The sequence below is a fragment of the Pipra filicauda genome, unplaced genomic scaffold (genome assembly GCF_003945595.2).
Source record: "Pipra filicauda isolate LSUMZ 115617 unplaced genomic scaffold, ASM394559v2 scaffold120_size2142806_pilon, whole genome shotgun sequence".
NCBI lineage: Eukaryota > Metazoa > Chordata > Aves > Passeriformes > Pipridae > Pipra > Pipra filicauda.
Genome location: NW_024103663.1, coordinates 1,650,113 through 1,708,873, shown reverse-complemented (window position 1 = coordinate 1,708,873; position 58,761 = coordinate 1,650,113). Strand labels below are relative to the sequence as shown.

At 46.5% G+C, this 58,761-nt stretch overlaps 1 protein-coding gene across 2 annotated transcripts; it reads left to right on the top strand.

The window, feature by feature from the left end:
• The first annotated feature begins 8,289 nt into the window (after positions 1-8,289).
• AATF (apoptosis antagonizing transcription factor) lies at positions 8,290-56,420 on the top strand. 2 transcript variants are annotated; one of them, XM_027751652.2, is made up of 12 exons: positions 8,290-8,377; positions 9,908-10,096; positions 10,716-11,162; positions 11,807-11,944; positions 27,016-27,130; positions 27,474-27,678; positions 28,694-28,858; positions 29,602-29,685; positions 39,135-39,202; positions 40,420-40,500; positions 43,601-43,672; positions 55,415-56,420. In XM_027751652.2, the coding sequence occupies exons 1-12, from the start codon at positions 8,293-8,295 to the stop codon at positions 55,476-55,478; spliced, it is 1,713 nt and encodes a 570-aa protein (XP_027607453.2). In that variant the 5' UTR covers positions 8,290-8,292; the 3' UTR covers positions 55,479-56,420. The 2 variants fall into 2 exon arrangements, with proteins under 2 accessions (XP_027607453.2, XP_039243295.1); XM_039387361.1 differs by lacking the exon at positions 55,415-56,420 and adding an exon at positions 48,937-50,608.
• Positions 56,421-58,761: the final 2,341 nt, after the last annotated feature.

Below are 58,761 nucleotides of genomic sequence, written 5' to 3'. Positions count from 1 at the left end.
ACCTAAGCTTGTGTGACCTCCAGTGCATATTAGACCATTCACTGTATGAAAGAAAACATGTTGGATAAAATTTGTGCGTTTTTAATAAAATTAGAAAATCTGATGTTTAGATAACTTGTGTTTCATTCGATGTTTTGAGCAATTTTTGAAATTGATTCTCTTGAGTAAAATAGCCCTGAGAGAGAATGATCCACTCTGCTGATAGTCCTGTAGAGCTCTTTTGCTTCGGTAGGAGCCTAAACCCTGGTGTCGATGCAGGGAGCGGCCAGAGGCAGCTCCAGCCTTTCTTTCCATCTCCAGGCTCAGTGGTCGAGGTCCAAATACCCTGTTAGGCTGTACATGGAATTTTAAAATTGGAAACTAATCAAATTATTAAATATCCTCAGTTATTCGTGGTCTGTGCTAAGAGAAAACATTCAAAATGCTTATTTGATGCGTAAACAAAATTGTGTTGTGAATGTAAAATGCTTGCAAAGATATGGTTTATAATTGATCCGGTTTTAATTAATTCTCCAAAGATAATTTTGGGTTTTTTTTTTTCCTAATTGGATGGTTTGAACACAGCGTAACCTCAATGTCCTGGAAGTAATTTTAATCCTTTTTTTTCTTTAGAGCTGAGACAAAGTCAATTGTTTAACAGCGTTTGGTCTTTCTGAAGTTCTCTAAAGGGCAGAGGGGGAGAATATTTTTCTTTGCACTAGATAGAGACTCATTTTCTCGGAGAAAAATGAAACAGAAAAATTCTAGAGCCTTGTGAAATGCCAGATTTCATGTTTTAATTAGAAATCATTGCAGAATCCTAAGCATTCAGTTCTTCAGAAGCAAAAGTCTCACTTGTTCCAGGAGGACTTTGACGTGTGTTAGAAACAAAGAGTCAGGTTCGGTTCTGAAAAGTCGCTGGTTCCAATGTTTTCCACCTGCTGAGCTGATGGAATGGGATGATCTGTAATTGCATCTTTTCCTTCGTCTCTCAACTAACCGTGGCTCAGGCTTCTTTTTTATTTCATGTAGACACGGAATTTGACGCTAAACCCCAGACTTCTACATTCCCAGTGATTCCATTATTTATCTCTTTGGACTGGGGGGGGGGGAAACCCACCACCTCAAAATGCTTTAAAGTTGTATGTTTGTAATATTCAATGGTGATTTTTGATTTTGTTCACTACCTAATTTCTATGCCCAGCAGAGGGGCCAACTAGATGAAGCAATAGTTCACTTTAAACACAAAATGTCTTATATAATAATAGTATAAAGATAAAAACTATCTGCAAGGGATCTGTTAGTGTTTCTAAAAAAAATAATTCATGCTTTATTAAATACAGGGGAGACTTCTTAAACTCCTGGGCTCCGTGTCTAACTCATTTATTTGTCTTTTGTACTATTGCCATGTTTTGTTGCTCTGGTTTGCATTTATATAAGCAAAGGAATGGGTGATTTATTTATTCCAAATTTTTACTTATCTGGGCAAGACAAATATTGCTGTTTGTGCTTCTGGTCTAGGCTGCCGGTTTATTGTTGAATCAATTATTTGAAATTAGAATTTCACCAAATAGGCTTGGTTTGTAAGAAAAACATGTCTGCCAAGTGATTGGGGGTTTCAGATATTTTTTTTTCTATAATTTGGTAACGAGGTCCTTGTACAGTTTATCCCGTGCTCGTTTAGGCAGCGATGTGATACGGTTCAGTTTAGGTCAGTGGCTCTAAAAGGGAGGGAGGAGAGCCTGTCCTTTTGTCAATGCTCCCATCCCTTCCCCAGGGGCTTTGGGGGGAGCTCAGGAGCCATTCCCGTGCTGGAGGCCGAGCGTGTCCCTCGGCGCTCCCGGGGCTCCGCTCCGGAGGCCCCGGCCCTTTGCAGATTTGAATTCCGTGCTCTTCAGTGCAAGCTCGGTGCTTCTGAAGACCCTAATCCAGCAACAATTGCACAGTCAAAACTCCTTTTGAAATCATTGTCACGTTGGGTTCTTGTAAGCCCTTGTTTACAAGAGCATTTCCATTGACTCCGGGCGGGCGTTCGGTGGTGAATGGAGGTCTGTGGGAGAAGGGCCTCCAGGAATTGCTGCTGCTGGGGTGGGTTCTCCAGGAGGAGTTGCTGCTGCTGGGGTGGGTTCTCCATGTGCATGGTCCTTCTTTCCCGGCAGGAGCGTGGGCGTGCCACGCGCGGCTCTCCGTGCCACGCCGTGTAACGCCACGAGCGCTTTCCGAAGTAATTGCTCTCTTTTGATCTTTTCCTCCCTCCGCTGCCGCTGGTTTTCCGTGACCTTGTTGCCGTGTCCCAGCGGAGGGGACGTTGCAGCCACACGGAGCCCTGGCTGCTCGGCCGGCTCGGGATGGCAGCCGTGGGGCGAGCAGGGCCTCCGGCGCGGAGCTCGGGCTGGGAACGTGCCAGGCTGAAGACTCGTGCAAACCCCCGTGGCAGACACGTCCCCGTCACTGGGAGAAAGGTTCAAGGCACGTTTTGTGAGTATGACCCATATTGAGCTAATCTATGCGAAGGAGGTTTTTTGGAGGTTAACAGAAATGTCTGTAAAACGCCAGGAATTTCCAGCGGCCAAACAGCTGCTTTTGGCCCCCACCAATGCTCCTCTCTGCCCATTCCAGGCCCTGCTGGGATCCACTCACCCAGACCTTTGCTTGGGGATGGAAGGGGATTTGGGAAGATCTGTGTCCCAGGAGGAAGAATGTACTTAAATTGTGGTTTGTAGATTAATAATGTATACATATATATTATATATATACATATATATTATTTTAATATGCATCCCCAGATGCTGAGCGATGGGTACGTGATACAAACTGATAAATAAATATAATTTTAAAATATCAGTGGTGATCTACATACTTTTGCCATCCAAGTAGTGGTGGGTATTGCAGTGTCTCTAAGAATGACAAAAGGAACCATAGTCTTGATTTTTTTCCTAGAACAAGTGTGTTGCCTTCAGGCTTTGCGTGTTCTTAAAATATGAAATTTAAACATTTACTATCTCCTTTTCTGTTACTACCTCAGCAGATAAATTCATATCTATTAAGCATAAACAATTGATACATATCCTTATACACTGGTGAGCTGGGAACAGGGAATTGTGATGCTGGAGCAGGTTGTGGAAGGTCTTTTCTTTGTGTCTGCCATGGCACTGGGGCACTCAGCATTCTTCATGCCAACAAAACACCCATGAAGTTATAAATGAAACTAATGGGACAATTAAAATATACTTTTATTATAAATCCTTCTGGGATTGCCATCTTTGTTTCTTTGTCAGTAGTATTTGTGGTGGTTTAGCTACAAAATACGCCTTGGTGCTTGGAAAGTGGAGTTTGGTGCTGCCTGGAGAGTTTTTCGTTCATTAAGTGCAGAGTTTCAATGCAGAAATTGAAGAGTCAATGTGGCCTTACAGTGAGGTGGCCTCCAGAATTCTCAGTCTGTGTCTTTGGGGTTGCTGGGACTGCGATGGTGGGGAGCTCCTGGGACTGGTGTCCCTGCAGTGTTCTTCCCACCGGCGCGTGGGATCACCGGGTGGATGCAGGTTGTTGGTTTTATTGGCATCTCGTGGTTCAATTCTTGGAGCATCCCCTGGCCTTCTGCATGACATTCCTGGGACAAGGGGCATGACTGGGCTCTCTTACACCTTCTGTTACAGGCTGCCATCAAATGCAGGACCAGCTCTGCTTCGGTGGTGTTCAGTGCAGTGTCCAGAGCGTGGGTTTGGCAGCTGCAAGAATTAGAGATATTTTTCCTGCTTGGTTTTACTACAAGCTTTACTACTTCCTCCAGAATCTGCCCCTTTACAGGGGCTGCTGGGATCTCACAGGGTTTGGAATGCAGTCCTTGGCTGTGCTCACCAAGGAGCCCAGGTTTGCAGGGCAGGTCTGGCGTGGTTTTGTCAGAAGGTTTTCGTACAGTGTGAGAACCATCACCCAGCACAGACTGTAAACCTGGGCTGGAAATCCCCCCCTGGCTCTGACAGAGCTGGAGTGAGAGGAATTCCAAGGGGTTGTGGTGGATTTTGGGGAGTGAAGCCCATGGGAGATGCTGCCTTGCACACTTGGCTTGTGCTCAGCATCTCCAGAACATCTGTGTGCTGCTGTGTCTGTGCTCAGCAGAGCACATGTGGGGTTTGCACATGTTGGTTTTCCTTGTTAAAAATCAGATTTTTTGCTCCATCCAAAACAAGTTTTCAAATTGACTTTGGGTGGCCTTTAAATTTCTTATCTGCTGAAAGCATCTTTAGGCTGTGGATCTCTTCAGCTCCACTCTACTCCTTCTATTTTTCTATGTAAGAACCATTAAGGGTTGATAAAATCTTTAAAACAATTGTGGATTTTGAATGAGTGATGGGTTAGAAATATCAGAAGTACTCAAGTAAATAAAAAGACAGAAGAAAAATAGTAATAAATATTTATAAGGAGAGGGTTTTTATGTACATAATCTAAATTTCCTGTTACATAATTTGTTTTAGTGGTGGGTTTGCGTGTGCTCTTTTCTGATTTATTTTTTTTCTTCTTTTTTTTTTTCCTCTTTTTGCTGATAAATTGTCTTTCTGATTAAAAAAAAAAAAAAAAGAAAAGAAAAATTTTAAACGAACTGGCGCGACCGAAACGAAAAAGGTCAGTTTGGAAAACGACATTTTCCGGCCAAAGTGTTGGAAAGATAAGCTCAGCCCTGGCTTGTCGCTGTTTTTGGCCAGCATGGAGCCCTCTGTATTTGGGTCAAATCCTAACCTTGATAAAGCAATGCAATTAAATTCAGCAGAGGCGGCTCCGGGGGCGGGTGATTCCCGCGGGTCTCGCTGGGAATCCCGTCACAGACGGGTGTCTGCAGCCCCACTTCTCCAACACGGCCCTTTATTTATGTGTTTCAGTAAAGAAACGGCTCTGAAAAATGGATTGGTATTACTAACCTGTAATTATACAGGCACGGGAGGATGATACGGCCCTTCCCTGCCAAAGCTTCCATCTGATCTGACAGCTCCCCAAAAGCTGACAGGATCCACAAATAAGTGGCAGCAAAAGGCTCTGAGTGGGAGAAATTAAAACTCCTTTTTGTAGCACGGACCATTCGACGTTCATTTATTTATCTGCTCTGTGTTTAGGGTGTTATTCCCATTTTAGCAAACAAGCATGTAAATAAAAAGCAAAATTAAGAGGGGGAAAATGCCAAAGAAATGATGCCAGTGAGGCTGATGCTCCTGCTTAGGGTTTATAAACAGGCCGAGGGTTTTACGGAACCGGCTGTGAGGCATAAAAAGGCTTTCACGGGCGTCTTAAATTAAAATGTATTGATAATTTTTTTTTTTTTGTACAAATATTCCCCCCGCATGATTATGAGTCCCAGGCACGGCAGCATGGTTTGAGGGCATGTGAACCAGAAATTAAAACCGAGCCTGAGAGCCTGATTTAATTACCCTGCTAAGTGAAAGGCAGAAGAGAGAGAACAAACAGCGGAGAAGGCGACTCTGTGGGTGAAACATTTTAACAACCCGTGACTTTCGTGGGCTGAGTTTTTCTGTTTGATGTGGCTTTGTATTGACTGGATCTCCTTGTTGAGAGTTGTGAATTAACGGATCCCGTGGCTGTGGGGAGTGGAGTTGGGGGTAACCCGGGCACGTCCCGGCACGTGGGGGTTCCCCCCCCCCATCTGATCCCACCTCCTGCTTTCCGTGGATATAACTGATGGATGCAGGACGGGAAAGGAGCAGCTCTATGAGCTCTGCCAGGACCCCTCGAGTTTACAGCTGTACCCACGTGGATTTTAATGCATTGCTGGATGGGGGATTTATACGGAGCAATTGTCCCATTAGTCTCAGTGGGTGAAATCCTGATCTCGCCGGCTCGAGTGGCAAAAACGCTCTGACTTCAAGAGGATCATTTTTTACTCCGAGGGACTAATGCGAACTCGCTGTGTATTTTTTATTAATTCTATTGGGTATGTTTTATTTAACCATCACTAAAAGCCTCTCTCCCTTCATTAACAGGGCCATTCATTATTTGTGAGGGTAGAGAACATCCCTTTTTCACTCTGAGAGTGCAGAGGTTTGAAAATGCAATTACGCAGGGGAGTCTTGGCACTAGTTCTTTGGCTGTGTGAGTGGTTAGTTACTCCTAAGTAAATGCACAGGTAAGCACTTGTTCCTGCTACTTAATTTTCCGTGGATTTATTTCTCCAGGCTCCTCCCTTTGTTTATGATGGCATCTGGAAACAAAGTACAGGCAAACTCAAAGGGAGGAAAAAAAAAAAAGAAAACCTAGAAGCAAAGCCAGGGAAGACACACTGTGCATATCTCCTGGTTTATAAGTTTCCTGGTCGATAAAACCACGTCTTAATAAATAAATAAATAAAACTCAGTGCTTAATTTCACGTTGCTGCAGTGACAGCAGCCCCACACCCTGGATTATGCAGAGCATTAGAGCCATCCATCGTGCCGTGATAAAATAAATACAAACTACACAATGAAGCTGGATTTTATGCTCTTGAGCCTTTCAAGGTTGGTTTTGGTTTTGGTTTTGTTTTGCTATGAAAACAAGTGTTTTCAGTAAACATTGCTTTTAAATAAATGGAGCTGTACATTGTCTTCACGGTACCCAAAATCTCTGGGTTTCATAGGGAAGGTCCCAGGGGGGCTGAGAAAGGGGGAAGGTATTTGGGTTTTTTTCCAGCCGTTTCCCTCTCGGTGTGTCCCAGGTTTCCCCGGAGCTGGTGGGAGCCCAGGCTGGAGGAGATGGGAATTACTGATATTCCTCTGCCCTCTGTAGGAGAAGCGCCCGCATGAGCCGAGCTGCGGGATGGGATCCAGCTGCATCCCAGCATCCCGCTCTGCCCGCGCCTCTCCTCAGCTCAGACCACCTCTGGACTCATTTTTAGAGCATTTAAAGGCAGATAAGGAGCAGGGAAGAGTCTCGTGTCGACCAGAAGGGGATGAGCATCAGCCTGCTCAGGTGGCTGCTGCTCCTTTGCAGGTGAAATCCCAGCACTGGTTGTGGGAAGCCCAAATCCTGGAGCTCAGGCTGACCCCCTGAAGCTGCTCATTGTGGGGTCTGAAGTTCAGATCTACATCTGCAACCCAGATTTGAGATGCTGATTTGGGTCCCTGCTCCCTTATAACAAAATACGTGCCGACCTCTATTGCTATTCCCCAATTTCAGGCAATTCCTTGTGTTTTGGGGCAACCTTAGTCCAGAAAGTGGCCATGAGAGGCTGTCAGAGACAACTCCAGGAGTACCTTTCCTTGTTAACACTCCCCACAGGTCACTTCTGCATTGCTTGGCTGCTGCTCCTAGGCCAGAGTTTGTCCCCAGGAGCCAAAATTACTGGATTCGCTGTGGTTTGTGTAACTCTGGTGTAAACCTGATGTAAGGATCCATCTGTGTGCAAGGACTGGGGCTGCCCAGAGAACCCAACTTTTGGCTCAGGCTGCTGCAGGAGGGACCCTGGCTTCAGCAGAGGCAAAAAATATTTACCACACAGGACAAGAAAACAACTAATGCAGCTTTGAACTGGGGCTAAAAAATCACAGTGTTGACTTAAAGCAATAATAGTCACATTCTGTATTATTTAACAGGATTTTGCTATTATACCACCTTTATCCCAGTACTGTAAGACCTCAGTTCTCCCCCTTTGATGTACACAAGTACCACTGTTCCCCCCTTTAATGATGGGGGGACCGAGGCAGCGGGCAGGGGGGCTCAGGGATGCTCTGGAGGGGTATTTATTACTGTTACCCCTGGCCGTGCCCCCCGAGCACCCCAGCCCGGACCCCGTCGGGCAACGGAGGGGACACTTGCGAGGTCCCGGGACCCGCTGGGCCAGAATGGAACCCGGGGATACCCCGCGATCCCTCCCGGCCGGCGGGCGATCGGACCTCCGATCTCTCCCAGCTGGGACCCCGCGGGACCCGCGATCGCTCCCCTCTGGAACTCGACGAGACCCCCCGATGGCTCCCGGTTGTGACCCCGCGGGACCCCCCGATGTCCCCAGTTGTGACCCCACAGGACCCCCCGATGTCCCCGGTTGTGACCCCGCGGGACCCCCCGATGTCCCCAGTTGTGACCCCGCGGGACCCCCCGATGTCCCCAGTTGTGACCCCCCCACGGGACCCCCCGATGTCCCCGGTTGTGACCCCGCGGGACCCCCCGATATCCCCAGTTGTGACCCCGCGGGACCCCCCGATGTCCCCGGCTGGTCGCCCCCGGCCCCGCGCTGTCCCGGGCGGGCGGGCGATAGGACCCAGCGGCCGGCAGGCCCCGCCCCGCCCCGCCCCTCAGGCCCCGCCCCATTGCCCGCCCCGCGCCCCCCCCAAGATGGCGGCGCCCTTGGCGGAGCAGCTGCGGGAGCTGCTCGATCCCCGGCCCGCCCTGCGCGACCCCGAGGACGACGCGGAGGAAGGTGCGGGAGGCCCGGGGGAGGGTCGGGCACCGTGATCCGGGCCGGGCGGGCGGGGGGTGGCCGGCGGGGGCAGTCCGGACGCTGCCGGACCGGCCGCACGTGGCGCCGCGGCGGCGGCGTGTGCGGGGCTGGGCCCGGGCCGTGCGCGGGGCCGGGGCCCCTCAGCCCCTCCGGGCACCCCGAGCTGCGCCCCCCGGCCCCGCGGCGGGGTTACCTCGGCAGCGGGGTTATTCCAGGGCTCGGGCAGCCGCAGCTTCTCTGGGCAAAACTTCCCACTGCGGTGGTGCCAAGACTGAGAATTCCGGGGGATCCCTCGAGTCCCGCATTCTGCCTCTGCCCCTCTTGCCCAGCCATTCCATCCTGCCGTTCTCTCGTAGCTGCGGTGACTCTTATTTAGGTGAGGTTTGGTCGGTTTGGTTACGAGCAGGAGATTTTTTTTTTTGTCTCCCTCTGTGCGAGGCATTAACGTTTCGAAACACGCGTTAAGAGCACTCAGCGATTTGGATGCTCGACTGCTCGAACAAAGCTAACCCTGTAATTTGGCGTACGGGGCGTCTTGCACATGAGCGAGAACAGGGAGGGAGGCCGGGGTGGTGTGTTCTCCGGGCTGGGCTGCTCTGCTCCGTGTCCTGGAGAGGATGGGCATGAAGGAGGGTAATAACCACAATTGTTTCCTCTGTTGAGCCTTTCTGAAATGTTTACGTTTTTTTTTTTTAGTGGCTCGTGTATAGCAAGAGGCCAAAGCGCATCTGAATTGGCGTTTTCCTCTTTTAATCTGTGAGTTTGGAGTGAGTGAAGGCATTCCAGCTTTGCAGAGTCCTCCACCTGAAGGACTGTTCTCAGGATCCATGGAAGGGCTTGGATAGGCTTGGTTTGTCCAGTGCTTAATGCTTGTTCTCTAAAATAAAGAGGAGCCAGAAAGGTGTGAATGTAGGTGATGTTCATTAAAAAAAAAATAGTTCAGCAGGATTATTTTGGTGTCTGTTAATAAACATCAATTCTGCATTGCAGGGGAGCCCAGTGGTACCAGACCTGTGCATGGAGAAGTCCAGAGTTCTGAAAAAGGGTTGAAATTGGTCAGATAATGTAACATCTCCCTTCCTCCTGCAAAGGTTAAGCTGGCAGGTTATCACAGGTTATCACTGAGGAATCACAGAATGTTTTCTGAAAAATACCCCTGGAGCTGTCTTATCTCCTCTGCTGGATCTGAAGTGTTACTTTACTCAGTATTTCCTAGGCAGGACTGGTGCTGATCCTCACAAAACCCAGCTGTGAGGCTTGGTCTCTGCCTTTGACTCCCCAGGAACCTTTTCCCCCTTTGCTGGAAATTACTGTGCTGGCTTTCCTGCACCTCTCAAAGCCTAAAACCCAGCTTCTTGTGTGAGGCCGTGTTCCCATCCAGCTCACCAGTACACTGTTGTTTGTAGAGCTTGAGAGGTTTCCTGTGGCTCCTTCCTGCAGCTGGTTCTTGAAGACTGGAATTCAGTTCAGTTTAGTCACCCCTTTCCTCTTTTTTTTTTTTCCCCACAGCTACTGTTGCTAAAGTGATTGACAGATTTGAGGATGAAACCTCAGATGACATTTTACCTGTTGGTAACATAAGGAAAAGAGTTTCAGCCTCTCTCTTGGAAGCTGATAAAAGGTACAGTGGAAAAGCCACATCTCGCAAAGCTTTGCAAGAAGAGCTCTGGGGAGATGCTCTGTCTGAAGAAGGATCTGGTAAGAAATCCCTTTTTAACTCTTTTTACTAAACTACTCCAAATGTGATGTTGGCATGGAACTGAGCCAGTGCATCTGAACTGAGATGACAAACATTAGGGCCCTGTTACTGGGCAAGAAACAGGTACAATTAAGCTGGACACATTGAAGTACCTTCCTGGAATTCTGGCTGTATTTTTTGGCCTGAAGGAAAGTAAAACTCCAAAGAGAAGGTCAGTTCCACAGGTTGAGGAATCAGAGGTAAGGTGAGGTTCAGTGCACTGACTGAACATTGCGTGTGGGGGAAAAGAAACAGCTCCCATTTTTAAGCCAATAGATACAAGTTTATACAGATTCTCATTTTAAAAAGGCGTATTTAAAAATGCACATAAAAATTCTGGCCGCCTTGTTTCCTTATGTTGGCCTTGTGTGATGGGAAGGCTCAACCATGGATCTGCTGATCGTTGGCTGCAGAAAATGTGGGCAGGGATCTTTCTGTCACTCTGACCTTCTGTTTCCATTTTTTAGCCCAAACAAAGGGTAACATCAAACAGCCCAAACCTGAGCTATTGCTGATGAACCCTGCAAAGTGGCACGTTTTTCTGACAAGAAAATAACTTTTCTCTCTTTTAATTATTAGTTGAAGAGGCACTAGATGACTGGTACAGCGGCAGTGAAGGTTCAGAAGAGGATGACAGTGCAGGCACTAAAGCAAAGGAGAAGCCCAGCAGTGACCAGGAGGATGACTTGGATGATGGTGAAGAGACAGATCCATCTACCAAGGACAAGGCACCAAAGTTCAGCTTCCAGAATATCACAGACTTCGAGAAATTTGCAGAGGGGATGGATGATGCAGGAAGCAGTGAAGGGGAAGATGAAGATGAAAATGAAGATGAAGATGAAAATGAAGATGATGATGCCAACATGGAAGAAGGAAGTGAGGAGGAGGAAGAGGAATATGGGAGTGAAAACCACGACGATGCAAAGGAAGCCAAAGACAGCGAAGATGATGGGGGGGTGATGACCTTCTCCAAAGGCCAAGAGTCTGAAGAAGTAGAGAAGGGCAAAGCTGTGAGGAACCAGCTAGGTTTGTGCATGTTTGCTCTGTGTTTTGACAAGGCTGTCACCTTGCTGACACTGTAGCTGTGTTAGGAGCCACCTCGGCATGTTAACATGCTGTTAGCACGCTGCACGTGCATGCTACAGCAGCCCCAGACACTTGCAAATGTTCTGCCAAGGCTGCTGTGCAAGCTGGTGTCACTGCTGCTGCAAAAGCTCGTGTTGTGAAGTGTGTTTATCCACCAGTTTATTCACTTAATTGAACCAGTGCTGAATACACTCGTGGTACCAGTGTGGGGGACGGGGACTTCCTGCACTGCTCGTCCTGTGCAGTGCTGCTGCTATCACTTTGTTTCTATTCAAAATGCAGCACTGAATGGAATTTCTTCCTGTCTGCCCTGTTAAACCTCCATATGCAAACTGTCCTTTCAAACAGTAAAGCAGAGGGGTGATTTGTTTTTGTGGATCCCAGGTGCAGTTGGGATCGTAGGATCGGGCTTTGCCCAGAGGCACCTCGTGGTACCAGTTTTGTGCTGGGTCAGTGCATGCAAAGATTTTCCCTAACCAGGACTAATGCAGCCCAAAGGGGAGGGGCTGTGCTGTGAAGTCCTTCATGGGACACGAGTGTTTTGGGTTGCTGAATAATTGCTTTATTTCCTCTTTGTCCTGAAGCACTGTGGGATCTGCTAATGGAGGGGAGAATCAAGATGCAGAAGGCACTGGTGACAGCCAACAGGCTCCCCCAGCCAGACACCTACCCGAGGTTCAGAGAGGAGGGTGGACAGCAGTTTGACAACGCTGTGGAGAGCTGTAAGAATCCTTAAACCTTTCTCCTTTGGTTAGACTCTGCTGCAGGCAGTGTGTTTTGCTGTGTGGGGAAGCACTAATGGGAAGGTGAGGGCTTTGAGTTGGACACGCCTGTAGTAGTGGCTGTTGGTTTTCATTGCATTAATCACTGATGAGGTGCTGTGCAAACAAAACCACAAACCTCTTTCCCATCCCAGACAAAGAAGTTGTCTCCCATCGCCCGTGTCTGTGTGTGCCTGGTTGGTCCCTGCTGGTGGCCTGTCATTGCCTTACACCATGTTGGTGAACCTCAGCTCAGGTCCTGCTGCTACTTCTGTTTCTGTTTCTAGTGGGGATTGAAGTTTGTTTATCAAATTTAACTTTCATGCCGTATCTTAGAAATAATTGCTTTCACTACTGCAGTTCAGAGCACAGTTGGGATGGTTTGTCCAGAGACACCTTGTCCCAACTTTGTGCTGAGTCAGTGAATGCAAAGATTTACCCTAATCAGGAGTACTTCAGCCCAAAGGAGAGGGGCTCTGCAGTTAAATCAGCAGCAAATGTCTTGCCAGCTTGGAGCTTCTTTATCTGTTTATATCTGAGGATCACTGTTAATGATATTGATCTGATGAGATTTTAGTAGATTCTGAAATATGAAATAATAATGAAATAATAATGTACAGGCTCCAGTTGATAAGTGCAAAGCACTTGCTTCAGTGTGTTGTGGGTCTGTGTAAGTTTTAGAATTGGACACTTTTTTTTTTACTGGCCTTAAAGTAAATGCATGGGGAGATAGTTATGTTATCCTTTGGGATAAATTAAAATTCTGCAGGTATCAGTTGGTGTCCATTTCTCCATGACATGTTTGTCGTTTTCTGGCAAAAACCACAGGGATGACAATGTTTATACAGAGAATCTTCTGTTTCCTTATCTCACTAATCAGAAATTAATGCACTTCACAGGATGTTCTTTCAGTGATTTTGAATAACAGAGATAAGCTCAGTGGCCTTTTAAAGCTTTCCATTTTGGTTATCCCTTTCACTTCTATTTCTGCTTTCCCAATCTTGAGGAGTTTCAGCTCCTTAGGTGAACACCCTGTGGAGGATCCCAAGAAGCCCTTTCCGTGAACCCACTTGGTAGGAAACAGTGTAGTGGTGTCCAAAGCCTCTCGTGCTGCACATCAGGGGTGTCAGGCATCACCTGAACCCTCAGGTTTGCTCTGGTTCTCCACCCCTTCAGCCACACCTTGTAGTGATTAAGAAATTTTGGCCTGAGCTGGCACAAATCATCTCAAAACTGGATGAGGAGCTTTGGTCATCATTGCCCATGACCCTGAGTGTTGCCCCTGCAGCAGGTTTTGGCTGTGATCTTGTGGCTTACACCTGATCAGAACATGGCAGGTAATCAGCTTATCTGGAGTTACAGCAGGGGAGGCACTTTCTATTTTAAAGTGTGCTCTGCTGCTTTGACTGAAGTGATTAAGGACAAAAAGGCAAACTCCCAACAATGCTGTGCTGACCTTTCAGTGAAACACACGTTATTAATGCTCTTAATGAGATGCATTACAAACTGCACCAGCTCCATGTTTCATTACAGGTCTAAAATGCAATATCATTAAAGACCTTTAACAGAAACAATGGTTGACATTTTGATATTTCCCATAAGCAAAATACATCCAAGAACATGGAGTATAATGTCCAGAGTGCAGCAGAGGCTAATCCTTCAGTTGTCCAGAACTCTGAGGGAAAATCCACTGTTAGTAACTGCTCAGTGATTCCTTCTTCTTGTAATCTGGGCAGGAAAGTTGTAGGAGTTCACTCTGATGTTCCTCAAAGCTCAGGTTTGTGTTCTGTATTTGATCTTTGAAAACAGTAATAAAATAAAGCCGCAGTGACCTGGGCAAAGTTAGCACAGGAAGTGCTCTGACAGACAGGAAGTAATGAATTTAGGAACATTCTACTTCTACTACTCTTGTTTAGTGTTTTCCCTAATGGGCCAAAATTACGTTCCGTTTTTAGTGCTATTTTTTAAAACGAAATCTGTAATTATCCAGTAAAGCAGGCTACAATAAATAGTCATTTTGATGAGCTCCACTATTGTGTGCAGCTTTCACTGCCTGCCAAGATGCTTTTTCCAGAAGTTACAAAGTGCATGAAATAAGGAGTAAATTTATATATCTGAAGACTGTAGGGATGTAGTTGGTGTTCTGTGGCACAGACCCTTTTCTCTCTCACTTTGCTGTGCTGGGCCCTGTGAGAGGGTTTGTGTCTGATCACAACTCAGCTTTACCCCCCGAGCTGGGTCACGTCTTCACTCACAGAGCTGCTGTGACCTGGCAGTTCAGGAGGTCAAACTGAGTCCTTTCTGAAAAGACACATCATAATATATTTAAAGTTCTTTCATGAACTGATGCACCTTGATTTATGAGGGGGGGAAAAAAATCTCACTATAAATCAGCTTCCAATAAAAGTCTTAATTTTTAGCTGATCAAGTGCTTTAGTGACTTCTATAAAAATAAGCTTTTTTTATTCAGTTCTGACCAGTGATTTGTGGGCTGGGTAAACATTTCTGGACTCCTGAGTTCTCATCCCAGTTGGTTGCCAGCTTATGGGTAGGATCCCATTCCCCAGACAGGAAAAAATGGAAGAATTGTGCATGGAAAAAGTTCAAAGATGAGGTGAAGGCAGGCCTTTGTAAATCCTGAGTGTTCAGGTGGTTCATTGTACGTGATGTGCTTCAGCCTTGGACAGGATTTGGGATAATCAGGACACTGATGCTGCGTTGGACTGGATGATGCTCTCCTTTCAGGGAAGCCCCAGCACTTCTTTCCAAATCCACAAAATAAATTTGGCATGCTTTCATCACCTTCATCGAGCAGGAGGAAATGATGTGGTGTTCGAGTTGCACAAATGAGTTGGTGCCAGAATTGCAGACTGTGGGTGAACAGTGTTGGATGCTGAGGGCAGGAGGCTCCCGGCGCTCTCTGAGCTCCTGGACAGGTCCCTCACATCCCCTTGTAAGCTGCCCCAGAATGCTTTCAGTAACTTATCCCAAATCCTTCCTTTTCTCACGAAGTTTCTGCTCTGTGCTCACAGGAAGGATGAATATTTTTGAATTGGAAAATGATCCTTTCTATATTTGCCTCTTTGGTATCTCCCACTTAGGCCAACCCTGCTGAGGTGGTGGAATTCCCCAAGGCCTTGAATGTAATTGTGTCAAAGAGTAGACAGCAGTGCTCCCTCCATGTGCAGGTTTAAAGCCAAGGGTGAGTGAAAAGGGCAAGGTCATGCTAATTTTCCAGGTTTTGAGATTGGAGGTTACAAAACCTCAAGTGTTTAATTTATTATTTTTGTAATCTTTTATGATTTTTTTTTTTTTTTAATGTTGCAACGTGCTTTGGACAGTCTTAGATTCCTGAGATCTCAGGTTCTGGTAGATGATTTACTGCAAAATTGCTTATAAATTGAAGTAGAAAATGTTTTGCAGACCTGGCAGCTTTCAGGCTTCACACCCATTTGTCACCCAGCATTTCCCTTTGTGTATAGAACAAGAATTAATTAGGCTGCACTGCAGGAAAAGTTTATGGCCATAATTTATATAGGATGAATTTCTGTTTAAAGAGACAGCATTGCTTTGTTTGCACCGTCTTGCTTTTTATTTCCCTTTTTTTTTTTTTTTTAATCTTTAATTATATTTCAGATTTTTTCCTGTCACCCTTTTTACATACAAATTGGAGGCCGAACTGTGATCATGGAGCTCGTGTTTATTCCTGTTTGGAAAAAGTCTGGGTGGTTTTTAGTGCTGAAATCAGAGTGGCTGAGCTCTGAATGCAGCACAAATGTCCAGGGTTTCCTGCCCTGCACACACGAGCTCCCCCAGCTCGGCATTCCAAGGTGCTCCTGCCTGGAGTGGGCTGTTTCTCCAAGATATATTTGTATTCTCCTGCACTGTGTCTTCCAGTCTAGTCCAGGGCTTGAGATGTTGCCTCTGTTTGGGGTCTTGCACGTTCAATTAATGTTTTTCATAATCAATGCAAGTCAGAATTTGCAATCTGCTCCTGATTTGCACATTAAAGAGACCCATTAATTAAAAATTCCAATCCCTGGCATGTTCCCGCAGGATCCTTGCATTATTTACATAGAAAAGGAGTGCAAGGTGCAAGTTTCTGGGCTGTGTCTCTGCACAGATTGCTTGCCTGCCATTCATATTTCACTGTATGTTTGCAAGGGGCAGGAAGGTTAGGAGTGGATCTCACGAGAATGTCACCAAAAATCACCTCAAGGGCAAGGAAGAGCCAAAGAAGAGGTGGAAGTGAAGCAACATCCCCTGTCAGGATTAAACTGTTCCAGGGTTTGGGGCTTGTTATGTTAAATCTTGATAAAGTGACAAAACACCACAAATGATTGAGGGGCAAGGAGGCAACAAGAGCTTTAAAAATTAAATCCCTCCATCCACAGAAGCCCTGGGTTTCCCAGTACGGGCACGTAGCTCTGTTCTTGCCATTTTAATTGCTTTTTCTTTATAATTCTTGGTTAAAAATACTAAACTGGGAATGTTTCAGTGACTAATAACTTTATGCTCCACAAAAAGAGCTGGGAATTCCAGCCTTTAAATAATATATTGTGCTATTTTCACTTTTTAGTTGGTGAGACGAGTTAAAAATGTACAGAAACTCAGGTGAGGATTTTGGAGGAAGCAAGATGGAAATTGCAGGACTTTGAAGGGACAAGTGGTTGAGTATGTTTTTGTAAGTATATGTTTTCACTTCCCAAGAATTCAGGAGGTCCCTGCTCGCTGAATTTTTGTTGTTTTTTTTTTTTTTTTTTTTTTTTTTTTTTTTTGGCTTTGACTCCATCTGTCAGTGGATTAAGAGAAAATACCAGAATCCTGTATTTCTATTCCTCAGCATAAGCTAAAGATAATTTCAAGAGAAATGGGGAAAATAGTGGTTTTGGTAAAAGATAGATATGCAGGGTCTGTCAGGATGGATTTACTCACTGAAGGAACAAAAGGGGGGACAACAAATATTACCTGTTATTTACTGTTTATAGAGCTGTGGTGAAGTTACACAAAGATTTGTGATTAGTGAGAAAATAAACCTGAATAAAGTGAATCAGATTAAAAAAAAAAATCAAATGCAGTGCTCCACGTGCTTGCAAGGCCATTATCCCCAAACCTGCTTGGATTATTAATGGATTAATGGAGCAGCAGCAGGGAGCTCTGCCTGGCAGCAGCCTCAACTTGCAGCACAGTGCCTTGGCTGCTGCTAACAGACCCAAAATTTATACAGCTGCTTCAATTCTGCTGAAGTTTGTGCATCTTTTCTCAAAGTGGTTCCCAGTCCTGCCTTTCCTTCTCCATCCTGAGTTTGGACAGTGGGATGGTAGAGCATGGGCACCTCTTAGCCCTTCACCCTGCTTGAGGTGGGGTGTGGTGAAGGAAGCACAAAAGAAAGATGGGGAAAGGTGAAACAAGGGGAAGGAGTGGAGCTGCACGTGAAGTTTGCAGGAACTCACTGTCCAGAATTTACTGCAGCCAGTTCATTGAGCTCAGAGTCAGTTGCTGGATAACTTGTGGTGTCCAAGGCCAGGTTGGAGGGGCTTGGAGCAACCTGGGATAGTGGGAGGTATCCCTGCCCATGGCAGGGGGTGGAACAAGCTTTAAGATCCCTTCTAACCCAGGCCATTCTGTGATTCTGTGATAAGTTATTCCCTTAAGATGTTACGTGTCTCAGGTGCAGCCAACAGTTGCTATTCCATGAAGTTTTATTGGGAAGAAGAGCTGAAAGGAGCGCTTGGAAAACTCTGCAGGATTTGGCAGGGGCTGCTCAAGGCCGGGTGTTTGTGGCCTTCTGGGAAATGAAGGAGTTGTGGAATTTTTGTTCCTAAAGCTTTGAGTGACCCAGAAACGGCTGTTTCTGGGGTGGAAATAGGTGCCTTTGTAGCCAGTGTGCTGGGAAAGGGCCGTGCTCCCACCTGGAGCTCCCTGGACTTCACAATAATTCCCTGTGTTGGGCCCCGGGTACAGCAGGTTGGTTTAACTGCTCCCGTGACAAATACCTGTGGCTTGTGACTAAACAGCACATTTGTGGACAAGGCCTCTTAGGGCTGTGATTAAGAATCCCACTTACATTCATTGCCAGCAGGAGACCTCCAAGGATGCCATGTGTTCTCTGGTTTTACATTCTTGCATATTAAACCTTTCTGTATGAGTGCTTCACACTGAATATCTTCATTTTCTTCTGGGCTGGTTCTGCAATATTTAGTAGACATTCAAGGCAGAGGGATAGATTGTCTTTAGCGTCTGTTCATTATATGTTTGTATGTTCTCAGTGTTTAACAGAGGATTTTTGTTGGGTTCTGTTAATCCCAGTCTTTAAAAAAATATATTTACATTCTATGCAATGTGCAGGTAAGTCATGTTGAAGAGGCTGATTAAGTACAGACTGACATTTAATCAAATCAAGTCCACTTTAGGTACCAGAGACCCTGTTCCACTTCCTGTGAGAGAGGATGTGCCTGGCAAGGTGTCCCCCTCTCTCCTCTGCCTCACTCCTCAGCTGTACCTGGCTGTTGTTGGACACACCTGGTTAGAGAAAAGCTGCCTGATGAAATGTTCTTTATTGACACAGGCTTGGAATTTTTCAGAGAAGCCTGCAGGCATCAGCTGTCAGTAATTCACTCATTATTTTGTTATCATCTCTATTCCTGGATTGCTTTTAAAACTATAAAATATATCCATACCTACATCTGGAGATGTTAATGCATTAATACAGAGCAGGGTGGGTGTCACAGGGGAGGGGGGAGGAACTGAGGCACAGGCAGATTACACAGTTTCCAGAGGCATAGAGCAGTTACAGGATTAATTGGTGCTAGGCAAGATCATGGACTTAAATATATTCTTGCTTTGAAGATTTTACTGGGAGCCTGCACAAATGTGTGACAGCAGAACTGGGTTTCAAGCCTGAGTGTAAATTATTGTGATCAGATCTAGCCCACTTAAAACTGGTAGTTCATTTTAATTGAATTGTATTAGTCTGGACACTTTATGAATACAGAAAACATCGGGCTTGTCAATTCATGCAGGGCTGAATGTGATTTAAATGGATGTGGATGCAGGTGTCCCCAAATTTCACCTTTTCTCTCTGATCTAATGAAGAATCTATTCAGCTCTTTTTGGGACTTTGCCAAAGCCTGTTGACATTAATGAAGACTCTGCTCTCGACTAAAATAAATGAATGAATCAGACCCTTTTTCTCTGAATTTTGTTGCAATGATCCTGTGCTGTGGAGAGCTTTGGGCAAGGACTGGGGTCAATGAGGATGAGCAGCTCCTGGGCCAGTCTGTGCAGGTGCCAGCGAGTGAGAGGGGAGAGACATGAAGTGAGAGGCTTTAGGGAAGGCACAGGACTCGAGTTTGGAGCTCTGTTGTTGTGGGAATGTATGGTCGGGTCATGGGGTCCGTGATGTTTTTGTGCTTGTGCAGAATTTGGGCTGTGAGAGGTGCCAGGAAAGTGTTTTGTGGCTTGTCATTCCCATCTGTGAATTGTTCAGAAATTCTGGGTGGGAGGTGGTGGAGAAATGCAGGACATTTGTTTAACATGCAGTTTTGGGCTGTTTTCAGGAAAAAAAAACTCTTGCCCTTCCTCATGGAGTGCCAAGGCTTTTAGCTTGTGGTATTTAGTATTTTTGAGCAGAATTGTCTCCTCTTGTATAGGTGTGGTAAAATAAGTGCTCCCATTTGATAGGTGATCTCCATAGCCATGTGTGTTGGACACTGAGGTTGTTTAAGGTTAATTGGAAAGCTGCCTTAAATTCTAGAGCAAGAAATGGTGGGACAATCCCTGGTGGGTGGCCTGATACACCTGAACTCCAGACAGTGGGATTACACCACACTTGATCAGACAGGTTTGCTCACATTTGAGCTTCTCAAGATTAATAGCTAATTAAATTGAATTTAGCTAAATATTTGTGCATGTTAGTCTGTATGCAGCACAAACAAGATGCAGGGAAACAAAGGCTTTAAAAGTGTCCAGACAAGCATGTGCAAATGTCAGCTAACTCGGATTAATTGGCAATTGGTTACCTTGAGATGGAAACTCGGTGCTTGTCATGATAAATATAATTAATGGCCTGGTATTATATGGGGAGGTCAGTCTAGATGGGCTAGTGTTCCCTTCTGGCCTTAATATCCAGATAACTATGAGATTTCACCTTTCCTCTTCCTTTCTCCTCCCTGCCCATGTACTTGGGGATTCCAGCCTGGCAGAGGCAGGAATGTGTGCTGTCAGCCCCTTTGCATTTACAGTAATGTAAAACATCAGTTTTTATAAATCTCATTTTACCAGCCCCGTCCCCTCCCTGCTTTGGGCTGATATCAAAAGATGATGGTTGAGGGGAATCAGTAGAGCATGAACTTCATGGAAGTGTTTCTCTTTCTCTCCCTTCTCAGCTCTCCCCCTCCCCCAGCCCTCTCTAATAAAACCCCTGAATACCCAGCCTTTATTCTGTTGTTGCATTTAGTTATTTTCTTTACTTTTAGCAAACTCATCTGTGTCTGATCCTGTTGTCCTTCCTGTCAGATGCAGCAATATTGGAGTGAAAGGGCTAAATTGAGGCCGTTCTGTAACTCTTTGGGAGTCAGCTGAACTGCTGGTGTGAAAGGGGGGTGCAGCACTGGCTCCTTTGTGCCCAAGGAATACAATTTTCCCCTCTGCAAAGGCTTGTGCATCATTTGCATTCCAATGGAACCAGCAAATTGGGCCTTCGTGTGGAGCAAACCTTTGCAATCAGCAGCAAAGTGTCTGCCTTTTTGCTACTGTGATTTGATAAAATTCCACAAACTCAGTGTTTTGGGAAGCATGGCGGGAGTGACCCTCCCATATTTTCCCGAATTTGGACAGATTTACAGGTGCTTTGTGCTAGGGTTGAGCTGAAGTCTGTGAGAAATGTGTATGTAACTGCAGCACCTCTAAAAAATCACCTCCAGCCTATCATTTAGTCTGGGCTGGCTCTTGTAGCTTCTGTGTGAGGCTTGTCAGCAGCCTTTTATTGCTGTGCTCCCTTGGCTTTGGGGGCCCCAGGACATGCAGGGGTGCAAAGCTGAAGCTGGGGGAGCCCTGCCTGCCCCACTGTCCCTCCTGCTGTTCCTTACACAGTGGGAATTCCAGCCAAGCTGTTGTCCAGAGCCCCATGTTTAAGATGCGATACCTGGAGGAATTCCCCCGCCTTTTCCGGGCTGGGAACGTCCTCCTGCTGTTGGGAATACAGAGAAAGCTCCAAAAGTAATACTGACAGACTTCAGAATTATGATACACTGGAGCTCCGGCGTAATTCTTTGTTGAAGAAGTTAGAGGCCTAAAATGTTAAGGCTTATTGTTATTCCGAGTTGATAATCTCTGCCTTGCTTTAATAATTTTTCCTCATGCCTGGATAGCCTGCGAGTTGCACAATAATCACTCACACAGCTTTGTAATCAATGCCCAAAGTAATAGGATTCCGCTGGCCAACGGCAATTAATAAATTTGTGTCTTTTTTAAAACACTAGCAAGTCGGGCCTGAAATACGACTGACTGGCTTTCCTCATTTGCATATTTATTGCAGTGGAAAAATTCTTGCCGAATGATTGATGTTGAGCCTGCCTCTTGAATTCCAAACAGCACATTATTATGAAATGAAAAATGCCGGCCATACAGTTGATTAAAGTTGAAGACAGTGGAATCGGTGTTTTTTAAGATTGTGGGAGAATTAAAGGCATATTTTAATAGATGTTGACAAGAAGTGAACTAACAAAAGCAAAGCAAAGGATTTGCTTGAAAAGATTTAATCAAACGTGTTTCGTGGGGGATTAATTGCTGGGGATGACTAGTGCAAGTGGCTGGCTGGTGGATTTGAATGAGCAGTATTGTTCCGAGGCCAGCGGATCGAGGGCCATTTTGACCTGGAGTTTAACTCCTGTCCCGCAGCCCTTTGAAAAGAGCGAAAATTCCCCCTCTTCATCTGAATGCTGGGATAAACACCCGTACCTGATAAAGATTCTCCTCGTTATGTGCAGCTATTAAAATAAAAGAGGTTGGATTCCTCTCCTCCTTGCCATTTGCATAATGTGGCCGGCGCGCCCGCTCTGTGTGGCAGGGACATGAGACTCTCTGTGAGGACTCTCTGTGGGAACACAGGGACTCTCTGTGCTGGCAGGGGGAACGCTCCCAGTATTTGGCAGCTCGGCTTTTGCTCTGCATCCTGTCATTCCAACACCAGCTTTTGTGTGTGAGCACTTCCACAGCCTGTGGAGGTGCATGGAAAATGAAAAGCCAGCACGGCGATGATATTCCTGTGATGCCAGATCCTCAGATTTAATTGAGGGGAAAAAGTAGTTAATTCCCGGTGTTGGCGTGGGCTCTGAAGTGGAGCTGAGGGCTGGGCAGGCGCTGGTTCCTGCTGGCACATCCTGGGAAGGGTGTTCTGTGTGTGTTTGGATACGGTGTGTGCCCAGCAGAACTCAGGCTGGGGGAAGCACTGCCACGGCAGCGGCCTGCAAGGTGCCACATGGAGCAAAAATCCTGGGAGGTTTGCACCAATTTTAGGATCTCCTCCCTTACCCGTTGCGCTCAGAATCTCCTGGATTGATGCACCAGGGTCAGGTGGGAAGGAGGTGCCTGGTGGAGCAGTTTTGGGAATCCCAGGGCTTGCCTCTGTGAACCCATCATGCTCCAAATCTGCTGGATGGGTGGACCGGGGTTAGACAGGGAGGAATGTGCCCAGTGGAGAAGTTTTGGGAATCCCAGGGCTTGGCTCTGTGAATACCTTGGAAAGTCTTGAGGCTCCAGCTTTTTTCCACGGGCTCAAAGCTCCCTGCTGCTCCTCACCAGCTGCTGCTCTCCACAGCTGCTTGGGAAGATGGAATGAGACCCCATTTTTAGAGGTTATGGAAAAGAGCACAGATCTTTTCTTGTGCAGGAAGCTGTGGGAATGCTGGAGTAGGAGCATGGATGAGCACTGAAGCCATCCTACATGGCACTGTGTGGGCTTCCACAGCAACTCTGCATGTGGAGAGGATGGATGAGGGGGTAGAGCCTGGGGGATCAGTCCCCTGCCACCAGGAGCCCTCCCCAGTCCGAGGGGTGCCACCAGCACAACCAGTTTGTCCATAACCACTGGCATTGACAAAATTGATTTTTTGTGGTTTGAGAGCAGCAGGACAGATTTCATCTCTGGTGGGTCTCCTGACACTTTGATACATGGCAGTGCTATCCCTGAGTGGAGCTAAATACTCCAGGGCTGCTTCCTGGCTGGGTGGAGGGATGTATAAAATGAGAACGTGTGAGGGAGTATTAACAGAAAGGCACACTTTGATTTACTGGTGCTGGCTCCCAGCTTTCCTGGTGGATTGATATGCTGCCTGCTGGATCTGGAAGAACTTTTTCACTCCTATACACAAAATGAAGGGGCTCCTGTGGACTCTCAAAAGTGACTCTTACAAGTTAGTGTCTTCCCACAGACACTCTGAGTCCCATTTCAGCTGGAAGTTTTATTCAAACCACATTTGTTGTGTTCGTGGGGCAGCTGCAGATGGATCCCACTCAGCATCCTTTTCTCTCTCCCAAAGGGCAGCTTTAGGAAAGGTTTGATGGAAGGAGGGGTTGTATGTTGTCCTGGGGTTCATTTGCCTCCCCCACACACAGAGTTTGAGTTGTCTGGGAGGATTTTAGATGCCATAAAGGGATCAGCTTCCTTAGTTTTTAAGGCAGTACTGAGTCACCTGCCCTCACAAACAACAGGTTGGATGTGCAGACGTAACTCCTGGAAAAGGAGATAGTTTTGAGATCTTACTCACTGATGATTTATGGGCCAGTGTTAAAGGTGTCAGTTGTGACACTGGTGTTGATAAATAAGGTGGAATATTTACCCCAGCACATTGGAGAGCAGATTATAAGGGATGCAGCAAAGCTGCCAGCACAGAGTGGGAGAGAAGGGGTGAGAGAGACACCAGCTGGGGTGAACTGTGCCAGCAAAGTTGGGTCGGGAGGGTTTCACATTCCACACTTTCCAGCTGCTTTCACAGTGCTGTGTCTGCAGTCACTGACACTGTCCTGGGCACTGTGCTGGGAAGAGCAGCTGGGATAAGCTGTTGGCATCAGGGTCAGGGGGAGTAGGGGCAGGGCAGTTGTAGAGTTAACAGCATTGTTTCATCCTTGGCTGGTTTGTGTCATTGCCTTCTTGGTCCTGGAAGCTTTATAAACAAAACCATCAGGGACTGCCTGGAACCTACCACAGGTCATGGCAGTGGGAGATCCCTGCTCCATGGCCAGGGCTGGCATTACCTGTCCCTGAGAGGTGTCACTGGCTTTGTTCTGTGAAGGGAGCAGGAGGGACAGACCTGATGGTTCTCACATGTGAAAGCTGCGAGTTGGTCGCCTCAGTGTACTGGGGCGTTTGAAAGCTCAGTGTCTGTGGCTGTTTTCTGTTTAATTGTGTGTTTCAGACAAGGAGCAGCATTACAAAAAATGTGCTGGGGGGCAGGTAGGGGGAGCGGGAGGGTCAGTGTCCGGCTGCCTTTCCAAATGGCACAGTTTGCACCCCTGAAACAGTTCTGTTTTGTGCTGCCTTCGTTCACAAATGGGTTCAGACTCTTCCCCAGAGCAGGGGTGTAAAGGCAGACAAGGGCATTAGAGGGAAGAGAAGATGAAGTGCAGACTGGGAAGAAAACAGTCCCTTCTGGAATTAAACATGAAATGGATAGGACAGGGCTGGATGGGAAGGGAGCAGGGTGACACTTGGCTTCTGAAGTTGAGTTTACAGCACACTTAAGCAGCCAACAGGAACAATGAGAATGCCATGCAGTAATGCTATTAAATACACAAGGACTGAAAACACGGAAATTACCCAGCTGTAAGAGGCTCCTGATGAAGCCACTGCCTGGAATAATTAGCCCTCCCACCTGGTTAGACGCACAGCCATTGTCTTCCCTGCCCTCTCCATCCCCTTCACTCCAAATAAAATTGCTCCCCATCCCCACTTCTGTTGGGGTCCATATCTCATAGCCCGGGGGAGCTTGAGCCTGTCTTTATTTCCTTGCCTGCTTGCCGTGGCCCTGCTATACCCCAGAAGAGCTGGAGTGCTACTCCAGTTGTAATTGCCAGGATCAAAGCTGCCTGGGGTGCATTAGCACTGCTGCTGGAGGAGAGGCAGCGGGGAGAAAATAAACAGTTTCGGAAGCTCTGGGGACATTTAGCTGTGTTGCAGGCAGTGGGAAGGATTTTGCTGGTGTAAGCTGTGCACTCAGGCTGGGGTGGGGGCACTTTGCTTTTGCAAGTGATGCTTTAGCTGCAGACACGCACAACAAATGCATTTTTTAAAGGGCTTTTGTCTCATGGAATTGTTTTGATGCTAACACACGTCTGATTTACAAGTGCAGCAAACCTAATCCGTTAATAGGTTTATATAGAGGAGTTGTCAGAACGTATCTATAATGAACCCTGGGCTCGGGGAGGATGAATCCAACAGCTGATCTGCAACAAAAATCTTAAAGCATCTTCTCCTTGACATTCCTGTTACTGAGGTCAGGCCGTAATTTATCTGAAGATGGTGACAACTGAGCAATATCACAGTGGTAACACAAGGGAGATTGAGACCTCTGAGTGTCTGGGCTGATTTCTGCTGGCACTGTCTCTGTCTGGCTGAGGAAGATTTGCTGTTCACTCTACCCATGATCTCTGTGTCCCCCATTAAAAAAAAAAGAAATAAGGAAAAAAATCAAGTGGCGAAAAGTTCTCTCTGTTCTTTTGTGCCAAATACAGAGGAGGAGGTTTGGGAGTTAAGCAGAGCAGCCCTGCTGGTTTCATGGCACAGGAGGCTCTGGGGAAGTTCCACCTCCTGCCTCCACACAAATCCACGTGCTCTGCCAGGCAGAGTGAGTTCAGTTTAGATTTTTGGGTATAAGTGTGCCAAGTGTTTTACCTGGGAGAGCTGACCCTGGGATTGATGTGTGGCCATGTGCAAAGGGAGAGTTTGTGTAGGCCCAGGCAAACACTTGTTTTCTATGGCAGAGTTCTGCAGGGAGGCTTGTTGGTTGCCACAAAAGAACTATTTTTAAAGAACAGATGCTGTGACAGTGTGCAGTTAACCTGTCCCATGGTCAACTGCAGCTCTGTGTCCTTGGAGAACATATAGTCATTGGAACAGACACTGTTTTTTCTCCACTGCATGGATACAGGGAAATGGTCAGGGGCAAAAGCCTTTGGATACCCAGCATCAGATCTACATTCAGGATTTGTGTGTGAACACCCTGGAGTGCAACTGCTCATCCCTGTAAAACTCACCTGTATTGATCATTTTACACCTCTCCACACCAATCTTTTCTTCCCTTTTTTTCTGAGGATCACCGGACCTTCAGTTCTACTTTTTAGGTCAGGATCTTCTCATTAAACTTGCCAGGTCATTGTTTAAGTTTCCCCCATAGTTCAGATCCTGCTACACTTAATTTTACTTGCAGTCTGAGTTCTCCCCCCTCCTGTGTGGTGAGCACAGCGATGGTCAAAGCCCTACAGGAGGTTGGGGTTTGGTTTTTCTTCTTACAACATGCACATTGTGTACAAGAAGGGAAAGTCAGAGGTCAGTGTGGAGGGCCTGTACATATGTGCACTTTCCCTTGTGTCATATTATTCAAATGAGTCTTGCTTCTGCTGCAGAACTTACCACAGGAGAGAAACGAGTGAGTCAGCAAAAAGATTGTTGTCACATGTGTGTTGCTTCTTTAGGATGTTAATCCTTCAGGCTCTGCAGTGGGAATGTTTGTGGATGAAACATTAGATCAGTACACTCCCAATGTGCAGCCAGGCAGATGTTTAGAAGGCAGTTCTGCCTCCTTTCCTCCCTTCTTAGGAAAGAAATGTTCTCCCCCAGCGTGGTGGTGTTTGACATTAACAGCCATAAATCAGTTTGAAGATAAAACCACATCTCTAACTGATTATAGACAAACAGTTAATGGGACATGCAGTGGCTGCGGCAGAAATTCTGATTCAAGATGAGAAACTAAGCACTGCAAAGCTGAGTGTTCACCAGGAGCAAGAAATTGTCACTTGTGTCTCTTGCTCTGCAGGTTGTAAAACTCTGGAGGCCTTGCTGAAAGTGCTGGTGGAGCTTCAGGACGAGCTGCTTTATCAGTACCCAGGCACGAGGCACCTGGTGGATGGAAAGCAAGCAAAAGCTGAGAGGTAAATCCAAAAATAGGCAAGATCTTTCTGAATCTTTCTGAATCCTTTGTCTCCAGCAAACAGGACAATGCACAGCCTTCCTGACCACCCTCACTCTGCTGTTCTCTCAGTTGCTGCTGTGTCTGGGTGACAGATACTCCGGACAAATGACCATTTGAATTCCTTCTGCCTTGTGGGATGTGTGTTATGTAGTTTTTCTGATAACGGAGCAGGGGCTAAACCGTGGGCCTTGTGCCAAAAACACCGCCATGGTGTGGAAAAAGCCAGTGGTGGAGGGGCCGCTGAGAATTCACACGTTGCCTTAGAGAGGTGTAGGGTGTTCAGCCTGCGTGTTTTGTTCTAGTGAGGATGAAATCCCGAGCAGTAGCGATGAGGAGCAGGTGGATAAGGCCCAGGAGAAGAGGAGGAGCCTCCCCAAGCGAAAGCTGAAGTTTGAGGACTACCCTGAGTTCATCGCCAAGCGCTACGCGGAGCTCAGGCCCTACCGGAACAGCGTCCTGCAGAAGTGGCACGACAAGACAAAGCTGGCAACTGGCAAAATGGGAAAGGCAGGTCTTGGCTTGTGTGTGCTGACCTGCTTTTGTTGAGCAGAGGTTTGGGGAACAAGCGCGAACTGAAAGAGAGGAAATTTAGGTTTGGTATATGGAAGAAATCCTTCCCTGTGAGGGTGGGGAGACCCTGGCACAGGTTGCCCAGAGAAGCTGTGGCTGCCCCATCCCTGGAATTGTCCAAGGCCAGGTTGGACGGGGCTTGGAGCAACCTGGGAGGTGTCCCTGCCCATGGCAGGGGGTGGAAGGAGATGAGCTTTAAGATCCCTTCCAACCCAAACCATTCCATGATTCTATGATTCTAAGTTTATTTGGAAGTTTTGTATCATAAATGTTCCAAGTTAAGCTGAGAGGTAACACAGCAAGAACTAAATACACAGGGACACGCTTTTCCCCAACCTTAGAGGAGTCTGGAAAGAAGCTCAGCCCTCACATGTCAAAGACATAAGCCTTTTGTTTTGAGCAGACAGGCAGAAATAACATTTTCAGGGACAAACGTTTTCACAACTTTGGGGAAAAACTCTTAGTTGGTGTTGGTGATCTCCTGACCAGACATCTCACCACAACCAGTCTCCAGCAGCAAATAAGCTCTGTGAAAATGAAAATTATCAGCTTATTATTGCTGATCTCCAAGCTGTTTATGATTTCTAACAGAACTGGGGCCTTTTGTGGCTCTCCTCCTCCGTGGAGTGTACATTTAATACAATGGGTAATCATTTCACCCAGAGATCCAGGGTCTCCTCACATCTCCGAGTTAGTATTAATCATTGAGAAGTTAATCTGAACCAGAACAGCAAAGGCATTTTATTAAGCCAGGCGTCAAGTTGCCTCAGGTTGGGAAGGGAGAGCGAGGGAGAAACAAATAAAATCCTAACAGAAATCCCTGCGACGCAACCCAAACCCCCTCCTCTTGGAATGCTGTCTGCTTATCCACTGACATGGAAAGATAGGGGAGCATTGCTGCCTTGAGGAAAAGCTTTCTGCATTATCTGACACTGGTTAATGCTGTTTGCAGGGTTTCGGTGCCTTCGAGCGCTCCATCCTGACTCAGATTGATCATATCCTGATGGACAAGGAGAGATTGCTCCGGCGCACCCAGACCAAGCGCTCCGTGTACACCGTGCTGGGCAAGCAGGAGCAGGAGCCCCAGCCAGCCCCCCAGCCCGGGCCTGAGAACTCGGTAAGGGGGCCTTGTTCCTGTAACTCCCCCTGCAGCAGCGGGGAAACTCTGCACAGCAATTAGCAGAGGGAGCGTTCTGGTTCGTGAGAGATTTATGGAGGAGACACCTGAGTGTTGGTTCCTGCGGTGTAACAGCTAAGGAGAAGATGTAGGCATTTCAATTCCAGTTTTATGGTGTTTGCATTATCTCCCTTCCCAGTTCTTGACAGGGTTTGGGCTGGGATTGTGCCCCTCCTGTGCTGGAGGAAGTGATGCTCACTAAATCTGCTTTTCGAGGCTACAAAACTTGCTTTTTATGCTGCAGTTCAGAGTCTTTAACCCAGAAAGTCACTTCCAAAATTGTACTGCATATAACCTACAGAATACATTAGTGGTAAGTCCGTTATTAATTTAGTATTTAAGAATGAATAAATACTCAATTCTGAGAGATCAGGTAGAATTACTGCACTAGCAAGATGTATTTTTGCCATTACATTAAAAATATCTGTAGTATTTTGCCAGAAAGACTTTGCAGAGTCCTATTTATTTCCCAGTAAAGGTATCATAAATCTATTTTGGCATTGGCAACATTTCTGCCTTACCTTTGAATGTATTCCTAGTCCTTAAAAGCTTGTTATGTTGGGAGTTTTTCTCCATTCCTTCATATCATCAAGTGTGTTTACAGGCTGCTGCACGTGATGTCGTTGGAGTTAGGGACAGAAATATTCACATATGAGCTTTCAGTATTTCCTTTGTGCTTCCAGGAAGTACTCCCTCCCTCAGATTCCAACAGACACCTGAAGGACATAGATGAGGAGATATTTGATGATGATGACTTTTATCACCAGGTAGGTGATGGTAAATGTGTGGAATTATGCCTCCAGTTGGTTTTTAATACTTACAGAGATAATGCAGGTGGTTCTGTGCTCTGTATTTCTTGTTCCTGTGAAACTCAGCTACCTGTCTTAACATCCAAAATCTCAGGGGACTTTGCTCTCAGTTTTTGTTGTAGGGGGCTGTGTGAGCTCAAACCTGGCACTGCTGCTCTGGGGGTGTCAGGGCTGCAGGGTGAGTCTGAGCCTGTGGTTCTCCCTGGGGAATGTTGCTACACAAGAGAAAAAAAATCACTGAATTCCCTGAAGGTGACTGTTCTCCCTGGGCAGAGTCCCATTATGAAAAACAATCCTAGTAGACCCTCAAAAGCACCGAAGTTACTCCTGTCTCAGCCTGAATCATCTCACCTACCAGCTGAATGGGAAAACTGCAGGGCTTCTCTGGCACTTCTCTTGGAGTCATTCCAGCTTGGATCCGGGCCAGTCATTCTTTTAATTTGCAAAATTCTTAGAAACAAGGAGTCTGCACCCAGTGCACAGAAACCTTGTGTTTGTAGCTTGTTTAAATAAAGACAGTGCCAGCTTTGTGAAAAATGGAAGTTGTCACATATTGAGGAATACGTCACTGTAATTCCTTCCCCGAGGCACGAAAACCTGAGTCTGCTTTGATGATCCACAGAGAGCTTGAACTTCAGGACTAGACAAATATTATATCATTAGAAAGGCAGAAATTTTTGATCTGAATAGTGTTCAGAGTGTCTAGTGAAGTGTTAGGGCAGTGGAAGAGAGCTGTTGCCAGGTGCTCTGGTAACTGATTTAACCAGAAGCATTTGAATTTTTCCAAAATCTAGGGTTTCATGTACAGAGCCAGGACTAGGGTGAATGAAAAGGTGTATTAAATTGGTAATTCTTGTCTGTGTTTTACCAGTAGGAAATACAGAGAACTTTAATGTTACCTTTTTCTTTTTTGCCCTCCGAGAAGGTTTCCAACACACTTCCAACCCTTCTGCTGTAGATGTCCCAAGAAAATTTTTGTAGATCTCACCTGGTGCAGAATCAAGACAATTTGAATATTTAATGTTTGTGAGGGATCTCCTCAGGGCAGTCTGCCTTGGAGCCAGGATTGCATTCCAAGCTACAGCTCCTCTCCAGGCTCTGTATTTATTGTAGGTGTGTCTCCACTGCTGTGGATTGAGCAGCATCTCTGGGGCAGGGGAGGATGCCAGGCCCCCCTGTGTAGGCTCTAAGTGTTGATCAGAGAGTGTCTGTCTTGTTGGGACCAGGAATTGAAAGAGCCAAATCTGTGAGGTGGAATTTGGGGGCCAGGTGGACCCTAAGAACAAAAACCAAATTAAGTCAGTGTAACAAAATCATGGACTGGTCAAGGAGAAATAGCTGAGATTGACAATCCGTGGACCTGTGCAGAGAAGGTGCTTATTGGCCATGAAATGTTAAATTTTCAAAAGAAAAATAGCAATAGATGAATGGCCCAGTCTTCCCTTCTAATAACTTTAACTCCGATAAATCGTGGTTTCAGAAATATGACTAGTCCCAGCTTAGCTTTTCCCCTCGCTGGTTAATTGGGGTGCTGGGGTTAATCTAAATTAAAACTTAAACTAATAGAGGTCATTGAGGGAAGAGAATCACCTGAGTAAAACAAATGGGTCTGCCAGGCACAACTGTATCTTGGCCATTTCCCAAGGGGGAAGTGGCAGCAAATTGGAGTTGTTTCAGCACTCGGCAGAGGTGAAGGATGGGTGACACGGGTTTAATGCGCGGCACCTCCGGAAGCATTCCAGATTGCATTCCAGGCTGTACCAACTGCTCCTGGATAGGAGCAGGACCAGCCAGCAACATCTGGCGGCACAGCGAGGGATGGGTGCAACTTTGGGAACCCCATAGACTCTAAATATGGTGCTTAGCCTGGTGCAGGCTTTAATCACTTCCCACTCCTTGGCAGCGGGCTCCGACAGCTTATCCCGGCCTCGTACATCACGCGCGGACATCTGCTGAGCCGCCAGGCAGCCACACATTCATTTTCCTTTCTTGCTTGGGGTTTTTTTTGCATCCCTCCCTCCTTCTCTTCCTCTCTCCCTCCCTTCCGCCCTTCTTCTCCCCTCCCATCCCCGCCATGCTTCCTGGGAGAGATGATCCGCACGGATTCCCGGTGCTCGTGGGGACGCAGCCCCGTGCCAGCCGCCGCCCAGCACCTGTTCCACTGGCCTGGTTAATGTCCCGTGTTCAGTGGGATTTGGCAGAGATTGGAGCTGTGGCCGGTTCAGTGATAAGGCTGGAGAAAACGGCTGTGTGTTTTCTGTCACCTCCCAATTAAATGGGATTCATAAAGTGCTTTCCTTTATTTGTCAGGGCGCTAAGCCGGAGCTGAACGCGGCATTCAGAGAGGGGAGAGTGCAGCACAATAGAGCTGACAAGGCCCTGAATGGGTTTGCTTTCACGTGGGTCATAACTGTGCAGTGCTTTTGTGTGTGTGTGATTGCATGCGTGGATATAAATAAAATGTAGGAAAGGAGCTGGTTCTTCAGGAGTGCTCAGCAGCGGCGCTGGTTGTCGGAGCTGAGGGTGCTCCCAACCTCTGGCCTCTGTGCATTATACTGATTGCAGGGTGCATTTCAAGACCTGCTCTTTTCTACCTATTTAAATCTACATCCAGACTTTTCTTTTTTTGGGTATCACTTTCATTTTTCTAAATAACATTTTATAATTATTAATTTATTTTGATTACTGCTGAAAAGGTAAACATTCGGACAAAGAATAGCACTGGAAACCAACTTCCTCTGAGTGTCAGTAGGAAATTAGGCAAGTAAAAATGAATAAGAGCTGATGAATGTGCACAAGTTAATGATAACAGAATAAGTAGCTATACTGTTTTATAATAGATTATAATACAAAACTCGTTAATGAAGATGTTTTTCTTGTGGAAAACCAATTTTCTTGTCCAGGTCTTGGTGTTCAGTAGAATTCAGCAGGTGTGTCTGGGGGAATTTTTTGATGATTTAGGACTTAACTCTCTTCTGCCTGTTCATCCCACTTTGCCCACTTCTCCTATTCTTCACTTGTTTTATAAGCAAACACAAAATTTTTATTGCAGTGCCCGTGTTGAATGGTGATGGAAAGCTGAACTGAATTATGCAAGTGAAATATTTTTATTTGGGTTGCACTGAGTGGGAATAGTTAAACTGTTTCAGAAGGATCCTCATCACTGGCTAGAGCCAAGTTCCTTTTCTTTTAAAGTCTCCTTCATACGTGGTTTTAAGGGAAGAAAAAGGCTTTTTATTTTTAGAAGTCATATTTACGTAGAATTCATTACAGCTGATATTGCAGCATTAAGACTTAAAATTCCAGCCTGCTACCAGGGAGCTGCTGGTCTGACATGCTACAGTGGAGATTTTATTATTAGGTTGAAATACTCCTCTGGTAAAGGAGAGAGTGGAAATTGCTTTATTTCCAACAGGAATTAGGTTAGTGTTCATATGCTAAGTGTTCCACTGGTAGCAGCTCTTCCCAGAACAAATGTTCATCATTGATGGCAGCAGGTATGCCTAAGGAGAATTGGGAATATACATAATTCCTTTTTTTTCTCTGCTCTCCTGCTCCCTCCTCCCCTGGTTTTGGTTGTGTTGTACGTCACTGTGTTTTATAACAACCCACAGTCACCAGCCTTGTCCGTGGGCACCACAGCTTCAGAAGCTGAGAGCAGCCAAAGGGGATGGGGAACATCCAAGGAAACACCAAAGACTTCCAAGAGGGGTGGCAGCAGCTTGCCAAGCAGGAATGCCAGTGGCTGGGGAGGAATGTCATCCCTGCACACAGCCTCACATTGGCATAGCTGTTCCTGCCTGGGAGTCACCCCAAGGTGTGAACAGCAAGGAACAGACTTAGTGCCTTCCTTACCTACACCCTGACTGCTCAGGGAGGAGCTGATCCTGGAGAAAATGCTGGTTAGCTGTAGGACTGCTGTCTTGCTTTATTGCTGTCCCTGTGGAGTGGCTCTGCATGTGCCTGCCCACTCAGTGTGACACTTATGCTTTTACAAGAGACCAAGAAATCTCACTGATTTCCTTTTTCCTGTCCTAGTGCTCAGAATCACAGACTGATTTGGGTTGGAAGGGACCTTAAAGACCACCCAGTTCCAACCCCCTGCTGTGGGCAGGGACACCTACCACTGGAAGGTTCCCCCAGCTTTAATCTGAGTAACACAAAATAAACCTGCACCTCTCAATCTCGTGCTAAGACACTTCCAGATCAATTTGTTTCTGTTCTGAGTCGTACTTTTATCTAAATCCTGCTGTGTGGTTCTTTAAATCCCACTATATCACTCCTTAAATCCCACTGTGTGGCTCTTCAGAAAACTTTACCTGATGGGGTGAATTTCCCCTCCTGTCTCAAGCAGTTTCCTGGGCCCCTTCCTCTCCCAGGAATTTGATAATGCCATAAACAAGTAATTACTAATCCAGTGAACTATTAAAAGTCGATAATGGTGAAGAATAGAGAGAAGACTGGCTTTGTGACAAGCTGGTTTACCTTAATTAAACCGGTGAGTGATTAATATGGACAGCTGATCTTGTGGCTTTAATTAGATGCATTTAGAGTTTTGTGTGAATAAGAGATGTCTCGAACCATCCCACAGGTTAATGGCAATACAATACTCTTATCACAGGCATGTATCTTTCAAATGGCTGGGTAGATGGTTAATAACACGTTTTAAAGCTTGATTTGGAACTTCTCTTAATGGGTTATTAGAAAATAGACAAGTCTGTGCATCTTACACAAACCTGAATTTGAATAAAATGGTTTTCAATAAGAGACTGTCCGCAAGATTTCGTCTTGCAAATTAAGTTTTTGTAAATAGATTTCAGAAAAATAAATTTTAAAAAGCGTTTCAGGGGGGTTTGAAGTAACATTTGAGCTGCAGTCTTAAATTTTCTCTGGTGTTGGTAGAAGTCCAAATGGTGTTACACTGCTCCTGAGTGGGGCTTGAAAGGAGAAAAGGAACAGCTTGTTTTGTACCTCCAGGCAGAACTCAGGGCAAAGTGTTTGCTGAGTGAGTCCTGGGCTAGAAACAACCTCTCTGATTTATGCTGTTGTTGCAGGATAAATTCATATGATTCACCATGTCTCTTGGAGGACTAAAGCAGAAGAAAGTTAGATTGGATAGTAATGAAAATACATTGATAAAATGCAGCTTTGACAACTTTCTGTTCAGGAGTGACTTTGCATTTTCACCAGGAGGGAGGAAAAGCATCTGGTGGTGCACATCTTCACTTGGACTCAACAAATTGCATGCAGCTTCTCTCTTTTTATTTCCTACAGTGATTTTGTTAAAAAAACCCTGCTTTTTAAACTGTTGAAAAAGACCTGCACCCCACAGTAGTTGTGCACTCACTGTCTCTAACAACAAACACACATTTAGCTAGAAAAGTCCACATAACCATTTGCAAATATTTCAGAGTTCCTCACTAATAAAGTGAATATTTTTTTTTAGGAGTGACAGAGTGTTCTAGTAAAGTTAAGCAGCTGCTGATAAACCTAAGTCTGGGTTTCTCCCATTTTTCTCATTGTTTCAGAATCCACAGGCAGTGGAATCTTTCTCTGTTTCTGTTGCTTCCAGCAGGTGACTGAGCTGGGAGAAGCAGTGCAAGGCTCTCCTTTTCCATTGTGTGCAGTTGTTTTCAAATGAACATTGTCAGAGCTGTGTGATATTATTATTGTTGAGTTGGGGACCCTGGCAGAGCTGTGCTCACCTCTGGGCACACCTGACTGGGGGAATTCAAAGGCACCAGTGCCACTTGCAAGACAGAGCAGGTGCCTTTGATGCACTGTGGCACAAGTGACCCGTGCCTTCCCTGGCTTTTCTGAAGGTCTTAATAACACCAGGGAAAAGTCATTCCTTTTGTTCCAATTTTATATCTAAGCTTTGTAAACTCGAGCCCTTGATATACTACAGATGGACTTTCTTTTTTAATTTGATTTGCTCTGTAAGGTCTAAGACAAGTGAGCCTTTTGTCAGGAGGCTGATTTCAGCCATCCTTAGCTCTTTGTCTCAACTGGAAATTCTTAGGGGTCTGCAAATCAGAAAGGTCAGCGACTGTAGTATTAGAAACACTGATAGATAGTGCATGAAAATGAGACCTAACCTCTAAAATGAAAATTGACCTCTAAAATGAGAAATGAATCTCTATTACCCTTGAACAACACCCTGATGGCATTTCCAAGTCCCTCTAATTTCGTGCAGTGTACTTTGTGTGCATCTCTTTAACTGGCGTGGAGAGGGGGCCCTTTAGGGTTGATCCTTTAGGAAGCAATTCCTGACTCTGCTGTGGGTTTTGGCTTTGGTGGCAGCCAAGGCAGGTGAATACTGATGGTGTTCTTGTGGGAACACTCTGGTCTGTGTGAGTAGCTGTGGATTGTCAGCTCTGGTGTGCTCAGGACACAGGGCAGTCAGCTCCCATCTCCAAACCACCCCAAACCATCTCCAAACCACCCCAAACCATCTCCACGGGCTTTTCTTCCCCCATGTGGATGGTGGTGCCTGGTTCTGCCTGGGGAGTGGTTGGGGTGGTGTTATTGGCCAAACTCTGTGGAGTTCAGAAGCAGGCACGTGAGGAGCTCTCTTGGCAAACATCACCCCTTCCTTCCACAGAAAACCAAACTGGGATTAGCAACTTCCTTCTGCTCCACGTCGCCCGACACAGTTTGTCCTTCTGGGTCCAGCTTTCAGTGGGGGCAGCTCAGAGTTGGCAGCTGAGCTTCTGGACGTGGCTGTGCTTCGTTGCAGTTGTGTTTGCTTCCATGGGAGACTGAGCTGAGGGTTTTGAAGTTCAGGGAAGATGTGAAGGAGGGAAAGCAAAATAGGATCTGTTTCAAATCAAAGCCTTTTGATGCCAAAATTGCCTAACGCAGACTCAGTCTTCACACATCAGGGCTCAACGCTGATAGTGATTTACTTACACTTCCTAGTTAATAATTAGACATTGGGAGACACCATATATCATTCCTAATGGAATATATGGATCTGATGAGAGTTTTCTGTTTTGACTAATAAATTTTAACCAGAATCGCCAAGCTTAATGAAATACTGCGGCTTCGGAAGTGTTTTAAGTCTTGTGCTGGGAAAACAGTGTAGTTTTATTCAGTAAATGAATTTATCATTCCCTCTGTATCCCGAGCCCTGGCTGGCTCTGGAGCAGGGGCTGAATGCAGCACACTGAACTAGAAGGCAGAAAACTAATCAAATCCTTAAAGACCAAAGGCAGCGAGGCCTGGGCTGACTTTTTCAGTGGTAGCCTCTGGCTACATCCACTTTTATTTTAGTAACCATTGTTAGCATGATTTATAACTTCAGCCCCAGACATATGCTGTTTAGATGTAACAAGATGCTTTGCAGCTTTTCTTCCTATTTCCTAATTTCCCTCTTGCTCCTGCTTTATTTTACTTCTCCCTCGTCTTTGTCGCCCTCTGCTCTTCCCAGCAGTGTCCCCAGTCCTGCAGTTGACACTGTTGTGGAAGAACATTTGGAACAGTGGAAGACCTCGTCAGTGGCAAGGTCAACAAAATCAGTACAGGAATTGTGCAAAAATGCCTCTTAGAGTCATGGAATGGTTTGGGTTGGAAGGGACCTTAAAGCTCATCTCCTTCCACCTTCCACTAGCCCAGGTTGCTCCAACCTGGCCTTGGACACTTGCAGGGATGGGGCAGCCACACTTCTCTGGGCAATCTGTGCCAGGGCCTCCCCCCCTCACAGGGAGGAATTCCTTCCCAATATCCCATTTAACCCCACTCTCTCAGTTTGAAGCCATTGTTCTGACCAGGATGGGCATAGGTGTAAGATCCTGGCAGCAATCCTTGTTCTCCCAGTCTGTGGATTTCTGGGCCACCAGGAAGAGCAAGTCCTTGTGGAAATGTCCTGCTGCTCAGTTCCCTGGGAGCGTGGGATGTCTGTGTGTGACCATCTCCGTGTGCCTTCTCTGCTCAGCGGTTTTCCCTCTGCCTCGTGCCAAGGAACGAGATAAGATGAGACAGTAAACACACCTTAATGCTGGAAGAGGAAGAAACCACTAAAACCTCTCTGCACCACTTCTCACTGCTGTTCCAACCCTCCCTCCCACCTTGCTTTTGACAGAATATTGACTAGAAACCAAGATCCCATTTCTGCTTAGCCTTAAGGGCAGCTGTTTACAGAGTGGCGGTGTTACACAGGTTTACTGTGTCGTATGTCTGTGTAACACTGGATTTGGATCTTGTATTTAGCTGCCAGAAGTGACTGTGATGAAGTGGGAGAGATAAACTGATAGATTGTGTGCCAGAAAGATGTTGGGAATCAATCAGATAAACAGGGCAGAGAAGTAGCTTGCTGTTTTCTAGTGATAATAAACCAGTGGCCTCTCTCCTGGAATTTTTTAATGTAATTGCTGCAGTAATGATCTCCAAAAATAAGCAAATAGGAAAAAAAAAAGTAGTGGCAGGTTTTTAATTATGTTTGAATCACTTTTTTTTTTTTTTTTTTTTTGGTAATGTGATGTATGCCCTGAAGGAGAGGAAAGTATAGGGTGGAGGAAAAGCATCCTGCATCCTTTCTTCCCTACTGTCTTTGTGGAATTGCCTGGACTCTGGTTTCCAGGTGGGGCTGTTTCGGGTGCTTCTGAGCTGAGGCAGTAACTTCACTGGGTGGTGAAATGTTGGCATCTCTAAAGCAGTCAGTGCCCCTCAGTTTTGGAGGGTTTATTTCTGTTCTTGGTGTTAATATCCTGGCTGATACCCAAGGCACAGCACGTACACCAGGGAGTGGTGATAAACATACAGCACCAGTCAACTATCCAAAAAGGCTGTTCACAATATTCCTTGGCTGCAGGAAGCAAAAAGGACAAACCCCAGCCCTCAGGACACGAAAAGAAATAGAAAAGCCTGCTTGAGCATTCCTGCTCTAGCTGTAAAACTGATTTTGCTGTGCTGTTCCTCAGAGTGAGTGTTACTGCCCAGCAGGGCTTGACTTCTGTTGGGCAAGTGCTTCAGGTTCCCTCCTGCCCTCCCCAGACAAAGTGTGGGGTGAGGCCTGTGGGGCTGAGCTCTTCCTGCAGTTCTGCCTGTGTTGAAGGGAAGACTGAACTGCTCCTGGGTCCATCTGAAACTGTGCACAGAAACTATTTGTGGTGGCCTTCGGTGTTATGCCCCAGTCACAGATTCTATGGGGATGTTTTGGAAGAGGGAGATGACCTACACTTACTCAAACTTTTACCATAGCCATTGGTTTTTTCCCTTGGAAAGCTCTTTGTGCAGAGCAAATGTTACAAAGCCTCGGTTTTGGCTTGAGGTTTTCTAGGGAGTTTCAAAAACGAGGCCCTTGGGAACCTGGCAGCTAATTGTTAGTTCTTCTGAGAAACCTGTGGGCCTGTTTGCATTGACATGTCCTTACTGGGCTGTAAATGGGAATTTTGTCTTTCTTCCAGCTCCTCCGAGAAATGATCGAGCGTAAAACCACTTCCCTGGACCCCAACGACCAGGTAGCAATGGGCAGGTAAGGAGGGAGTTGTCTGTAACATCACTGCCTTCATCCCAGCACTGCATTCCAGCAAAATCACCTGTGGCCTTCCAGTCCAGTTCATTGTAGAGGGAAAAATACTGAGTCGAGCTGGAAAAAGCATCTGGGTTTAAGAAATTGCCTAAGAAATTATTAAATCCTTATGATGTTAGTCAGGAAGCTCATCCCCTGTAACATATTCCTTAGTTATGGATCACACAGTCTGACTTTTAAGCTGTGCCCTGGTTTGTGTGTGATCCCCTGGAGACACTTCCCAGATATTTCCAGGTATTTCTGTCTCTCAGTGGTTCAGGCAGCACTGAGGGAATCCATACCTCTGGAATTTGACCTGTTTTCTTTATGAACTCTGACTTGTTGTTTTAGAGAAACAAACCTGTTGTGGCATCAGTTAAAGCAGTTCCTCTGTATACTATATATGCCTGCTGCAAGAAAAGATTCTCTGCAATTAAAACAATATCAGGGAATGTTTCCTGCTTGCAAAAGTGAATTGTAATTCCATGCAGGGAGGATCTTACTTCTCTGTTTTATTCTGGAGTGCGAAAATAAAGAACCTTCCAAGTGCCACTTAATGAGCAGTGTACATTTAAATAACCACAGGCTCTACTTTGGAGAAGTGTAAAAGCAAAGGAAGGCTGGGAATGCTGGAGTTGGGCTCTCTCCTGAAGCAACCCATGGGGTTATGTTTGGAGAGGGGAAGAAAATGCAGCAGAGAATTTTGTGATGGTGAAACGACTTTTCTCAGTGTAAAATATTACCCAGATTTTGGTGCAACACATCAAATTTATTTTGTGTACGTCTGGAATATTATGGAAAGCTATTCACTATAATTTAACGTGATATAGACAAAATTGCATTTAAGTAGTGATTACATTGTACATTTATCTGACTTTACAATAAAATAGATTACAGTAATTAAGATTATATTAAGATTGCAGTAATTGGATTTTGCTAGATTTTTTCCCTGATGTTGAGTTTTCATTGTATAAATCAGGTAAGATGATGCTCCTTTTAGTAAAAAAAAAAAAAAAAAAATATTTATAACTAGGAGAAGTTTTTCCCTGCTGGAAACTTTGTTGACTTGATGAAGTTCTGTTTGAGAAGTGGAACCTTCAACACAGTTGGGGATCAGATGGTGTTTCTGGAGGTGTTCAGTGACTCTAAGAGTTGTGTACCTGTTGTTTTCCATTCCCCAGGCAGTGGCTGGCCATCCAGAAGCTAAGGAGCAAAATAAAGAAGAAGGTGGACAGGAAAGCCAGTAAAGGAAGGAGAATCCGGTGGGTGACAAGCAAACATGAGTTGTGATTTGGCCAACTGAGGTCTGACAGCACTGCCTTGGCTCTGGGGGGCTGATTCGGGACTTTTAGGGCAGGATTTCTTACTCTGGGGAATCCTGATGTTCTTTGAGCCTGGAATATAAGGGCTTGGTTGGTGCAGCCTGTGGGCATTGCCCCGATCAGTCCTGGCAGGAGTGTTTATTGGTCTCAGGAAACACCAGAGAGAGGCATCCAAACATCCCTGAGCGGTTTGGGGCCGTAATTTCCAGGGAAAGCCAATAAACACCTCCTGTGCAATATATATTTCACTGACTAAAACCTGGACAGCAGCTCAGGGGAAGATGTGTGGAACTGCCTCAGGTAGATCTCTATTTCCCACTGACTGCCAATTGGAATTTGGTGTCTAATCTCTCTTTATTGATAAGTCACAGCTCTCTTTAGCTTCAGAGCATTTCACTCCTGGATCACTAATTAGGGTTGAGCTTGGTTGTGTTGGCAGTGGAAGAACCTTCCCTGTGGAAGGGGAGGCAGGCTGGAGAGCTGAGTTTTCCCCCTTTGCAGAGCAGATCTCCCAGTCTCCCTGAGTTTAGCGTGACTGCATGATTTGTGGTGGGGGAGGATGCTGAAAAGCTGCTCTGCTTCCTGAAAAATCTGCGACATTAACCATCCTTTTGTGAGTAAACTATAAATCCTGAGTTTAGATGGCATCTGATAGAAAGTCAGTGGAGTCAGTCTGGGTCAGGCCTGGCATAGCAATTTTTAAGATAGATGTCATAGGATAATTTATTGAAAGAGGGAAGAGCTACTTTGTTGGCCTGAAAAGCCCATAATTATTGACTATCAATATTCTTTTCTGTCAGCATCACACATAATTGGATATATTCATGATTCAGTCAAAACTACTGACAGCATCACACAACTGAGGCAGACTCGTAAAGCTCCAGGAATAATGGGGAAGTCTCTCCTTGTGTGCAGTGTGTGTGTTCAGCATTCCTGGGAGAGCAGCCATCTCACCAAGCCAATTGCCTCTTACATCTTAGGGGCCTCTTCTTGCTCCTTTAAATAAAAGTTGCAGGGAAGATAGCAATAAAAGAAAAAAGTCTCATTGTCTGTGGTAAGGATTAACATCAAGTTAAGCTTTAGTATCTTTTCAGAATAGGCAAGTAGAGCCCAAATGGGTGTTTTTGATTAGTTGGTTCTTCCACTGAGGGACTTGGTGTCACCCCAGACAGATCCCTTACCCTCTGTTCTTTTTATTCCTTCTCTAAAATTGGGATAGCAATGCTTAAATTTCCTTTCATGAAGGAGTTTGAGATTCTGGAGAGCAAAGTGTTTAATACTAAGTTTGATCTGTCTCCTTTATCCTTCCCTTTTAGCAAAGCTTCAATATTACAGCATGTTTGGATAAAATATGCTGATTTACTGCAGGGGCTGAGGAGCTTCAAATGCTTTCCAAAGCAGTCAGCCTGCCACCTGACATGAGTACCTGTCCCCTTCACTGACAGGGAAATTTGGGCATTAAGAGAGGAAATAAGCTCATCCAAACACTCCCCAGTCGAGAAAGCTGGTGCCTGAAACTCTTCTTCCCCTCACTGGGACGTGCCCTTTCTTGGGACAGACCTGAAGGAGTGATGTTTGCACACCTGCTTGTCATGTCAGTGATTTTTTGTCCTGTGCTGCTGCAGCATTCTGTGAATGAAATGAAATATTTCGTATCTGCTAGACTGGGATTTTCAAAGTCCTGATTTAAAAGGTGTGATTAGATCTGCACAAACAACTCGTGTCAGAGAATTTACCTGAATTGCCACGTCCCCGTGCCAGACTGTGGCAGTGTAAGCCTTGATCTGTTTGAATCCATGGCAGTGTCTCATAAGGGAGCTGTTTCAGAGCCCAGGCTGTTGACCTGTCGTTTGTGGCAGCACCAGCCCTGCTCAGCTGTGCCTGTTCCCTGCCTCCATCATTACAGCATCAGGCCAGGGCAGTTCCTTCCATTACCACTGACAAAGACTTGATTGTGCAGAGAAGCCCTTGTGTGAGGGTGAGTGTGTGCTGTGCCTGAAGAGCCTGAAATGGGCTTGTGAGCTAAAAATCCCCTCGAGGGAATGTTCCTGCATAAGCAAACAAAAGGGAGTGCAGAGGTGACAGAGTGGAAAGGTGATTCTGGGCAAATGCTAGTGAATCCTTTTGCCTGCTATTTGTCAAGCTCTAAAAATAGCAGCAGCCTGGATGAAACATTTCAGGCTGGGGTAGGCAGGTAGTGCACACCAGTGCCTTGGTTTGGAATCCCCTGCCCTCAGACACGGAGTTTAAAGCCACCTTTTCATTCAGAGGTTTTCAGTACCCTGTTAAATTTTATGTTGTGTCCTTGAATACAAGGCATGAAATGCACTACAGTGTGGAAAGTGGGAAGGAGATCCTGTGCCTGGGGGTACAGGACAGCTTGCAGAAATATTTTGATGGTGGGAATATGCCCCATCTCATCTTTGCACGGGCCTTTTGCTGTCTTCTCCTTGCTTGTTTTTACATGCTCCATTTGTAAGTTATTCAGGGTAAGATTTTCCGACTATGGACATGGCTGCAGAGTGGGATTTTCATATCCTTCAGGGCCCTGCATACCACAGAGCAAGGAAGAACTGGTAGCAGATGGATGCTGGAGAAGGTCTGATGCTCTGATGCTCCTGCTGCCTGCAGTGGGCTCTGGGCACAGATTCCAGAAGGTGATTAAGATGCCAGCTGAATGGAAGGCTGGAAAGGAGTGTGTGTTTCTCTGACTTCTCAGGGTTGTCTGTCTGGGAGTCCGATTACGGACTCGCACACAATTAATGGAGTCTGTCTGTCCTCTTCCTCACTGGGCTAAAAAAGGATTTACTTGCTGTTCAGTTCATTGTATCATCTGATTATTTTTGTGTCCATGTTGTAAGAAAGGAAGAGGGAAGGGAGGGGGAATTGCCAGCTACAACTGGTGACTCATTAGGAATCAGCCCCCAGGAAAGCCAGTGCTTTTCCTTTCAGGGGCTGGAGTGGTTCTAGTCCAGCAGCAACATTTCCTTTTCATTAATAGTCACTAATGTGCTGCCTGCTTATTTCCTGCACTCCTCAGGTATCATGTGCATAGCAAGCTGGTGAGCTTCATGGCACCTATTGACCACTGCACAATGAATGATGATGCCAGGTGAGTAATAGATTAATTATGTTTCTCAAATGGCTCCATGACAGCGTGGTATTGACCTGTTCTTCAGGCTGTCGCCCCCTCCATTCCTTCTTATCACTTCACCATTTGTCACTGGCATCATAGCCTGGGTGTCTTGGTCACATCTGTCCTGGCAGCCTGGCTGAGCTTTCACTCTCTTAATTGCTGTGACTCCAAACAAAGAAGTTTTCATAAATCTCAGTACCCACATTTTGATTCCTGCTTTTAAAACTCCTCTGGTTTTGAAATCTTCCAGTTTGAAGGAATTCGTTTGGAAATAGGCAGCTGAGTTACCTGGTGTCTTCAGGTATAACCAAAACTTAGAAGGAACTTGTCTTTTAACAGAAATGGCAACTTCTAGATTCTGGCTAATTTGCACTTTTTTAGATTAGTTAATAATTGGAATAATTCTGTGAAGATTCACTCAAGAACCTAACTGTTCCTTGTGTTTATGTCTATTTAAAGAGTGACGAATTTTGTTGGAAAACTATAATGATTTAATGTGCTAATTAGTAAAGAAAATATCAGTAAAGTTTTGTGCTGAGTTACTAAACAGCTCTCCTACATATCCACCCATATTTCTTCAGTATTACATTTTTAAACTGCATCTCGAAATGCTGAGCTCTTTGTGGGAAGGAGGTGGAATAATTTTTCCAGTGAATGGATGTAGAAAGCTTGAGAAACATCTTTCCCCTGGGTTGTGGAACATGTTTGTGCTTTGTGAGGGAGAGATGTCATTTGTCTGTTTGCGAAATGGAAACCAAATACCTGCTGTTCCTTGGCTGCTGCCTTTTGGGGGATTGCACAGACTTCTGGATGAGGAGTAAGCTGGGGCTAAGATGTTTTGTGTCCATAAGACCTGTAATGTTTCATCATGTGTGTTTCTCAGAGTTTCTTTGCTTTTTTTTTTCCTCTTTTTTTCAAGTGAGAAAAAAACCCACCTGCTCTGAATTTTTAATATTTGTTTAGGTCCTCTCACCACAAAAATAAACGTGGTGCAGGTGCTGGGTGAAAGTTATTCCTTCAGCCATATAAAGTGCTCAGTTCTTCCACCCCTTACCTGGATCGTAGGAAGAGAGGGACAGAAGTGGTTTGAGCACTGTGAGATTAGACATGCACACTTTTGTCTATTTGGCAAATAAATCGAGTGTATTTTTGTTTCTGATCTGCAGGGCCTGAGCTGGCAGCTCTCTGTGCTTCCCAGCCAGCAGGGACCTCCTTACCTGTATGGAATTAGTGTCTTTGCTGTTTTAGATAACTCCAAATTAAACATGGAGCAGGATAGATGTACTTTCCTGGTAGAGTCAAACTGTCCTGTAGGAATGATTCTGGGATGTGCTGCTTGTTCCCCACATCTTTTTGTCTGAGGGTAATTAGCAGGTGGCAAATGTGTTACAGGAAGAACCAGTTGGTACCATTTTCATTAATAATCTGCATGCCTGCAATATTTTTCTCTCTTAGTATTGTGTCCAGCTGACTGGTTATTATTTATGCTTTAGGAATTTAGAATGAGTTTGGGGTGTCAGTTATATTTGGCTGCAGTACTTATTGCCCTGTCCTGCAGGCTGGGCAGGCTGCAGACCCCTGCTGAGCCCCCAAAATTAAGGCAAGCTTAGCTCACATGGGGTGTATGAGGGAGAGGGAGGTGAAAAAAAGGGGTGAGACCGACAATACAGGAGTTACACTGTGTTTGCTGTCCCCAGAGGTGACATTGCCTCCTCCTTCACAGTCCACCGCGCTCACTTGTGTTCCAAAAGTTGCACAGAAAATGTGCTCTGTGAGCCAAAATCCTGCAGCAAGCCAGAGCAAACATGGAGTGAGTGCATCAAACAGCTGGGACAGGGGAGTCATTCTGTGCTATGGCCTTCTTGGGCCTCAGCTCCCCTTCATGTGCCATCCTCTGCCATCCTCATCACACCCCTCGCTCCCCGGGAGGCACCTCGAGCCCCCAGCACGGGGCCTGACCCCCAGAACTGGTGCAGCTCATCCATGTCAGGCTCTGTCCTCACAGTTCTGGGGGTGGTGGGGACAGTGTGGTTGACATTTGTTTTCCTGGGAGTGTGTCCTGGTGTTTGTGCCCACGTTGAGCTGTTGCATCGCTGGCGCGTGTCACCGAGCGTTCGGTGGCAGCAGCAGCTGCTGCTCATTGTCTGACTGCGGGAACTTAGTCCTGACATTAAGTTTATGAGTCACTTTGGAGGCTTTCCATGCTCTCTGCTAATGGCACTGCAGGCACTGAGCCCCTGTGCTGGGTTGGATGTGTTGATGTGTCACACAGCAGGTGTGCCTGAGGGCCGTGCCATGCGGGCAGCTGGATCCCGCTCTGCCAAGGCTGTGGATGGGGCAGGGATGGAGTCAGGCTGGGCAGGTTCTGTTCCTTGTTCTCCCAGTGGCTTCGTGGGTGACCTTGAGCAGGTTGCTCTGTGTTCTGATTGCTCTGAGCCACAGAGAGCTGCTGGTGAGATACTACTGCCTGTTTAGCAATAGTAATTTTAGTAGTATTTAGTTTTTCGACGAACACAGGAAAGCTTTTGTTTCAGACACGAAAATAGAAACCTGAGCTTTTCTCGCTGTTGCCAAAATGCCTGCTGGTTACCTGCAGCACAAAGAACATGCCTATCACAGGCATCACAGTCTTCCTTTAGCAGTTCTCTGCAGCTTTAGTCCTAATGTTAAGCTTAAATTTCCCGCTGCTGTAATTTAGGCCTGTTATTTCTTGTCCTGTTCCATGTGGGCTTTGAGAACAAATTTGTGCTTCCTCATTGCAGCAGCCCTTGCACATTTGGGTGGGAACCCTTGTGAAAACCTGGGTGTTACTTATCAGCTTCCTCCCCGGTTTACACCATTTGTGTTTGCATCCAGACATAAAACATATTCAAAATATGGTCAGAGCCTGAAAATCAGGCCTCAGTAGGTGTTTTGGTTCAGCTCTCCCATAGTGAAGGTATCTGCTGCTGTCACTTGTGTTTCTGAACATCAGAGCCACTCTCTAGGGGTCACTTTACAGCTCTGTTTAAAATACCCTTGCACCAGCCATAAAGACCTCTGTAGCAGCACCCAACTGTACCAGACAAAGCAAGAAGAATTCAGCATCTGCAGGTGAATCAAAAAGGAAAGACCAGACCTGTACACTTGAGAGGGAAGCAACAATGATAACAGCTTTCCTTTGTGACAGAAGAAGGTAATTTTATTGTTTGCAAGTGCAAATTACTGGATTGAAAATGCAAGTATACACTTCACAGAGACATGACTGTGCTCTGAACCACTTAGGGTTTTTTTTTTTTCTGGTCAGGCACTTAAAAGGCACGACCCCAAAATAAACACCTTTGAACAATGGGGTGCTCTGCGTGGTAGTGGGAGGAATTCCACAGTGTCAGTGAGCTGTGTGTAAAATGGATGTAGAAATAGAGCTGGCAGAACATTCCCCTTAGGTCCTACCAGTGGCCTGATTCTCCTGTGCATTTGAACTGTTTTACACTGCTTTGGCTGTGCAGAGAGACCTTAAAACAGTGCAGTGAACTGCTGGCTCTCCTGGAGTGGAGGATTTCCCTGTGTGCTGGTGGCTGTGGGATGCCCAGGACTTCAAAGAAATGCCTGTGAGGAGGAGCAGCCTGAGCACTGGGAAGAGAAGGGGATAAACAATCACTCCAGGATTGTTTTACAGCCCGAGTTCGAGAAGAGGAACGTGCAAGTCAAATAACTGCCTTTGTCAACATCACTGCCACTTTCTTTCTTGTTCTTGCTGCTGGTTGGAATAATAGCACTGGTGGAAGCAATTAATCTTCCCCTTGCCAGTTTTCCATGCACCCTATGTATGGGCATGGCTGTTTGACCCTGTGCTCACATATATTATGGTGTAATGTGTGGGACACTGGTGGCCTCCAGCCCTCCTCTGTTTTAACCCCTCTTTGGTAGTATTTTAAAACATACATTGGAAAGTGATTTTTATGGTTATCTTGGGATACATGTTTATAGACTTTAACACATTTATTGTCCTCTTGGGCCAAGGTTTTTCTAATCGGTCCAAGGTCATTGCTATGTAAATGGCCTGACCTAAGACAAGGGACCCGAAGGCAAACCTCTGGTGGTTGTCCAGAGGAGAGGGGAGCTGCCTTGGGCAAGAATTGCTCAGGGTTAGAACAGGGTTGGCTGTGATTTCTCCTGGGTTTGAGGGTGGTATCATGTAGGTGCCACTTCTTGGACTTGCCTTGAAATAGGTTTTTCCCATCGCCATGACCTGGGGAGCTTCACATCCTTCAGTGGCCCCATGTGCAGCAGAGCTGGGAACAGGCCAGTCTCCTCTGGTTTACACCTTGGGGAATGAGGCACACAGAGATGATAGCCTGTATCTCCAAAGGCTTTTGGGTCCAGAAATCCTTGAGGAAAGAGCCGTAGGGAATGGCCAAAGGGGACACAGAAGGTCTGGGATAGAGCTGAGGTTGAACCCAGACCTGTGCAGCCACCTTCAGCTGGCCCAGCTCCAAACAGTCTCATGTTTTAGGAGCTCAGACATTTGTGCACTTGAGAAAACTCCTGTGCCAGGTAGGTGTATTTATGGGCGAGCTGAGGCTCAGCATTCCTGCTGGGGCCTCCAAGTCTGTTCCAAGTGAGGTGTTTTCAGTATGTGCAGGAGTGGGTCCAATGCACAGCCTTGTTGTGGCAAGGTCAGGTAAAGCCCCTGTTCCTGGGAGGAGCTGTGTGGATTTGGGTTTTATTCTCTCTGCCTGTCAGCTGTGATATACAGATCTTCAGATCTCTGCACTGTCCGTGTGTGTGAGGAACAGAGACTAAACAGAGACACTGTAAAACAAGGTGTAATATCAAATTACTGCGGAGTTTGATGAACATCTGAATTTCACCTCTGGAGGACGGTGACTCGCAGGAGAGACATCCTTAAAGGACACAGATGTTTGGTACGAACACCTTTATCTCCCAAGATGACTCAGGTTATTCTGACAGGTAAAACAAGATTGTGCAAATATGCAACAATGATCTAATCAGCTGGAACAACAGCAATATTTTAACTGGCGCTACCTTTTAACAGCATCATTAAGGGCTCTCATTACTCTTTTATTAGAGGCTCACTCTATTTCTTATCAGATTACAGAATGAACATAACTCATGGCACTGATTTGATCTCTTGTTAAAGAGGATTACAGCTTTGCATTAACTTGGATTGACACGGTTTATAATTTGCTGTTGATACACATGCTGGCGGTGTCACATGTTTGACCCCCTCCCCACAGCACCGCCGAGGAAAAGGACACCCATACATCATCATTAAACATGGCACCCAGTGCAGAACGGGAGGCAAAAGGAGCCTTTTCTGCAGGAAAGTCAGGCAGGACAAAGGAGACGTGTTCCCAAGTGCACGCCGAGATTCCGAGCGGGGATTTGTAACTGGGGGAAGGTGGGGAGGACGTGTCGGGTTTGTTTGTACCTCTGCAAATGGATCTTCGTTAGGGAGGAGGAATTTGCATCCTTTATGAGCCAAATTAGAGGGAAGAAGATGGCCCTGATGGGACTGTGTCAAACCAAGCAGTGTCACCACAGTGGGGGAGCTGGGGAAGTTTTTTCCTGCTCTTCTGAGACCTTTCCATGCTGTGTTTGCCCCCAGTTAGAGAACCTGTCCCTGCCTTCGGGCAGCACTGCTCATACACCTTGTGGGGTGAGCTCAGCCAGATCACCTGTTGGCCTGTGGTGGAAGTGACCTTTTTGTCCCTGGTTTGTAGGAATCCCTGGTATCTGCACCTCTGTGTCCTGGCTCCCTCCTTCCAGCTCCTGTGTCCTGCCCAGCTTTGTAGGGCTGCATTTCCCCGACACAGGGTTTTTTTTTCTTTAGCAGATGGTCACAGTTTTGTGTTTGACTTTGGAAGTGCAGACTTAATGCAGCAGAACTGGGCTCAGGGCAGGACTCACTTCTCGAAATCCCATGGCCAAGTGCAAGAAATGAATCCCCTACCTCCACAGTCCCATTGGCCTCAGGTCAAGTGTGGCACAAGAGCATCCAGCCCACTCTTGCTCTTGCATGAGCCTGCTGGGAGGCTGAATTAACTCACAGATTATCCAGCTGCCAGAGGGGCTTGGATTAGAGCATTTCCCTTGGATCCAGCCAGGACGTTGTGTATTTTCCTGATCAGCATTCTCACTTCAGTGCGGTTGCTTTGTCACAGTGTGTCTCTGCAAGCAGAGGGGGGTACGTAGTAGGAAATCCTGGTATTAAAAGATTAATTTGCTTATATGACATAAGAGTTTAATAAAAAAAAAATTTTAAAAAAAAAAGGTTGGTGAGATACCAGCCTTTAACTTCGCTCACTTTGTACTTTGGGTATTAAAACACCATGAGAGGGGATTAATGGAAGAATTTGGGCTCTGCGATTGTCAATCCAGTACCTTCACCCCCACAGAATTCCTGAGAGGAAGCAAAGCCCTTCTTTCTGGAACAACTAAACCAGTGGCTTCTGTGCTGCACGGCACAAACCTCGGTGTTGGTGTGAGAAAAGTGATTCTGAGTTTATTCAGGCACTGCCTGGAAGAAGGACTGTCCTGCTTTGGCTTTGTTTCGGGAAACAAAGGGAGAGAGTATGAACGTGGAGGGCAATCTCGGAGTGTGCAGGGCTCTGATGTTTTAGGGAATTTGGGGTGTTTGTGGCACGAGGCTGTGGGTGGGAGGGGGAGTTTCCTGCCTGGGCTCTGGGGCTGCTGAAAGAACCCCCTCAGGGGAGACGTGGGCTCTCTTGGGAGGGTGCTGTGTAACCTGCTGCACACCTGGGCTGGAGGAGAGCATGAAGCAGAAGCAAGAACATGTGTTGTTCCTATAAAACTAAACCTGCTTGGCCTCATCCAGAGGCATTGTGACTTTGGGATCACAGAATCCCAGAATGGTTTGGGTTGGAAGGGACCTTAAAGCTCATGTCATTCCCCCTCCTGCCGTGGGCAGGGACACCTTCCACTAGCCCAGCTTGCCCAGAGCTCCATCCAACCCGGCCTTGAAATTTCTGCCCTTTGTGTCTCATTTTGTTTGTTTTATTTAAAATCCCCCCAACCTTTGACTTGGCCTTCACCATCAGCTCTTGGAGGTGCAGTTTAACTCTCCACTTTAACCAGGGTGTCAGAAGGGCTGGTGTTTGCACAGGTTGTGTGTTTTCAGCTGGCAGGGTGAAGTGGTGACCCAGTGTGGATGGGCTGGAATCATCCTGTCCCAGCACTTGATTTCTGACATCCCTGTAAGGAGAGAGGTGCCTCTGGTATGGAAATTTCCTTTTTAAAGGGGGAAAAAAAAATAACCTGTTAAAGGGCTGCGAGATGATTTGTCGTCTTTCCTTTGTGAGACAATTTGTCTTCTCCTGCATCAAATCTGTTATAAAACAGGCAAGCTGTGAAAGAGGGAAATCATCCCAGGAATATGGGGCGTTAAGGGGCACAAAGAATGGTCCCCTCCTGCTCTCCTGCACAGGGCATTTCCCATGCAGCATCAGAGGCTGCTCTGCTCAAATACCCATCCAAAAACTGACATCTGATGTAATTCCTGGGGAAATTCCAGCTGCTGGAACACATACCAGAGGAGCAAGCTGGAGTTGCCTGCACATCCCTGTGTTTTGCTGCCTCTCCAGACAATTTGCCCACATCTTTTATGCTTTGTGCTGTAAAAGCTCCTACGAAAATGCAACTGGGACCGAAGTCAGGATGAGAGAGGGTCCATCTCTGCTCCATCAGTGGTATCCTGAGCTCAGAGCTGGGGTGAGGGGAACGTTCAGAATTGGTGGCAGGGACAGCAGGGATGAACCCCAGGTCTGGTTGTGTTTGGGGAATGGTACCTTGGGCACCAGCTCTCCATCTCTCTGCTGCCCTCCCACTCCCCATTCCCAGATCCAGCCTCTCAAAACGTGCAGAGTCCCTTTGTTTAGGGCAAGAACCAGCTTTCTGAAACATTTATAAATCCTGTGCCTGCTCTCAGGAGACGAGCCAGAGGTCACATGTCACCTTCCATAATTCAAAGCCGTGGGGCTAAAAGCATTTGCACAGGCTCCGGGGAAGGGGGGGGGGCCGATCCTGACCCTCCTGGGCTGGAGGGAATTGCAGGAGACCTTTGTGAGCCCCCCTGGAATGCGGGCAGGGCGCCGGGCTGGGAGATGCAGCCAGAGCTGAGCACTCGGGGCTTGGGAAGGGAGTGAGTGCCATCTCGTGGGGCTGGACACAGAGCCCCGGGGCCCTCCCTGTGCCACTCCAGGGGGGCTGAGTCCTGCTTTTGGGATCCCCACGTCACCCAGCACCCCGAGGGCTTGTCCCCGCAGAGCCGGAGTGGGGAGTGCGGGCTGGAAGGGGTGGGAATACAGAGCCAAACCCCACACCCAGCTGGTTTGGGGTTTGGCTGGAAATTAAGGCTGCTTTAGCCTTTCTCTAGAAATTAAAAAAATAAATGGTCTCAGCTTGTTTTATCTTCCTGGTCTCTTTCCTGTTGCCTATAGAGTGTGTATAGCAGCAATACCTGGGATTTGGAGGGGGGTAAAATCCACTGAGCATTTAGCACACCAAGCTCACCTGGAGGAGCCACTCCTTTTATTCCATTTTTTAAGAAAAAAAAATCATTTTTACGAAAAATCATTTTAAAAAAAATCATTAAGAAAAAAAAAGCTTCAGCTTTATTTTATCTTCCTGATACCTGCCCAGCTTGCTGGACACTGAGTAACCTGAATTTCACACCACTGGACAAAACATTTCTTAGGGTACAGACAGAAAGTTTTCCAAGGAAACAATCTGCCAACTTCAGTTTTCATCAGGAGTCGTGTGTTTTCCGTTCTTTCGTGCTCCCTTTCTTCATGGGTGTTCATGTTCTGTCTTTTTCCAGTTTTTGTGAATTAAGAATTCATAGTTCCCAGGGGAGGAGTAGGGTTATGTAGTCATTTCAGTACTGCTTGTGGCATTTTCTAAATTATCTTTTTTTTTTGGGGTAGAGGAAGAGAAGAAGTAAAAGGTACAAGGGAGAAGGCAGAGACATTGGTTGGAGGGTATTTTTACTAGAAGAGCACTATTGCCATTTTAATAAAAAAAAAAAATAAAGCCACCAGAAACTGAATTTTCCCCCATAATATTGTTCTTCTATTAGTTCACAGAACTGTATTTAGAAAAATGACTATAATTACACAGAGTGGTACAATACTTGCTTTTCCCACGTGCAGGTACACATTTGGTTTCCCTTTGTACATTTGGTGGGCAAAGCACCTTCCTGGGGATCTGTTTAGAATTTTGAAGATTCATATAGATTTATGAAATGTGCTGTTGCAATTAATATTCACTCTGTGTGTGTGTGTGTTTCCTTGGTCTCTGTTGCAAGGATTTTGCCTATAAAATGTGTGTAGCAGCAATACCTGGGGTTTGGAGGGGGAGAAAAGCCCAGTGGGCATTTAGCACAACAGGCTCACCACCTGGAGTAGCTGCTCCTTTTATTTCATATTTTAAAACAATATTGTTGACCTGAAAAGCCCAGTTTTCGTGGTGGGGAGGTGACACGGTGCCTGTGCTGTCCCCTGGCTCTGGAGCCAGCTCAGAAGAAATGCATAAATAATTAAGCCAAGGTACTTACACACACATGTTTTATGGCAAATGGCTCCGTGGTCCGTGATCATTTTTTTCCAGAAACAGGTTTTATGATAATACAGTAAAAATATTAAATTAGAAAATGCCTCACTAAGGGTGATAAAACCTTACTACAGTGGAAATAGGTAATTATCCCCTCTACAGCCTAAATGACAGTTTAAAAGAAATAAAAATGTTAGTGCTCATTACTTGCTTTTGTAGGTTGCAATAAAGGGTAAGTTAAATTTTAATTCAAGGAAGACCCCTGTATCGACCTGCTTCTTCCACACTCCCCACCTGAGGTGTGAGTACTCTTAATTACCTGCACAGGTTATTCCTCAGCACATGCTGCCTCCAGACCCTCTTTGTGCTAAAGTCACCTTTCCTCCAGCTGCAGGTGACACACTTGCAGTGGGGTTGTTACAACTCAGTGGCTCAAGTCTGATGTTTCATATCTGTGGATGGAGGAGAGAAATTTTATATTTTTTTAACCAAAAATCCAAGTTCATTATGCATAGCCTTAAGGGGGCTGAAAGTATTAAAATCTGCACTTACCCTGGTGAATTGAAACAGAGACAAGGTTAAACCTGGAGGATTGATGAGTTTTACTCTCTGCATGGTTAAATCCTGCTGAGGGGAGAGGCTGTAAAAGAAAGGGAGCCTGGATGATGAGAAGAGAGGGGGGAAAAAAAAAAGGTTGGGTTGTTTTATTATTTTATTTTTTCAGGGTGAAATGTTTGTTCTGTTTTGGGGGTGGTTTGGGGGTTACCTGATTTCCCTCCTCCTCCTGTCACTCTGCTGGGGTGTCTGTCCATGATGTGTTATCCAAACAGCTCCACTTGGATTTCTGCTTCATCAGAGGTTGCTGTGCCTGGGAGGATGAGGCTGTGGGGTGCAGGGGAGCCCCCTGTGCCCCCCAAAACCTGGAGTGTCCACGTCACAACCAGTCTGTGCTGGCAAACACTCCTCTGCCAGCAGAGACAAATCCTCACCTGAGATCTTCCCGGGCCCTGCTTGCCTGAAAAATGGCTGTTTGTTTAAAATCTGTGGGATTGGAGCAAATTCAGCATCAGTCCCTGAACTCCTGTACCCACAGGACAGTGTCAAACCCACCAAAATGAGGACAGAAACCTGAGGAATTCTCCTCCTTGGGTTCTCCTGCAGTGGGAAAGGCCAAGGCAGGCTGTAAAGGAGCAGCACTCTGGGGTTTTGCCTGCAAACACAGCAGCTCTTGCTGTCTTTGGTGGGTTTTTTGGGGGTCTCCCAGTGTGCACACGTTGTGTTTGAGCTTTCTCACATTGCTGGGGATGTAAGAAATGAGTGAACGTGTAAAGGAGAAGGGCCTGGAGACCTGGAGAGGGGAGCCTGTTCTGGAGAAAATCCCCTTTGGGTTTTCCAGAATGCCTTTAGGGTGGTTTGAGGCAATGGGATCACTTGGTTCTCACTCACAGCCCTGGGGTTGTTACTGTTCTTGGAAGGGAAAATCCCACCCCCCCCATGTAATCAACACCCTGTTCTGTGTGTGCAGCCCCTGACAAAAGGCTGCTGCTTCAGAAAATGCATTTATACAAAATAAGGCAGAAATACCTCTCCCCCAGCTCAGGTTACTCTGGTTCTAAAATTAAAGTTAACACCAGCCCCACTTTTTTTTTTTCTTTTTTTAAAGGGAAATTTTCTCCTGTTATCAGAATTGCTGCACGTGGGATATTAATTGGAATCTTGTTGCTGGGTCATTTTCATTGTTTTTCAAGTGCTGTCCAAGAAAATGTATGAAAACTAAATTACAGTCCCACGTAGGCTGTGATTGAATCCTCCTTACGGCTCCGTGGCCTCGTACATCCTATTAAAATATTCAATCTTGTTTTCTTACTTGAAGAGCCTGTCTGGAAAGGGCAAACTTATAGAAGCCCTCATTCTCTGGAGATACGAGATCCAGCCACGCTGAGATATTTACATATTTCTGTGCTGCCTGGGATTGGTCTCACAAGAGTTTCCCCCCCACTCTGTATTTATTAATGAAGGTTGTTGAATGCGTTTTTAATTACACGAGGCCTTTTCATTTGGAGTGGCAGCCTCTTTTAACCGTTTTGACCTTGAAAAGTAACTTTTCCCTCTCCCACCTTCCTTTTTTTTTTTTTTTATCCCCAGGACGGAGCTTTATCGTTCCCTGTTTGGAAAAATCACGAATGGTGAAGAGCTGGAGCAGAATTAGGATCAGGCCCCGGCTCCCGACGTCTCCTTGGCTCCCTGAGGCTGCCCAGGAGCAGGGCAAGGTCTCCCCAGCCTCTGGTCTGTCCCTAAAATCCTGCCTGAAGGAACATCAAACCTAAATCAGAGGGATGAGTGGGGACACTGAGCCTGGCTGAGCATCCCCCCTTTCCAGCTTCAGTGCTTCCTCCCACACACAACCCATTTTTAACTGTTCCCTTTAAATTCCTGACCTTGATTTTTGCAATCTGGGCACAATGCTGGGGGGAAGGGACACAATCCAGCCCAGCAGGGACCACCAGCCCCCCCATGTGGGTCCCCCACAGTTGTGTTAAACCCTCAGAGGTTTTGATTTGGGAGTTGGGGGGGATTTAAATGTCCTGTTCTGGTCGTTGGCCACGATCGGGAACGAGGGACTTTATTTTTCACCAAGAGGATTTAAATGTCATTTACATAATTAACATGGCCTTAAAACAGAGCAAGGGTGCTCTCCTGTGCTGGGAGCTCCCAGTTCACATTCCAGCTGTTGAATGACCACAGGGACATTTGCTGACCACACCACGGGGTATGTTGGGATATTGCTGCCGTAGGAACCTCCTGGGGAATTTTCCAGCCCTGCAGTGATCCTGAACACTCAGTTCTTTCAGCTGGTCGTGACTCTGAGCCTTTGTGTCTTCACCATGGCCATGACACCCCGCTGAAGGGTGTCAGCACAATGTGAAACTGGGCAGAGATGACTCACCTGAGGGGTTTGTGGGGTTTTGTACCCAAAGGTCAGAAGCGGGATATCAGATCCTGTGGGGAGAATTTGGGATTCTGCTGTGATCAGTCCCAAACTGAGGTTATCTCCTGTGAATAACATGTGTGTAGCAGGCATGGCTTGTCCCACAGAGCTGCCCTGTCCCTGGGTGGTATTTTGGGTGATGTCATTAAAATGATTTGTAAACTGGTTGTCCCGGTGTGATCTGTGCAGGAACAGCCCCGCTGGCTGTTCCAGGGTTCCACTCTGGTGTCCCCTTTCACAGAGATGGGGTGAAGAAGCCAGTTGCCCCATTCCTGACCTTGAAAAAGCCAAGGGATTTGGGGGCTTTTCCCTGCATAAGTTACAAGTTTTTTACCAGTTTTGCAATGGGTGACTGAATTTTACTTTTTTATTCTTTTTTCTTATTAAGCTTGAATAAAAATACATCAGTTTTTAAGGCTGTAACAGGTTAGATGGCAGGGAGGGGAAGCCCCCTCTGTGCTCTGTGCTGCCCCTGAGGGTGAGGCCCAGGGTGGAGCAGCAGGTGATCCCATTTTGCATCTCCTTGCAGTGATTCCCCCCTTTCCCTCACCTCCTGCTGTGCTGCTCCCCCCAGTCCTGCCTCTGCTTGGATGTGTTGCTCCACAGTTTTATCCCTCTTTTCCCTTAGCAGCCTCTCTGTAGCCAAATTTTTGCACTTCACTGTGTCCCCAGAGCTGTCTGCAGCTGATATTAATTAATCCTTTTTGCACCTCATCATTACAGATTTAGTCTCCCTTTAGTCACCTGCTCCCAATAAACGTCTTCCCAACACCTCAGTGAGATGTGGAGCACAGAGTCCACCACAGCAAGGGAGACCAGCTCAGCTGCAGCTTGTGTGAAATCCTGGGTTAAAAACAGGACAAAAAAAGCTTCTCCTTTCCCAGTTCCTCCCTGGTACCAGGCTCAGCTCCCCCTCTGCCCTGTGGAAACATGTCTGGTTTTCCTGGGCTCCAGAAAGCAAGTGCCAAGGTGAGTATTGACTTTGGGTGTCTCATGGATGAATAAATCTCTCTGCTCTCTCACAGCAGAGCAGAGCTGCAGCTCCAGGGAAGTGCATCCATCTCCCTGCCCCTCCCAGCTCCAGTCCAGGTGGGAACACACGAAATGTCACCGCTGGCTCCTCACCGGGATTTGGGATCCCACTGCTGACCTCACCTACAGCAGAGCCCCACAGTGATGCCCATCACAGGCAAAGCACCGCCCAGGGCTGTGGGGAGAAGGGCCAAAGGGTCCTGGGCACAGGGAAGGGCTGATTTTCCAGTCCCCTGTATCAGGGGAGCAGCCCCATGTTCACTGGTGAGTTCAGTGCGGGCTGTCACTGGGCTGCTCCAGCACAGAGGGGCCTCCCCAGCTGTGGGGTCTCTGGGTGTGACCATCTCCCAGGGGAAATCCTGGCAATGTCACGTCCTGTCCCCTCCATCCACTCCCTCTCAATTCCAGCTCCCCAACAACAGGTCCCGTGTGACCCCGAGCCATCCCAGCACCTCCGACCCCATGACCTGTCCCTGCACTGACCTGAGCAGCAGCAGAGCCCTGTGCTCCTCAACATGATTAAAATCTCAGGCTTTGATAACCACAGCTCTGAGAGGCATCGAGGGGAGGAAATCGGCTGCTTCCAGCGTGTCAGCGGGATGGCATCGGGCTGCTCGTGCTGTCAGTGCCCAAATTAAGGGGGTTTAGCAGGAAGCCCCCTGTCCCTGCCCCGCTCAGGGTTTGTTTCTCTGGGCTCTTTGTGGCTCCAGCTGTGCCACCCCCTTCCCGTTTGACTCCTGTGTCCTCTACAGCTGTAGCACCAGGGCACTCCGTGGGGTTTTTTTCTATTTTCAGTCTGGCTGTAATGTTAAAAGGGTAATATGAACCACTTTAAATGTGATAACTTCTCGTCGGTATTGTTTGAGGAGATAAGAGCCCAAGCCCCACTAAGCACGCTTTTGAATTCACTTATCAGTGTTTAAGCAGCCTGTTCCCCCCGTCCCCCCACCAGCACCTGGGTCGTGGTGACATGGGGAGAACCTGGGCTGGTGGATGAGGCCCCATCCCAGCTCTGACCTTGCTGCTGAGGGCAGCCCTTGATTCCTGGCAGGAAAACAGGGCCCGTGCCTGGATTTGAATATGCTGCAGGAAAAAGTGCAGCCTTGTGTAATCCCTGAGGAACCACCCATCAGAGCCAGGGACTTGCCTGTGGCCAGCGGTGGCTCCTCCCAGGGCCTGGGGACAGCAGGACGGTCTCTCCAGGGGGTGCATGGACACAGGAGGAGGGTGGACTCTGCATTACCAGTATCCCCAGTCTGGCTCAGCTCCCCCAGTTCCTGGAAGCTCCGGAGTGTCCGACACGGCCCGGTCAGAGCTCTCGGAGCTGTTCATACAGACACAGATAACCAGGATGACTTCTACCAGGTTTTCCTAATGCTGCCAATTAACAGCGAGATATCCCCCCCCCCAAAAAAAAAAAAAAGAATATTAATTCTTTATTAATTCATGATACAGCTGCTAATTAGTGCCT

Bases quoted from the DNA above. Each gene is read 5' to 3' on its own strand.
- AATF (XM_039387361.1), top strand. From the start codon at position 8,293: ATGGCGGCGCCCTTGGCGGAGCAGCTGCGGGAGCTGCTCGATCCCCGG. The intron at 11,945-27,015 runs GTAAGAATCCTT...CTTGCTCTGCAG, and splicing joins TGACAACGCTGTGGAGAGCT to GTTGTAAAACTCTGGAGGCC. The intron at 29,686-39,134 runs GTAGGTGATGGT...TCTTTCTTCCAG, and splicing joins ATGATGACTTTTATCACCAG to CTCCTCCGAGAAATGATCGA.